General features: G+C 40.9%; 1 pseudogene; it reads left to right on the top strand.

Annotated features, from left to right (window-relative positions):
• Window positions 1-2,145: 2,145 nt before the first annotated feature.
• On the top strand, window positions 2,146-42,904 carry LOC117414550 (lysine-specific demethylase 7A-like; annotated as a pseudogene).
• Window positions 42,905-62,640: the final 19,736 nt, after the last annotated feature.

Raw genomic sequence — 62,640 nt, 5'->3', positions numbered from 1 at the left:
GCATTTATGTGCTGAAGAGATATGAGCTGAGACCTACAACATTTGTTCCTGTCTGAGAAGAACATACTGACTGCTTCTGAGCTTTCACTTCCATTCTAGACTTCACTGGAACCCTTTTCTTGTTTACTAATAATGACCTAAAATAGCAAAAAAGCCCCAAGACAGCCAAATGTGGGCTCAAATTAAAGATCACAACTTCAAGTTTCCATTAACCTTGATTATTTAGCTGAGAAATATGTAGATATTGAGAAACTGGGCAGAAACCGTTGACATATTCTGCTTGGTTTCTATAACTGCCAGTTTACTAATAATGAACTATAATAGCAAAAAAAATCAAAACAGCCAAATGTGGGTTTAATTTAAAGATCACAACTTCTAACTGTTAGTTATATAAAACTAGTGAATTCACCAAATGTCAGTTATATAAAACTAGTGAATTCACCAAATGTATTACTTTTGTTCCTTTGTGAGTTGGATGTCTCACACTTGTGCCTTTGAAAATAAGTGTTAATGTAGCACATTGTGGAATGTTCACTGTGGAATGTTAATCTGCAGCATTGATAGGCCATATGTTAAGGTCACCGCCCATTTTTCCATCTCAATATGTATCTGGACTACAGTAGACTCATTACCAGAGAGCATTTATGTGCTGAAGAGATACGAGCTGAGACCTACAAGATTTGTTCCTGTCTGAGAAGAACATACTGCTTCTGAGAGCTTTCACTTCCATTCTAGACTTCACTGGAACCCTTTTCTTGTTTACCAATAATGAACTAAAAATATAAAAAGCCCCAAAATTAAAGATCACAACTTCTAGTTTACATTAAACCTGACTATGTGGCTAAGAAATGTGGAGATATTGAGAAACTAGGAGGAAACCATTGACATATTCAGCTATTTTTCTATAACTGCCAGTTTACTTTTAATGAACTAAAAATATAAAAAAAGGTCTAAAAAGCCAAATGTGTGCTCGAATTGAAGATTTCAATTTCCAGTGACATTCATTTTATGGCTGGGAGGTGTGTAGAATTGATGATATGGGGCCTGAAAGGTGTCATAATTTCCATAGACAATTATGACTGTCCACGCTGTTTAAAATATTGTTTAGAAATAGTAAACATTGTGCAAGTTGAGTGAGTGTGGTGTCTAATGATAGTTACTGATCTCCTCTACTTGATTGTTGTATTAATTGATCACTCGCATTGTCTAGTCGTCCTGTACACATAACCTTCTTTCAGATTTGAATCAGGACTGGCAGAAACTGAGAAAATAGAAAAAACGCCACAGATAATCCCAATGGGGCTCAAATTGAACATCTTATCTTCTAGTTTCTGGTCATAATAATTTTATAGCTGTGGCATGTGCAGATTTGGAGAGAAATGCCCCAAACTGTTGCAACTGCTTTCCAATTTTGAATGTGCCATATTGGGGAAAAAATAGATAGTTTAAAATTCACACAAAGCTCAATTTTTCCCCAAATGGTCTCAAATTGTAGGTCTGATCACTGTGGACTAGAGCATGTTTGCATCTACATGCTTTTTTATACGTGCTTTAAGATGATGCTTTTTGAGTAATGGCTTCTTTCTTGCCACCCGTCCATACAGGCCAGCTTTGTGTAGGCTTATTGTTGATGTGTGAACACTGACTCCCATCTCAGACACAGAACTATGCAGATCTCTCAAGGTCATTGCTGGCTTCAGAATGACATCTCGAACCAGTTTCCTGCTTGCCCGGCTGCTCAGTTTGAATTTTTTTTTGTACTCTTCTCCTGCTCTATGCCTCTCTACCACTTTATCCCTGACTTGTTACGAAAGCTCCTTGGTCTTCATGGTTGCTTTGTTGGATCACCTATGAGTTGCAGCTTGAAAGTCTTTATATACCTGAGGGAAATTATCTTCAAGTTAAACCACTTTGATTACACACAGGCTGAAACCATTTCACTAATTGTGTGACCTTTCAAACAAATCATTTGCACCTGAGCTGATTTAGGGCAGCAGTAGCAAAGAGGTTGAATACGTATGTAACTGAGATTATCTGTTTTTCTCTGTAAATCTTACTTATTTATATTCTATATGCATTTTTTAGCTTTATCAATGTGGAGTAGTTTGTGTAGATTCTACATGTAAAGTCTAATTTGAAAGTGTCATGGAGTACGCTCAGGTGCCATATGTATGCAATGAGGCCCGGCTGGGCATCCATATACATCAAATATTCAGATGCCTCGGGCGTTGTGACCAACCCCCAAGAAGTCTGTATATTCAACGTGTACGGACGCCCTAAGGGGCCTTATTTCATTTATAATCCAGGTAAAACAGTGTATTTGAAGAAAAAAAAAATACATAAATCATGTTTAAGGCAAAAAATGTTGCGTTTTTTATTCAATATCCATACGCCAAATAAAGTAGTCCCACTAAGTTAAGATGAGTAAATTAATTCAATTAAAACATGTAAATGAAAGTAAATCATTTTTTTGAGTGTGCATATTGGCATTGAAAAAATACACCAGGGGGCGGAGTTGAGACGGCACAGAGTTATTTTTTTTCTTCCTGTCAGTGCAGACACACTGAGCAGAACAGACGTGAGGATTAAAAATAAATTCATTGACGTCTCAGATTTCAGTAATTTGTTCAAGATCTGTGACGGGTGGATAATGTGCACAAGTGTCTTTTTGTGTTTTTCTTTAGTGTTTACAAACTGCTAAAAATACATTATTTGAAGTGACAAAGTCGGGGTGAGTGAGCTAAAGGCACTGATTTTTATATTTTTTTGTGGGTATTTTTTTCTGTTTTGCTATCTTTCAGTTCATTTAATTGTTCTTCATCTAAATCGGCATGTCTACTTACTACTTTGGGATTTTTTGCAGGTAACTGGTCACTCAGTTTCATAGTTACAGCTGTACATCTGTAAGTGAGTGTAAGGAAGTTGGCTACCGATACTTAGTTTAAATTCTGTGAGGCAGCGCAGTGATTTAGAATATGTGACAAGGCTCCAACTGTCCATATCCATCCAATATACGGGAGCTGGAACCTTGCTCGACCAATCACATTGCATGTTTCACATTCCATTACACCATCACGGATCACGCTCCTTAAAGGGTTAAACTTATAAGTGTAAAAATATGTTAGAATGTTAACAATGAAAATAAACAGTATGGGGTCGTATCTTAAATAGTTGTAGCAACACGTAGGGATTTTTATAATGCTGTATTTTTTGGAACCCCGCTACTTACTCTTTAATGCTTAATGTTTTCTATTGACAAAGTTGTTTGCAGCTGCTGCTAAATGGTATCAGTTTAGTTGCATGTTCCTAGCCCTTTTTATCATAAAATGTGGACTTTTACTTAAATAAATAAATAATAAAACCTACTTTCATTTTCTAAGATGGCTGATTTGGTGGTGGTTCCGGACATCGCTCAGAAAATGTCTTGGGTTGAGAACTACTGGCCAGATGACTCTTTCTTTCCAAAGCCTTTTGTACAAAAATACTGCCTGATGGGGGTGAAGGACAGTTACACAGACTTCCACATAGACTTCGGGGGTACTCTGGGTAAGCATCTTTCAGTATTGAGCATCCTCATTTCCTCATGCATAACCCAACTCGACCTGTCCAAAGTTTTTCAAATGTACTATGAAGTGTAACAAGCAATAGTAGATTCTGATTCCTGTCACGTGAGATGTGTCCATTCTCCTGATTCCACTCCACTGAGTGCTTCTGGGACAGAATTGATGCTTTCTATACAACTATTTTTGCCTAAAGTTTGTTGCCTTAATGAAATAATAATTGAACCCCAGAAAGGCAACCATGTTTATTCCTGAAAACATTTCAAGGAACTCATGTTGTAGACATTGCCTCACGTCGCCCAAAATGAACTGTTAATCGGGCATTTTATTTTAAACCAGGTTTTACTGATGTGTGTGATGTACCAACTTGCATACTTTATCAATGGATTACATTCTCCAAGAAACCAATTCTGAATGACCAACAACTAAATGCCTGTGCCTAAAAATTGTTTCATATTGTTATTCTGTCCCCCCTCCCCCCCAAACAAGGGTGAAAAGATTTTTTACTTGATAAAGCCAACCAAGACAAACCTTGCACTATACGAGGCATGGAGCTCTTCCCCCGATCAGAGCTACGTGTTTTTCGGGGAGAAGGTGGAGAAGTGTTACAAGTGTGTTGTGCAGCAGGGAACAACTCTCTTCATTCCCACAGGTAAGGAGTTCAGAAGGAGTCTCTGACATCCGAATTTACAGCATTTGTATGAGAACGTGTGTGCTTTATCCTCTATTATAAATTGATTTCTTATTAATGGCAATGTGTTAAGCTGACTCACATATTCACGCCAGCAGGATTATTTAAACACCTAGAGTCCTGGAATATTTTAGAAAAAATGCTTTAGTTACCATTTGTCATGTTAAAACGCATTGCAGTGAATTAGTGTGTGTGTTTGTGTGTTTGTTTGTTAGAGGTCGGCACGGGTACCCGAAAACGTAGAAAATATGACAATACAGTTGTAAGTACGGGTCTCTGGTGGGTCAACGTTAAAACAAGCTTTTGCATGAAGCCTTTTCTTAACTGACAGGATATCAATGTTTTACAGAAAACAATAACACAGCGAGCAGCAAGTAGACCTCAATAATAAGAACTGGCGAGTATTCTCAGAAACATAATAACAGGGCTCTACAGTGCGACTAATTTGGTCGCATATGCAACAAAAAAATTGCTTGTCTGAACGTAAATTAATTTAGGCGCACGTGTGCCACTAGAAATTCCTAAAGGTTGACTCAAAAATAAACACGGATCTAAACTCTCATAGCTCAATCGTAATGTACTCTGGGAATGTAGTTTATTGATGTCCACTGCCCACTGTTAATCACACATTAAAAACTACAAATCCCATACCCCGCCAATTTCACTGATTCATCAGTGTGATGGCTACTCGTTTCCAGACAGTTTGTCAAACCAAGATGAGGAACGTAACCAATTATTTTCATGTTATTGGAGAAGTTCACAAAATTCAGATATGCTGGCGCATTTACAAGCCTACGGCTGGGAAGCCTATTATTGTTGTTTGTATTTTTGTTGTTGTTGTTATTATTATTGTTGTTATTATTAGGCTATATATATATATATATATATATATATATATATATATATATATATATATATATATATATATATATATTTTGTTTTTTGCTTATATATATATATATATATATATATATATATATATATATATATATTTTTTTTTTGTTTGTTTGTTTTTTCTCCCCCTTTTTTTGTTCAAATGGCTCTAAAATCAACAGCGCTGCACGAAAACTTACGAAACTTGGTAGGGTGGTAGAGGCCTGTGGGAAGTTGTGTCAGCCCGAAAATGAAGGTAGAGATGTGAAACTTGGGGCACAGACTATCCTTATGCCCTAGATTAGGATTTGTTCAAGAGAAGTCAATTGGTCACATGTTTCGGCAGCCATATTGGATTTATCCAAAATATTCTAATGTCTTCTCTGAAACAGTTATGCCGATTTGAAGCAAAACTTTGCATACATAGCCTTGGCAAGATTGTCTATCAAGTTTTTTTCAAAGCAAGTTGCTACATAAAAAACATGGTTACAGAAATTGCTAATAACTCCTTAGAGAGTGCAGATAGGGTCATGGTTACTGTGGAACACATATAGGAACCCATATATTTTCTGATTTTCTGTCAGAAAAACGTCCTTACCCGTGACCTCTCACCTCTGATAAAGGTCAAATGCAAAACTTGCTTATAACTCCTTAGCAGGGCCGCCGAGAGCCGTCATGGGCTCCGGAGAAGGATTGGTATTGGTTTTGTTTATCCTGTGCCAAAAAAAAACCACTCATCTCTGCTCTTAAATAATAGCCTGTATTGGTGAATATAACCGATCATTCTCTAATTGTGTTTACCACCAGCTGAAGAAAGTACTTTATTTATTTTATACGACACCATTTTTCAAACAAACTGCTGCACCACGTTGTTTTGAGCAAATTATAGATCTTAATAATAGAATAATTCATACTGTGGTGTATATTGTGCAACTTTAGGGTTCTTTTAAAGTTTTTTAAAGTCTTTAAAAAAATACATAAAATTGCTCTGCCCTTTTTTCAGCTTTTTGGTGTAGTAAAATATGAAATGCGAAAGTTCAAATCATTGTGTGAAAGGAAGTTTTTGACAGCGCCTGGATACACAATCATTACACAACAGAAGCACATCGGCTCGGTGTGCAGTACGGGAGTCTTTCTTTTTAATGTGGTGGTGGGAACGCAAAGGGTCTTGAGCAGGACTAGTTGTGTTAAAACATTTTATATTTTATATATATTTAAAAATAAATAAATAAATAAATAAAAGTTCCCTCTTCATCAGGGCCCCCTTCGAGGCGTTGGGCCCCAGGGAAATTTCCTCGTCCCCCCCGCCCTCTCGGTGGGCCAGCTCCTTAGACAGTTCTGATAGTCATGGTTATTGTAAAACACATATAGGAACCCATATATGCTATATCAAAAAGTATCCTTGCTTGTGACCTCTGCCCTCTGCCCTCTGCCCTCTGCCCTCTGCCAAAGGTAATATGCAAAACTTGCTTATAAATTATTTGAGAGTGCAGATATGGTCATGGTTACTATGGAACAAATGTAGGAAACCATACATGATCTATCAAAAATGTCCCTTGCCCGTGACCTCTGACCTCTACTTAAGGTCAAATATAAAACTAGTTCATAACTCATTACAGAATGCAGATAGGGTCATGGTTACTATGGAACACACATAGGATCCCATGTATGCTTTATTCAACCAATCAAAATGCTTACATTTCACAATAACTCTTTTGAAGCTGTAAAGTTGCTTGCAACTTCTAGTTATTATTATTGTTGATAATATTAGTGTTGATAATTGTTTAATTATTAAATTACATTATTGTTTACCGTGTGTTTCACTTTGCGTTAGCAATCGGTTTTATTATATACTGTGTTTCATTTTTCTTACAGGAAGGTAAGTATTGAAACCTGAACAGCTACTATGGGCATTCCTACAATAGTAGCTCGTTGCTGTTTTAGTGCAGCTATCCAGCAGCACTATTACAAAGGCTTGTTCACAAGCAGCTTATTTCTTGTCTCACGTTCTGCTGACTAGAACTTAGCCAGTAACTTGTGCAGGTGGGTATCCCTGCTGCTAGCCACAAACAGTATCCAATCCTAAGGGACCAAGGTTACTGTTCCAGTGCAGGCTACTGCTAGTCTCGTGTTTGTACTGACTAGTAGTTTATCCAGTGGCCGACTTGCAGGTGGGCATCCCTGCTAACGTGCCACTAGCAGTAACTGCGTTTATCGCACCTGAGTTCGAGGTTATTGCCCCGTGTCGGCACCGAGTGCAACCGAGTCGGTACCGAGTGTTGGTTCCGAGCTTCATGTTAGTACCGAGTGCACGCAGTGTCAGTACCGAGTGTCAGTTCTGAGCACATAGTGTCAATACTTCAGTGTGTGGTCTGTACACTGTTTGTTGTGAACACAGCACTATAATCACGTGTGTCTCTTGCAAGGCTAAACTGTCTGCAGGTGACAGACACGATAAATGCACTGGGTTCCGAGCATGCCCATAGGGCCTTCACTGACGTCACTTTGTGATTTTATGTGCTCCCTTCTCCAAGTGTGTGCTGGAGAATTGGGTAGCACGTCACTCAAAAGAGCGTTCCTCCACACCTGCGCAGCATTCAGCGTCACCAATGAGTGAGGCTGCACCCTCCTTCCTAGGCTCTGTGCCAAGAGGGGGGGAAGAGCAGCGCTAAGAAGAGTAGAGCCGAGACTAGTTCCTCATCTTCTTCCTCTTCCTCTTCTTCTTCCAAATCCCCTTCACCTTCCCCTCCCCCAAAACAGAGAAGGAAGAAAAATTGCCGCTCACTATCGGCAAATGGGACAGATGGATAAAATCTAGGAGGTTGTGTCACGCCAGCACGCAATTCTAACTGAGCTGCTGCAAGAGCACTCAGTCCCACGGGTAATACCGGGTCCTGCAGCACCCACTCCCTCTGCACCTTTGCAGGCAGTGGCTAGTTGGCTAGAGATCAATATACTGTCCATCGCCGCCTCAGAGGAGGCTGACGATCAGGACATGGGGCTCCCTTCAGATGATGCTGAATTGGACGTTCTGATTACGCAGCTCCCGCTGTCATCAGAGCTTATGCCTTTAATGCAATGAGCTACTGCGGTGTTACAGGTTCCTTGGCCTGAAACAAGGGATGAGAGGCGCTCAATTTATGTTGAGCAGCCCTCTATCTCTCCTGCTGCCCTTCCGGTCCAGCTAAATTTTCTTTTCAAGCTACAGTCCACTTGGGCCCACCCAGCTAAGGCAGCGACGGTTTCCTGTTTTGTAGACTCACTGTACACTGAGTGTTTGAAGTGGATAAGCTGGGTCTTACCAACTTTCCATCAGTAGAGGCCCCATTGGAGGGGGCTGTGTGGTCCAGTGGTTAAAGAAAAGGGCTTTTAACCAGGAGGTCCCCGGTTCAAATCCCACCTCAGCCACTGACTCATTGTGTGACCCTGAGCAAGTCACTTAACCTTCTTGTGCTCCGTCTTTCGGGTGAGACATAATTGTAAGTGACTCTGCAGCTGATGCATAGTTCACACACCCTAGTCTCTGTAAGTCGCTTTGGATAAAGGCGTCTGCTAAATAAACAAATAATAATAATAATAATAATAATAATTGCTGTGCTTGTTCAGCCTACCAACCTGTCTTTGCTAGCCAAGGACGCGGCGTGCCTGAATAAGCAGTGCAGAGTGACGGTAGTCATTTTAATGAAAGCATAAGCAGCTAGTGCGTTTACCGCATGCCTGGCTAACCACAATAGCATTCTTGTAGCTTACCAGGCTCAGCTTATGGGGTCCCTGTCTGAGAACCATAGGCCCTCGTCTCAGAAACTGGACGAGCTGCACCTAATTTCCAGGAACCTGCTACAGCTGTCCAAGCTTAGTGGACAAGCGATAGGCAGAAACCTGGCAGCATTGGTGGCTGCGCGCAGGCAGCTCTGGCTCTGCCAAGCACGTGTGCTTGACGGAGACAAGATGGCACTGCTAGATGTTCTGGTCACTCCAGGTCACACATTTGGCCCCACAGTAGGTGAGATGCTACAAAAATCTCACTGGAGAAAACATACTGTAGGGTCACATTTATAAAGCATTTACCTTTTGTTCCTTATTAGAAAACAACACAAAGAAGTTGTGGTGTCAGATACATCTTTCATGTGTTAATTTAACAGTCCCTATAGACAGTTAAAATGCTTATTTTTTATTGAAAATGCTTTATGAATATGGACCATATTGAAACAAACACTCATATTAAATTGTACATATTCTATAGGCTTACATTACCATTCCATATTCAGATAACAGCTTTGTCGCAAGATACATTTTTCATTCCAAACATGTAATATCGCACTAGCTTTGTTTGATTAACTTTGATTAAAGAATTTACTGTTTTTATTTGATCTTTATTTTCCCATTCAAGCAGAGAATGGGTCAAATCGACCTTTATCCTTTAAAAAACCAAAAGCATGGTTACCAACATTCTAAATGAAATAACGTTTGGTCACAGCGGAGCTATAAGTATAGATAACGATCCTACACACATTTAAACATTGTCTCAAATAAACCGCAGAAACCACAGCATATAAAAGTGTATTGCATAAATTTACAGGTAAAATAATATGCACAGAACAAAACTAGAGATAGTTGAACAGAACTAACTTGCACTTATTATTCAGAGTCTGAGGGCCGCCCCTCTCCTACTTTAGCACAGCTTGACTCACAGGAAAGCAAGACAGACGGGTCCGCTTCGTCCTGCCATGGAGACCTCAGCTGTCAGTCAGGGTATTGTGCACAATATTCATTAAGTGTTTTCCCATTTTCAAATCAAACTAGTAACTGTCACCATATACCTATAGCAAAGCTTACCTACACTTAATCAGCTAATTTCAAAGTAGGCGCTTTGAATGACAGATGCTGTAGCTGGCAAATGAAAGTGCACAGGGTACAGGTCTTGATGATTGACAGTCATTTAAACAAATGAGAGCATTCTAGCGCTGCTTCAGCCAACGAGATCTGTCAGAACAGGATGAAATGATTGACAGTGAAACTACAGTAGCCTATTAAGGGACCACTGAGTTGACTGACAGCGACACCTAGCCATTCAAAGCAGATCGGAGACGGGACGTTTATCCTTTATAAATTTATTGGGAATTCGACGTTTAACCCTTAGCGGTCCATTTATTCAGTGCGTCTCAGGCGCGTCAGGTCCAATTTATTTTCACACGTGCAGTTTATTTTAGACGCACTGTTTTAAAAGTATTTTTTTTCACAGTAAAACAGGTTTAAAAGGCACTGCATATCAACAGGACGCTAGGTACTGCATCTCCAGCCCCGCCCCACCCCTTTTTCGCTGTATTTTTCACATACCTCTTCATAGTCGTGCATACCCATAAATCATCTCCTAAAATCATTCGGCTCCTATCGGTCTCACTCGGCCATTGAATGGTTCTCGGGTTTTTCCAGAGAAAAAATGACTAGAGACCAGTTTTTTACGTCTTTTTGATGATGTCGGACAGGGTCTGACATTGGATCGGAAAGAGAAAATAATAGGACCACAAAGGGTTAACAAGTTTTACTGATTACAATCAAAGTAGCGAGCCTAACTATAACAATCTTTTTTTTTTTTAGTTTCGTTATCGTTTTACATTATTTTTTTAGTTATAGTTACTATTAACAGATATGATTTATGTTCGTTAATAGACATTTTCATTATCCTTAGTTAACTAAAAAAAACACTGGTGCTACAGTAACCTTCATCAAATTCCTATTACCCCTGCTCAATCGCATGCTCTTGATTGGAGCAATTTACACCTAGGTTTATTTAATGTCTTTTTTATGGTGTCCCAAAACGTGTGGTATCCCGCTTCATCTTGTTCAGAATACCGCTGCTAGAATTCTGACTAAAACCAGGAAAAGTGAAGATATTACCCCTGTTTTGGCCTCTTTACACTGGTTCACTGTGCAGTATAGAATTGATTTTAAGATTTTGCTGTTAATTTACAAGGCATTGAATGGATTAGCACCTAGTTATTTGCAGGGATTACTGACCCCGTATCTTCCAGACTGCACTCTGACATCACTGGATGCGGGGCTGCTGGTTATTCCTAGGGTCAACAAAAGCGACACGGGAGGTAGGGCTTTTTCTTGTAGAGCTCAATTATGGAATGATCTGCCTTAATTTGTCAGGGAAGCTGGGACCATTACAGTTTTCAAATCAAGACTAAAGACATAAAATGGCTTTCTTATCTTAGTTAGTTTTAATGTAACTTTAAAATTGCTGCTTTTGTATTATGTGTGTACTATTATTTAACTGGTCTGAATAGGCAGTTTTATATGTGTGACATGCTATACACATGTATTGTGGTTAGTTCTTTTTTCTGCTATGTACTGTACAGTGCTTTGCAATACTTTTGTATAAAAAGCGCTATATAAATACAATAAATAAACAAATAAGTGTGTGTGTGTGTGTGTATGTGTGTGTGTAATTTAATAATAATAATTTAATTACACATACACACACACACACACCCACCCACCCCTCGTTATATCGCCCCTCGCTATACTGCGGATTCGGCTATATCGCGGTCCTGGAGCTGGCTCACCATTTTTACTGTAACTCCGTATGCCTTAGCTGCATATATACAAATTTCTGTTTGTTTTATTTCGTACTGCACATCACAAACAACAATAACAAAACAATTAAAAATAAAGCATTCATATTGTACTGTTTTCATATACACACGTATTGCACAGTAACACAAAACAAATTAAATATCCACTTGCTGAAGTTTTTTTTATTTTAGCCAATGAGGTGTTCACGTGTGGCAGCAATGCAATAGCAAAAGTCACAGGGCAGTGACGTCCGCTCCCTAGCAACAAGCCTCCTGTGTTGGGAATGGATTCTTTCAGTGCAGCAGGTTTGTGCATTTGAGAAAGAAGAGGAAGACTCATGAAATTAATTGGAGAATGAAGTTGATGAGAAGCAATTACCCTCCACAGTACGAATTAAAACAGTGTGCTGCTTTTTATATGAAAAATGAGAAAAAGCAGGTTGCGTAGAGGATTTATACTGGACCCTGACGCCCCCCATAAAATGAGTTGTACAGTGTTTGTTAGTCTATTTGTTTTTCTATGGGTCTCTCGATATATAGAGGATTTATATTGGACCCTGACATCCGCGATATATCGGTGGGGTGTGTGTGTGTGTTTGTGTGTATATATATATATATATATATATATATATATATATATATATATATATATATATATATATATATATAAAATAAAGTTGCACACACATATGTCTTTGTACATTTTGGCATTTTTGTAAAATGTTAAAACATTTCATTTTTCATAACGTTTTTTTATATAATGTATATATTTAGGCATATCATATTCAAATCTATCTGATAGGATGGATCCATGCTGTTCTCACCTCTCAGGATTGCATGGCTTTTGGGGGGAACTTCCTTCATAACCTTAATATAGGCATGCAGCTCAGGTGAGTTGTTCTACCTATTTATATGAAATATTTTAACTGAGTCTCTCACTCTTTATAAACTCCAGGAGTAAAATCCCTGTGAATTGCGAGTTCTAGTTTGGTATTGAATTTGCTGTACTTTGCCTGTGATATCTTTCAAAAATGTAATTATTCCTACAATTCTTTATTAGGAACATCTGGTATGATCATTGCAATCTGTGACCTCCCAGTTTACACTCTACCCCTTTCTCCCGCAGGTGTTATGAGATGGAGAGACGGCTTAAGACTCCTGATCTCTTTAAATTTCCCTACTTTGAGGCTATCTGCTGGTATGTGGCCAAGAATCTGCTGGAAACCCTGAAAGGTAAAATAATGTAACCTATATTTAAGTTATTAATCAACACTGTTAGTTCTGTCATCTTTGTTGCCTTTCATTAAACAGTGTACTACAATGTAATTACAGCAAGTACCACTATATAAAGTATATTATGATAAACTCTACTATAACTAATTCAATGAGAGAGTCTTATGTAGTGGAAATGTAATTACCTGGCCTGCAGTGTTGAAAGAGCTAACGTTATGAGTGACGTTATGAAGGTTTTTAACATTGCTTTACCTACTGTGACTTCTGTATTGGGTAGTATTTTGGTTTCTGGATGACACATTTGAGTATATATGTGGTGAGCAATGCTGAGGAAAGATACTCCCACAATGCTGACAGGTAACTATAAAGCCACTGCAAATGGCTCATTTAATGTCCCCAAATAAATGTGCATACCCATAGATGTTCTATTGGATGAGAAAATGAGTTGAACTGTTGCTGAATGTTGACCCACTGTGTTCTTCTTCTTTCTATTAACCTGCAGAATTGAGGGAAGACAGCTGCCAGCCCCCAGATTATTTGTTAGAGGGAGTGAAAGTTTTAACCACTGCACTTGGCTAAAGAGAGAGGTATATGACTACTGCTTATAAACTAACAGACCTCCACATTTGAGTTGAGCTGTCCGTGAAAATCATTTCTTCTTGGTCTGAGGGTTTTGTTTGTTTTGTTTGCAGGTAACAGAGCCTGCTACTGAGGTTCCAGACCATATCAGGCCGGGCAATCTCTTTAAAGAACTTTCTAAGGAAATCCGCTACCAGGAGGTAAGGGACAGCTTGGGACTTACAGTGGGGCGAGAGGAAAACATGGGCAGGCAGAATCTGTGTACAAAACAGGGAAGCAAAACCAATACTGGAATGATTGTCTGAATGAACATTTTTCCTTTCCTCTCTGTTTTGTGATCTGGTTGTGTGTTAACTTTATCTGTTGGAATACAAGGTAAGTTATACTGCTATGTATGTGTGTGCTGTGCAACAGCACCAGAGCCTTTTTTTAAAGAAGTTTCCAAAAAACTTAGCATGCATCATGGCAACACAAAAAACATTAAGATCTATAGAATCGGTTTGGGGTTCCTGAATATGGAGGAGGAGTTTTAAATGCTGTTCAGGCATGGATAGGACTGTATTCTTTCACTGTAAAAACAATCTGAAAAACAGGTATTTCAAGATTTCATATAAAACACTCTCAAAAAACATAAAAGTGTTATCACTGTAAAAACTGGCTTATTTCACAGTCTGAAAACAGGTATTTCAAGATATTTCATATAAAACATACTATCAAAAACATTAAAAAAAAGCATTATTACATTAAAAATTGATAATTTTCTCTAGATATTATATAACAAATGTTCATAAATATTTAAATGCTTACCTCGAAAACAGTAAATGCTAAATTGTAGCATTTTTTGTCCACCTTTTAACCACCCAGCTGCCCATTTATTTTATCAATATCCATGTCAATTTATTTTTATTTTTTTTGCAGGTTTTTCATTCTTAGCCCTCTAAGCAATTTGGACAGTTTTTTTTAAAAAAATGCACCCTTTTTCATTGTTATTATGAAAAACAGAAATATATTATTTCAGTAGAACTGAAATAACAATTTGTTTACAATTGTAGCATTATACAATATAAATAAGAAAATAAGCAGCATTATAGAAGTATAACTATATATATATATTGGGAAATATTTTTAAGAAAAATAAAAAACTGAAATATCTTGCTTGCATAAGTATTCAACCCCCACACATTAATATTTGGTAGAGCCACCTTTCGCTACAATAACAGCTTTAAGTCTTTTGGGGTAAGTATGTACCAGCTTTGCACACAGTGTCGGAGTGATTTTGGCCCATTCTTCTTGGCAGATTTGCTCCAGGTTGTTCAGGTTGGTTGGGTGATGCTTGTGGACCACAATTTTCAAATAGTGCCACAGATTCTCAATGGGATTGAGATCAGGACTTTGACTGGGCCACTGTAAGACATTCACCTTTTTGTTCTTGAGCCACTCCAATGTTGCTTTGGCCTTATGCTTGGGATCATTGTCCTGCTGAAAGGTGAATTTCCTCCCAAGCTTCCGTTTTTTAGCGGACTGAAGCAGGTTCTCTTGCAGTATTTCCCTGTATTTTGCTCCATCCACTCTTCCTTCAATTTTAACAAGATGCCCAGTCCCTGCTGATGAGAAGCATCCCCACAGCATGATGCTGCCACCACCATACTTCACTGTAGGGCAGCAGTGTGGAGTAGTGGTTAGGGCTGTGGACTCTTGACCGGAGGGTCGTGGGTTCAATCCCTGGTGGGGACACTGCTGCTGTACCCTTGAGCAAGGTACTTTACCTAGATTGCTCCAGTAAAAACCCAACTGTATAAATGGGTAATTGTATGTAAAAATAATGTGATATCTTGTAACAATTGTAAGTCGCCCTGGATAAGGGTGTCTGCTAAGAAATAAATAATAATAATAATAATAATAATAATAATAATAATAATAATAATAATAATAATAATAGGGATGGTGTGTCTTGAGGCATGGGCAGTGTTAGGTTTGCCCCACACATAGCACTTTGAGTTTTGGCCAAAAAGCTCTATCTTGGTCTCATCTGACCACAAAACCTTTTCCCACATCGCAGCTGGGTCACTCTCATGCTTTCTGGCAAACTCCAGACGTGCTTTCAAATGGTACTTTTTGAGTAACGGCTTCTTTCTTGCCACCCTCCCATACAGGCCAGTGTTATGCAGAGCTCTTGATATGGTTAACTGGTGCACCATTACTCCACTCCCAGTCACTGAACTCTGTAGCTCCTTCAAAGTGATTGTTGGCCTCCCTGTGGCTTCTCTCACAAGTCTCCTTCTTGTTTGAGCGCTGAGTTTTGAGGGATGGCCTTTTCTTGGTAGTGCCTGGGTGGTGTGATGCAGCTTCCACTTCCTGATTATTGATCAAGCTGTGCTCACTGGGATATCCAAACATTTGGATATTATTTTGTACCCTTTCCCTAATCTATGCATTTGTATTACTATATCTCTAACTTCTGTAGAATGATCTTTGGTCTTCACTTTCCTTCGGATTCACAGCCTGACCAATGATCCTTCAACAGTGGGGGTTTTTATTCAGAAAATGTGACAGCAACTTTAATGGTTCACAGGTGGAGGCCAATGGTAAGGTAATTGTGTCCTCGTTAGGGCAATTTCTTTCATCGGTGTAAACTGGGAGCTCCCACAGCACAGGGGTTGAATACTTATGCAAGCAAGATATTTCAGTTTTTTATTTTTCTAAAAAATATTTCCCAACATAAAACCAATGTCACCTTACATTAATTGATTTTGAGTTTCAGTGTTTTAAAATAAAATATCAAACAGAACAAAATTTCAATGTACCATTTGTAATTCAGTAATATGGGAGAATTGGTCAGGGGTCTGAATACTTGTGCAAGGCACTGTGTGTGTGTGTAAGTATATATGTATATATGTATATATACAGACGTGTTCAAATTTGTTGGTACCCCTCCACAAAAAACGAAGAATGCACAATTTTCTCTGAAATAACTTGAAACTGACAAAAGTAATTGGCATCCACCATTGTTTATTCCATATTTAATAGAAATCAGACTTTGCTTTTGATTTTTTATTCAACATAATATTGTAAATAATAAACAAATGAAAATGGCATGGACAAAAATGATGGGACCGCTAACCTAATATTTTGTTGCACAACCTTTAGAGGCAATCACTGCAATCAAACGTTTTCTGTAGCTCTCAATGAGACTTCTGCACCTGTTAACAGGTAGTTTGGCCCACTCTTCCTGAGCAAACTGCTCCAGCTGTCTCAGGTTTGATGGGTGCCTTCTCCAGACTGCAAGTTTCAGCTCTTTCCATAGATGTTCAATAGGATTCAGATCAGGACTCATAGAAGGCCACTTCAGAATAGTCCAATGTTTTGTTCTTATCCATTCTTGGGTGCTTTTAGCTGTGTGTTTTGGGACATTATCCTGTTGGAGGACCCATGACCTGCGACTGAGACAGAGCTTTCTGACACTGGGCAGTACGTTTCGCTCCAGAATGCCTTGATAGTCTTGAGATTTCATTGTGCCCTGCACAGATTCAAGGCATCCTGTGCCAGGCGCAGCAAAGCAGCCCCAAATCATAACCGAGCCTCCTCCATGCTTCACTGTAGGTTGGGTGTTCTTTTCTTTGAAAGCTTTATTTTTTTCGTCTGTGAACATAGAGCTGATGTTACTTGCCAAAAGCTTCAGTTTTGACTCATCTGTCCAAAGGACATTCTCCCAGAAGGATTGTGGCTTGACAATATGCATTTTAGCAAATTCCAGTCTGGCTTTTTTATGTTTTTCTTTCAAAAGTTGAGTCCTCCTTGGTCTTCTTCCATGGAGCCCACTTTCGCTCAAAAAGCGACGGATGGTGCGATCAGAAACTGACGTACCTTCACCTTGGAGTTCAGCTTGTATCTCTTTGGCAGTTATCCTTGGTTCTTTTTCTACCATTCACACTATCCTTCTGTTCAATCTGGGGTCGATTTTCCACTTGCGGCCGCGCCCAGGGAGGTTGGCTACAGTTCCATGGACCTTAAACTTCTTAATAATATTTGCAACTGTTGTCACAGGAACATCAAGCTGCTTGGAGATGGTCTTGTAGCCTTTACCTTTACCATGCTTGTCTATTATTTTCTTTCTGATCTCCTCAGACAACTCTCTCCTTTGCTTTCTCTGGTCCATGTTCAGTGTGGTGCACACAATGATACCAAACAGCACAGTGACTACTTTTCTCCATTTAAATAGGCTGAATGACTGATTACAAGATTGGAGACATGTTTGATACTAATTAAAGAAACTAATTAGTTTGAAATATCACTATAATCCAATTATTTATTATCTTTTCTAAGGGGTACCAACAAATGTGTCCAGGCCATTTTAGAATATCTTTGTAGAATAAGCAATAATTCATCTCTTTTCACAGCTTCTTTGCTTTATTCTATGACATACCAAAGGCATGCAAGTATACATGATAAAATAGCTTTTAATTTCATCACTTTTCAGGAGGAATGAAGCATTATTTCAATGAGCTGTAAGGGTACCAACAAATTTGAGCACGTCTGTATATATATATATATAAATTTACAATTGCAGCATTATAACAGCAGTGCAACAAAAACACATTTCACTTTTTAGAAATTCTTTTTGTGCTATAGATTTCAAAGCAGACGCCCTTCAAACTCTCATCAATGCTAACGTCTTTATCTAGCACATATACATCAGAAAACTTGTGTCGCAAATTTTCAATCACGTCATACAGGGTGATTGATGTGGTAAACTTACCTTCTATCTTCCACTGTTTTCGGGTACTGGTTTGTATCACTGTTTATGCATTGTTATAAGTGTGCTTCATTAGCAGAATAAATCAGTTCCTTACAATCCCTTGTAAAATACATTTTTATTTTCGCCATCAGTGAATTATCAAACAAAATCAAAACATAAATACATGTAAAAATCTTCAACCATGTTCAACCAAAACCTAATATTAGATAAAAGGGACCCTGAGTGAACAAATAACACAAAAATTTGATACATATTTAATTTATTTATTAAAGCTATGTAACACCCAATGCCCCCATGTGAAAAAGTAATTGCTCCCTTAGACTCAATAACTGGTTACGCCACTGTAACAGGGAGAGACCTGGACTGGCCGCCTGACGCATGCACGATGCTGCAGGAAGGGGGCGGCAGTCCCGTGGGGTCTGCCTGCCAGTCATGGCGGTGACACGGAGAGGTGGGGAAGAGGGTGTGTGTGCTTTTCCCCTCTCTGAGTGGCTGGGAGGCGGACTTTAATGGGATTGTTAACCTATAAAAGTAACACTCTGTTGTTTCCTCAGATCTGCCCCTTTAGACTGGAACAACGAGCAAAGCGGTCTCGTTTTGACTACCTAGGGACGGGAAAGAAAAATCAAAGAAAATAATTTTAAAGAAAGAAAGGGAATAGTGGGGGATCGTTGGGCAGCCCCAGTATTGTTGTGAGTTGGAGACAGCAGAGTGTAGGACAGAGTCCCGGGTCGTACGGGTAGTGGCGACTGGGGAGATTCCCGCTGTGAAGTGCAGCACATTTATTTTGTAGTTTTTCCTTACTGTGTTTTATTTTCCCTGTTTCTTTTTGCCTTTTTCGTTTTTTATAATTTGTGAGCACCTGCGAGTGCCGGACTGTACCTGAGTACCCTGCCGTGGTATTCCCCGTTGGTTCTGGATACCATAGCTGGTAGCCAGACCACGGACCACAAGTGCCCTCTACGGGCTCAAAGAAGTCAGTGCACCTCACCAAAATACAAAAGAGAATAATAAAACCGAGCACCTGTGTGGTGTTGTCAAATACCATTTCTGTCTCCCGTGTCAGTGAATACCCGCACCCTCCCACAGCCACCTTTAGCAGCAATGACTGCAACCAAATGCTTCCTGTAGTTATTGATTAGTCTCTCACAGCGCCGTGGAGGAATTTTGGCCCACTCCTCCATGCAGAACTGCTTCAACTCAGTGACATTTGTGGGTTTTCGAGCATGAACTGCTAGTTTCAGGTCCAGTCACAACATCTCAATGGGGTTTAGGTCTGGACTTTGACTAGGCCATTCCAAAACTTTAAATTTCTTGTTCTTCAACCATTATGATGTAGACTTGCTTGTGTGTTTCGGATCATTGTCTTACTGCATGACCCAGCTGCGCTTCAGCTTCAGCTCACGGACGGATGGCCTGACATTCTCCTGTAGAATTGTCTGACACAGAGCAGAATTCATGGTTCCTTCAATGATGGCAAGGCGTCCAGGTCCTGATGCAGCAAAGCATCCCTAAACCATGACACCACCATGCTTGATCGTTGGTATGAGGTTCTTACTGTGGAATGCAGTGTTTGGTTTTCGCCAGACATAACGGGGCCCATGTCGGCCAAAAAGTTCCACTTTTGACTCATCTGTCCATAGAACATTGTTCCAGAACTCTTGAGGATCATCCAGGTGCTTTTTGGCAAACTTGAGATGAGCATTCATGTTCTTCTTAGTGAGCAATGGTTTCCGCCTTGCTACTCTGCCATGAATCCCATTTTTGCCCAGTGTCTTTCTGATGGTGGAGTCATGAACACTGACCTTAGCCGAGGCGAGAGAGGCCTGCAGATCCCTGGATGTTCTAGGGTTCTTTGTGACTTCCTGGACGATTTTACGCCTTGCTCTAAGAGAGATTTTGACAGGACGGCCACTCCTGGGAAGATTCACTACTGTCCCAAACTTTCTCGATTTGCCCAATATGGCTCTGACTGTGGTTCGGTGGAGCCCCAGAGCCTTAGAAATTGATTTGTAACCCTTTCCAGAGGTCTTCAGGAATTTCTTTTGTTCGCTGACAACTTCACTCTGATGGTAAGGGCCAAAGTTCAGAAAATCAGACAGGAAGCAAATACTTTTTTACGGCACTGTATATCGCATAACACCAGCATTGCCATAGTATGAGTAGCCCAAACGTTTGACACATTAACGAAACAATAGCTCATGAATTCATTGAATTGTATTAATGGATTTGATTTACATTAGCTGCAACAACTGATTTGGTTTTAACATAAATCCGTGAATATATGCATCTAGCCAAAGCATGAGTACTTTTTAAATCAACATGTGTTTCTAAACTAGCAAAGCTTAACTTTTGCCGTAAATGAAGAGGCTTGTGAACACAAAACAATGTATTACCTGTTAAGTCTACTTTTGCCCACATAGCTGTTTGACTTATTGAACAAAGATTTAATTGATAACTGTATAAAAGTGTGCTGCGACATGTTTGCTAACACGTTCCCATACGACACGAACCATCTCTCTTGTGTATGTGGGTTGGTCATGTGAGTAGCCCAGACCCAATGAGAAACTATCATCCTCTATGGTTGCCAAAGAATAAAAACAAAAAAAAAAATGTAAACATGTCTAGTGGCACCAGATTTTAATGTTGCTGCCGCTATATGAGGTAAACCAGATTTGCATCCCTGAGCGTTTTACACGCACGTAACGAACACACTAAATCTCACGGCACTTGAATTCTCACAGCAGTCTGGTTGAGCGCCTGGCCCCCTAAACAATGGGGCCCTACGTGTCCGCTTCACTCGCCTTGCCGTAAAGCCGGCCCTGTGCCTCGTTTTTATGTAGGACAAAGAGTCAAACTGCAACTAAACATTGTGTGCTATACAAGCGCCTTTTTTCTGATCCTGTGAACCTGGTGCTGTAAGAAACATGGGTTTCATATGCAATGCCCGGTAACCCATCAAATTACATTGTAAGTAGCCTTTTTTTACAGTAGACTGTGGTGTTTTATTTTTTAAATTTTTTTATACTGTTATTTCAGACCTCATTTTTCACACATTTGGCATTATTGGATAACTTTCTACAATCCAGAAATCAAATGAAAGGCATTGTATTAATATGTAGATGCTTACTAAACAACAACTTTCTGTAGGAGGAGCACGGTGGTAGCAAGCCAATGAAAACTCAGGGAATGGGAAGCTCATGCCCAGTGACGCGGTCGAAACTGGAGAGAGGCTCCAGCTCCCAAGCAAGGAGGAACGCTAGGCGACTCAGAGATCAAGGGAGCAAGGCACCCTCAAACCTTGACATCCTAGAACTGCACACCAGGGAGGTGCTGCGCAGGCTGGGGATGGCACCTTGGGAAGAGGTGGAGTATTGTCCACAATAGCCCACATGTGTTCTGTCCAAACACTATACATTTGAGCCTCTACATTTCATGTTCATAGTCTATTTGGTTTATGAAAACAGATATTCTCAGTTTTGTGATTGTCCAGATTGGAACTTCTCATGTGTGGTAATAGGTTTAAATCCACTGTTCTGGACCCAGTTATTTGTTATAACAACCACGTGTTACTAAAATGTCCAGTTCTCCAACCAGTAAGGAGTCTCTGTTTACCTGCTATAAGAGATTCAAGCACAGCAGAGAAGTAAAGGCGTTAACTGTGCAGGGTCCAGGTAGGATTTGCACACCCATCTTGTAACTGGCAGTGGATTAAAAGATTTTGACTCATTGTTCTCATTATTATTATTATTTATTTCTTAGCAGACGCCCTTATCCAGGGCGACTTACGGTCGTAAACAAAAATACATTTCTGTTGTGTTCTACAGGATGTCGTTTACAGCACCAATTTGAATAGCAGATTTAACAAGATCTTCCAGCCGGTGTCCACAGTGCCTGAATGGAGGATTGTGGCAATGTGCCCCGCCCCTGTGTGCAATTGTGTGTTATGTGTTGTATGTTGCGTGTGTAAATGTTGGTGTATAGTCATTGGTACAGGGGATATAAACGGGTCTGTGTTTCACGTGTATTTAAAAAGTGTAGATTTGTATTTAGGCACGAGGAGAGCACAAATCACTTCACGTGCTGGTTAAATGTAATATGTGAGCACGGGGTTGCACAGAATTAATTCACGTGCTGGGATTCAAGTGAATAATTAATTAGTAATTGAATCCCAGCACAATAGTATATATAGACGCACATTTCTTGCACTCAGGGTTAGGTGTTCGGGAGTGGAGAACGGGTGTGGAGAAGGAGAGTTAAAATAAGAGAAAAGATCGTAAATATAATAGTTGTTTGTACTCACCGTGTTTGTTTGTCTCCGTGCACCGTTTGTTTAGTGTTTAGTCCGTTTTGTTTATATGTTTCTTTTGGCTACCAGTGCCGTGTTTTGTATTCCGTTGTTTAAACCTTTTATTTTGTTATTAAACGCTGAGTGCAGCCATTGCACTCAGCTCATCATCACCACCGTCTCTGTCGTTTGTGTTCCTGTTTCTGGTCTGACGCCACCCACTCCGGCCGTCTTTGTGACACGTGGTGTCCTGCGTGGGATCGACAGCGCCTCCAGGACTCAGGCCAGAGCAGGAACCGCAGTTTTGGATTAAAAAAAAAAATTAAAAAAAAAAAAAATGGCAGAAGACGCCATCAAAGTGCGGGACTGGATGCTGGAAAATGCTGGGCTGGAGGCCCAGTCTATACCAGTAGTCGTCCAGTTCCTGCAGTTTATGGACAGAGAGCGATGGGAGGCATATGCGAGGGAACAGACCGTAAGCACCTGGGAGGAAGGTGTGGGGTTGGTCCTCAGCTACCTGGAGGCAATTATAAGTGGAACAGCAGCCCAGGTAGCAGGTCCACCAGCAGAGGAAGAATGCCTGCTGTCCCCGTCTCCACCAGCAGAGGAAGAATGCCTGCTGGTTTTGCCTCCACAGCCCAAGCGGGAGGAGCCTGAGCGTCCACAGCCCAAGCGGGAGGAGCCTGAGCATCCTACGCCTGAGTGGGAGGAGCCTGAACGTCCTACGCCTGAGTGGGAGGAGCCCGAACGTCCTACGCCTGAGTGGGAGGAGCCCGAACGTCCTACGCCTGAGTGGGAGGAGCCCGAACGTCCTACGCCTGAGTGGGAGGAGCCCGAACATCCTACGCCTGAGTGGGAGGAGCCCGAACGTCCTACGCCTGAGTGGGGGGAGCCCGAACGTCCACAGCCCAACAGGGAGGAGTCGGTGCGTCCACAGCCCAACAGGGAGGAGTCGGTGCGTCCACAGCCCAACAGGGAGGAGTCGGTGCGTCCACAGCCCAACAGGGAGGAGTCGGGGCGTCCACAGCCCAAAAGGGAGGAGTCGGTGCGTCCACAGCCCGAAGAGAGGGAAGTCGGGGCTTCCACAGCCCTAGGACCCAAGCTGCCAGCAGAGGGTGAATACCTGCTGGTCCCACCTCCACCAGCAGAGGGTGAATGCCTGCTGGTTCCACCTCCACCGCAGTGGGAGGACTGCTTGCCCCTCCCACCTCCACCAGCAGAGGATGAATACCTGCTGGTTCCACCTCCACCGCAGTGGGAGGACTGCTGGCCCCTCCCACCTCCACCAGCAGAGGGTGAATACCTGCTGGTTCCACCACCGCCAGGAGCAGAGGAGCTGGAGCTGCCTCTGCCTCCACCACCGCCAGGAGCAGAGGAGCTGGAGCTGCCTCTGCCTCCACCACCGCCAGGAGCAGAGGAGCTGGAGCTACCTCTGCCTCCACCACCGCCAGGAGCAGAGGAGCTGGAGCTGCCTCTGCCTCCGCCACCGCCCGGAGCAGAGGAGCAGGAGCTGCCTCTGCTGCCCGTACCTCCGCAGGGAGTACGGTGGCCAGAGCCCCAGAAAGGGGAGCTGCCGGCCACGAAGAAGGGGGAGGAGGTCTGGAGACCACCAACCCCAGCAGCAGTTTCGCTGCCGGAGATCGTGGGGGAGGTCAGGAGACCTGCTCCCACTGCAGCAGTTTCGCTGCCGGAGATCGTGGGGGAGGTCCGGAGACCTGCTCCCACTGCAGCTTCTTCGCTGCCGGCAGTACTGTGGTCGGAGCCCCACCAAAGGGAGCTACCGGCTACAAAGAAGGGGGACGAGGTCTGGAGACCACTTTCCCCAGCAGCAGTTTCGCTGCAGGAGTTCTTGTGGCCGGAGCCCCACAGGAGGGAGCTGCCGGCTACGAAGAAGGGGGAGGTCGGGGGACCACCTGCCCCCGCAGCTTTTTCGCTGCAGGACGGGACCAACAGGCTGTCAGCCATGCCACTACCGGCAGGGGTGCTGACAGCATGGCCAGCCATGGGCCCACTGAAGCCTCCCTTCCCAGCCCGAGACTTTGTCCTGGACTGCTGGGTTTTTAAGGGGGGAGGTGGCCGTTGAGGCCATGTGTGCTGCGCACAAGGGGGGGTATATGTGGCAATGTGCCCCGCCCCTGTGTGCAATTGTGTGTTATGTGTTGTATGTTGCGTGTGTAAATGTTGGTGTATAGTCATTGGTACAGGGGATATAAACGGGTCTGTGTTTCACGTGTATTTAAAAAGTGTAGATTTGTATTTAGGCACGAGGAGAGCACAAATCACTTCACGTGCTGGTTAAATGTAATATGTGAGCACGGGGTTGCACAGAATTAATTCACGTGCTGGGATTCAAGTGAATAATTAATTAGTAATTGAATCCCAGCACAATAGTATATATAGACGCACATTTCTTGCACTCAGGGTTAGGTGTTCGGGAGTGGAGAACGGGTGTGGAGAAGGAGAGTTAAAATAAGAGAAAAGATCGTAAATATAATAGTTGTTTGTACTCACCGTGTTTGTTTGTCTCCGTGCACCGTTTGTTTAGTGTTTAGTCCGTTTTGTTTATATGTTTCTTTTGGCTACCAGTGCCGTGTTTTGTATTCCGTTGTTTAAACCTTTTATTTTGTTATTAAACGCTGAGTGCAGCCATTGCACTCAGCTCATCATCACCACCGTCTCTGTCGTTTGTGTTCCTGTTTCTGGTCTGACGCCACCCACTCCGGCCGTCTTTGTGACAAGGATCCATGACAATAATATTCGCTTGGTGCTTTCTAATGGGCAAATTGTGAGGTAAGCCAGAGTGGCTTCATTTGCAGCCAGCAGGGAAAAATTCTAGTTTGCAAAAAAGTGGGGGTAGGAGAATAAAAAGCTGTGGCTTTTTATTATATTTCTTTCTTTTTTTGTTTGTTTTTTTAATAGTTTTCTCTTCAGGTTCCCTAAAAGCAGTAGTTTTGTTTATTATGTTATAATTTTGGATAATATAATAAAACTGTGATAAAGTTCAAGGGGCAGTGCTAAGACATTGAATAATATTACTTTGTATTTTGGTTGTGAAGTTTCTCATTTGTTTTGTTAAAGTACATTTAGCTAACAAAATAATTCCAGTAAATCTAATATGTAGAGCTCACATTTTCCTGTAAGATAAATGCTTTCTTAACATATACAGCTGTTGAAAGTATCTTGTACTCTCTTCCATGCTGCATATCCAGTAGAAGGAATGCCTCTGACACATGTAAGTTGCTTCTGGGAGTTCTTGTACAATTCTGAACGTATCATTTTTTTTTGACAATGACTATTCTAAAATAAACATTCAAAATGTTTGCTATTTATTTTCTTTAAAATAACACAAACTCCCAGAAGCTGGAAGAATTTGCTTGCATTTGAGTAGCAATCATTGCTTTTCCTATGACTGACATGCTTTCAATGGCAACTTAATTCCTTCATGTGACTTTGATTGGAAGTGCTGCATTTGATAAATGTTCTTCTCCAAAGGCTACAAATAAATTGCCATTAAAAAATCTAATTCTCCTTTCACAATGTGTGCTTTTTCGTATAGAAAATCTGAGACCAACAAAATATAGAACAGTATTAGGCAAGATTTACTGGATATGTTTGCACCGTGTACTTTGAAGTTTGCTGTGTATGAGGACAGGGTTGGTTTTAGAACAGCTATAACCTTAATCACTATCTTCCCCTGTAGAGACAAAAGGCAGCCAGTTACAGAGAAGAGTCTGTTTACTGGTAAGAGTGATGACGACAGAGGAATTTCAAAGGAAACCAAGAAGGTGAAGAGCGAAAAGGAGCGCTGGGGGGAGGAATATGAGCAGGAGAGGACCAGTGGAAGTGATACAGAGCAGAAGCCGCTCAACAGTAAGTTTTACAGCACACTTGAGGTTAAGATTGCTAACAGGAACAGTTCTACATGACTGTTGCTTCTGCTCATGATATGTTTCTGAATCTGTTTAGGCTAGAACAAAGAACAACTAGGGGGGACATGACTGAAGTCTTTAAAATCTTAAAAGGAGTTGACATAGTTAACCAGAACCCGGAGACACAGTTGGATATTAAGTGGAGATAGACTTAGAACAGAAGGAAGGAGACACTTCTACACACGGAGAGTGGAGAGGGTATGGATGGGCTACCTAGTCATGTTGAGGAAGAATCACTTAGCTCTGTTAAAACCCAACTTGAAAGTTATTAGATCAACCAGCAGCTACTAGAAACCAGATGAGCTTAGATAAACAGAATGGCCTCCACTCATTGGTTAATTTTCTTATGTTCTTATGATTTCCATCTGCTACAAACTATCCAACACAAACAAATTTCAGATTTTCACATCAATATCAAGGTCAAGGTCTACTATATAATATCGTTCTGCTATAGTTATGGTTTCAAGTTTGTTTCAATGTGATTTTTAAACATTAATATCTTGTCAATATTAGGGGGTAGAGTGATGTCCTTTGCAACAAACACTGTGATTTTGTCTCTCTTAAATTGTTAAATGATCATTCAATATGATTAATATTTTAAAAGATAAAAGGGAGGTCAAAACATGAAATGTTTCCCTGTGTACAATGCAAATTATAAAGTAATTTTTCAGCAGAAAAATGACATAGCAGTCTCTGCTGACTTAATTTCCTATGGTGGTTAGAATTTGATTTGGATTTGTAGTTTTATTTTTGAATGTTGTTTTTTGTAACCGTGTACATCCGAGGTGGCGATTTTCCATCAGGTCCCCAGCTCAAAGACACATGTCCATAACACAAGGCTGGCTCTCACTCTCTGCTATGACCAGCAGGCTCTCATTTTTACACAGTCTCACTGCCACCTGCTCCTCCTGCATCTTTGAAGACGGCCACAGAAACACACAAAACAGTAACAGCATTTAAACGCTATCTTCAGTTGTTTCTTTTAAAATGTTGGTTAAAACTTAATAGTGATTTAAAATATTTAATGGTTGCAAGAAACTTGCTTCCTTTACTCAAACATTATAGTGGTCATAATTTATGGTTCCATCTTCGTTTTTTATATTAAACTGATTTTTAACCATTAATATCTCGGTCAAAACACATTTAAGAAAATGACCCCACCCTCAACCTATTCAGCCATATTGGAAATGATGTCATTAAATCCGAGTAGAAAAAATATAAACAGATTTAAATGAAAACAATTCCTGCCGCAAAGTGCCTTGTGTAAGAGCTACCATACTTGAAGTAATTGCAGTATCTACATTTTTTTTTCACAGTTAAATACTTATATATGTTATTTTCAGTAATTGTCATGTTTCCAGTAAGTGCAAACCACCATCTAATGGGTTATCTATCAGTTTACTTTATTGGGTAAGGAAAAAAAATATAAAAAAGTATTGGAGTTAAAATAACGATTGTATTGTTGTTTGATTTGTAATATTGTTATTACTGTTTTCTGTGACAGTTTTTCTCTTGTATGTGTCTCTTCTGTATGTTAACCGAGATATGTGCTTTGGCTCAGACTGCTCGCTGCTGTTCTGGTACCTGCTTGCAGCACCATTACGAAGGCTGTTAGGACTTTAACAGCAGGCTTTTGTCAGTCTTGTATTTGTTCAGACTGTTTGGATTTGCCAGAAGCTATATAGATGGGCATCCCTATATACTGCTTCTTGCAGTAATTCAAACTGTGAGGACCTGTAGGTCACTGTCCCGCTCCGTTCCCGACCCGGTACACGCCGAACAGGGAACGAGGGTACTGCACCGGTACTGTACTGACTTGGTGCAAGTCACCGCATGTGTACCATACCACCAATGGTCTCCCTCCATTTTTTAGCCCTAGCTACTTGTTACTGGGGTTCCATATGGTAACGCTCAGGGTAGCCTTCGGCTTAGCCTTGTAGCATTCCAGTCGTTGTGGAATATTGCCTTTGCGACGGCTTTGGTACACTCACCCATGCGGTAATGGTTACATGTCGTACTTGATAGGGAACATTGGGATATTATTATAACCCTGGTTCCCTGAAATAGAAATGTAACCATTAACCTTCAAGGTCGCTGCGTCCATGATTGCAGCAGGCTTGAATGAAAAAGAGATCTGTGAGTGCAGTACTTTGATGCCCTCAGGGATGGGCCATTGCTGCGTCACAGGCTCTGCGAGCAGTTTTGATAAGTCTTATTCAGGTTTCGGGGTCTTTAGGAGGTAAATACTCCATACGGTAATGGTTACATAACCTAACGTTATAATATATTGAGTTTTTTGTCTTTTCCCCATATCCCCAAAAACTATTTTATTGTAATTATTGGTTTGATTTTTTTCTTCTGATTTGAATATTGCAATCTACATTTATTTGTCAGTTCTCCCCAAATATATGTTCTGAAAAAAAAGGTTGAATTATCTTCACTCCCCTCATAACACACATTGTAATTGTATAGGATCTAATTTATTATTGCATTTTTTAAAATACATTTTACTGGGCAGTGGAGGTTATTTTAGGCAGAAAATGGCAAGTCTGTTGCTATTGCTGTGTGGCAGATGGCTCTGCTGTTGCTGTGTGGCAGATGGCTCTGGCAGTGAATATGAGCCGAGTGACACTTCCTCCAGTAAGGAGTTCAAAAGTGGTCAGGATGAAGCCTATGAAAACTGAGCCTGAGCCCCTGCCTGGACAGAGGGGGTAGATTTCAGCCATTCTACCACTTGCTTAATTGATTTCAGAAGTGCCTGTACAATTAGTTGTGATAAGGAGTTGACCGTGTGACCACAAACCACTTGACTTGTCATTATGGTGATTTCTAAGAGGAGGTATACCACCCTTACTTTTGTCTCAATGAGTTGAAGTTTTTAAAAACAGTTAGAAATAAACAAAGTCATAAGTCAGTTACAGCTGAGTTTGATGTTGAAGCAAAACAGTCTCACAACTGAGCTGGGTGTTGAATTTAAAGCAACAAAAAAAAAAACATAAAATTGTAATTACAGAGAACTTCCTACCTCGCCAAGTACAGAAGAAGACGCTATTCAGGGCATGCTGTCTATGGCAGGATTTCTATATCCTCAGTGTTTACCCAGCCAGACAGAGGGGACATTGAGCTCCCAGGAGCCTTGGGATTCTAGGGAACAGTGGTGGTGGAACCCCAGTACCAGAATTTCCGACTCTGGTAAGTAACTTTGTGTGTCCTACACAATGTAACCGCACTGTATCACTGAATAAGTGTTACTTATGCGTCTATGTGAAACAATGTATCTAGTTTGTTTCACTGAACAACTACTTCGCAGCAACTGCTGAAAACCGTCTACCTTAAACGTCTCTCTAAATCACAGGGTTACTTTTGAGAATATAAATACAGCAAATATTTGCCTTATTGACACACAAAAAAGCGACACTAAATCACCATGTTTACATCAAAGTATGACACTGTACCTGTAAATTGCAGTAGTTGTATTAAAATGTATTTTTATGTGAAATGTACATCATTTCCAAAATTGTGATGTGCAGAACGTGCATGTAAATTCTCTTTCTGATGCGAGTGAGCGGAAGCAATTAGTACGTGCTTGATTTAAGGCATCACCTCTCTTCTTGAGATCCCCCACAGTACATTGCCCGCAGTGCTTAGTTTGTGCCGGGTCGCAGCCCTGGAACCTCTTCAGTTATGAAAGTTAAAAATCTCATACAATTTTTGCTCTTGAATGCTTTTCCTTGAAATTCTCAACACAGTTCTTGCATCCGCACTAAAAGAGACAGTCCACTGACAAGTTCGTACTTTTATAATCTACGATTTTAACTGAGTGTCTTTAATGACACCGGTAGCACAACAAGGACTTCGACTCTGTTGTCCTTTTTTATTCTCTGTGCTTTCTGAATAAATGTTGCTGAAAACACAACCAAGGTAAGAAAAATGTCAAATCTTATCTACCGGTATCTATTTATCCTCTGTATATATCACTACCCGTTTATCTATACATGTGTATGTGCTACTGTAAGTCGCTGTTATAGTATATATAATTGACATAATAAGTAAATATTGTTTATTAACATACATATCAGACATGTAGTCCTGTAATTCACTGTGAGGGGCGGGGCAGTTGCGTTGTCGGTGGCATTTATTTATTTATTTATTATTTTTGCACTTCAAAGATGGTAACCCTACTATGTATGCAGGCTTTATTTATGTATTTATTTATTTATTGTCCTGCGGTTGCTTTGAATTCATTTTTCTGCACGTACTAGTACTTTATATACGAATGATGAAGAATACGTGGTTGTAAACATGTAACACTAGTACATTCAATACCCTTTCAAATAAACATGCATGATTTTGAATGCGCGCTTCTTAAGAACGGTATTTTTGTTGTTGCTTAAGAACATAAGAAAGTTTACAAACGAGAGTAGGCCATTCAGCCCATCTTGCTCGTTTGGTTGTTAGTAGCTTATTGATCCCAGAATCTCATCAAGCAGCTTCTTGAAGGATCCCAGGGTGTCAGCTTCAACAACATTACTGGGGAGTTGGTTCCAGACCCTCACAATTCTCTGTGTAAAAAAGTGCCTCCTATTTTCTGTTCTGAATGCCCCTTTATCTAATCTCCATTTGTGACCCCTGGTCCTTGTTTCTTTTTTCAGGTCAAAAAGGGTCGACATTGTCAATACCTTTTAGGATTTTTAATGTTTGAATCAGATCCCCGCGTAGTCTTTGTTCGAGATTGAATAGATTCAATTCTTTTAGCCTGTCTGCATACGACATGCCTTTTAAACCCGGTATAATTCTGGTTGCTCTTCTTTGCACTCTTTCTAGAGCACCTCTTTATTTACAAATTAAGCACTGATTGCCCATCAAGGCTGCCTCAGTTTGTTGGTGTTTCCACTGGGGTCCGAGTGACAACTCTATATACCGATTCATACGAATACGTTACTGAGAAATACAAGTTTGAGTACTGCTGCAATGTGAGGGGTATTTCCCCCTGTGCAAATTACACCTGTGATTAGGCTCTACAGTAAATCAAGTCTAATTTTATTTATAAAGCAACATTCACACCAAAGGCATTTCAAAGCGCTGTACAGCAACAACAATTCATAATCAAATACAATCCAAAAAGCAAACAATATACAGAAAAACAATGTTTAAAACGACAGTAAAGGCACACTAGGATAGAACGGCTAATGTATAAAGGTAAGACTTCAGTCTAGATTTAAAAGCTGTAACAGTCCCAGCCTCCCTAACAAAGGTAGGAAGGGCGTTCCATACCTGTGGTGCTCTGTGTGAGAAAACCCTTCCACCTGTTTTAATTTTACTCACCCTCGGGACAATCAAAACACCTGCATCCTGTGATCTCAGTGAATGGCTGGGTACATATGGGGTGAGGAACTCTTGTAAATAAATGGGTGCCAGGCCATTCTGGGTTTTATAGGTTAGCAGCAAAATCTTAATCAATTCTAAACTCCACCGGGAGCCAATGTAAAGAAGCTAGAACAGGGGTACTGTGTTCCCTTTTACTAGCTTTAGTTAGGATCCTAGCGGCGGTGTTTTGGACGAGTTGTAGTTGAAATAGCACACTTTTTGGGATACCATAGAGGAGTGCTTTAGAGTAATCAATTCTGGATGATACGAATGCATGCATAAGTCTCTCTGCATCACATATGGAAATTATGTGTCTAATTTTTGCAATATTTCACAAATGATAGTAACTTTAGTAACTTCTCTAATATGTTTCTCAAATGACAGAGCGGGGTCAGAAATAACACCTACATTTTTTTTTTTTTTTATAATTTAGTTGTTAACAATTATTTTTTATTATTTTCTCCCCAATTTGAATTGGCCAATTATTTTTAGGCTCAGCTCACCACTACCACCCCTCGTTGACTTGGGAGGGTGAAGACGAACACACGCTGTCCTCCGAAGCGTGTGCCATCAGCCGACCGCTTTTTTTCACACTGCGGACTCACCATGCAGCCACCCAAGAGCTACAGCGTCGGAGGACAACGCAGCTCTCGGGCAGCTTACAGGCAAGCCCGCAGGCAGACCTACAGGGTTTGCTGGGGAGCTCCCGTCCTCGGTCGGCAAAGGAATAGCCTGGACTCGAGCTCACGATGTCCAGACTATAGGGCACATCCTGCACTCCACGTGGAGCGCCTTACTGGATGCGAGACTCAGGAGCCCCCTACACCTACGTTTTTTATATCTGATCTAAGACCTGAAGAGAAGTTACTAAGCTCAGGCTCTTGTAATACCACATTATTTATTTGTTTTTGGGAACCCACTAGCATAACCTTTGTTTTTTCTTAGTTCAGCAACAGAAAATTTTGAGTTTATCTGCTAGACAAGCCATAAGTAGCCCACCAGCCCAAGTATATACTGGCTTTACAGACCAATAATTATTACACTCCGGTTTCATACAACAGTTATGATGGTGACCAAACATGACGAGTATGTTGTGTTAAACTCCAATAACCCTACGTTATCTTTCCCCAGTCAAATCGTAGCGTGCCTAAATAAGCACAGTAATTTACCATAATAAAAAACAGAAATGAAAAAGAAAATGTAGAACATAAAGTGCAACCAGATATAAGAAGAAGAACATTAGAAAGTTTACAAACGAGAGGAGGCCATTCAGCCCATCTTGCTCGTTTGGTTGTTAGTAGCTTATTGATCCCAGAATCTCATCAAGCAGCTTCTTGAAGGATCCCAGGGTGTCGGCTTCAACAACATTACTGGGGAGTTGGTTCCAGACCCTCACAATTCTCTGTGTAAAAAGTGCCTCCTATTTTCTGTTCTAAATGCCCGTTTATCTAATCTCCATTTGTGACCCCTTGTCCTTGTTTCTTTTTTCAGGTCAAAAAAGTCCCCTGGGTCGACATTGTTTATCCTTTTAGGATTTTGAATGTTTGAATCAGATCGCCGCATGGTCTTCTTTGTTCAAGACTGAATAGATTCAATTCAGGTCTGCATACGACATGCCTTTTAAACCTGGGATAATTCTGGTTGCTCTTCTTTGCACTCTTTCTAGAGCAGCAATATCCTTTTTGTAATGAGGTGACCAGAACTGAACACAATATTCTAGATGAGGTCTTACTAATGCATTGTAAAGTTTTAACATTACTTCCCTTGATTTAAATTCATCACTTCTCACAATATATCCAAGCATCTTGTTAGCCTTTTTATAGCTTCCCCACATTGTCTAGATGAAGACATTTCTGAGTCAACATAAACTCCTAGGTTTTTTTCATAGATTCCTTCTTCAATTTCAGTATCTCCCATATGATATTTATAATGCACATTTTTATTGCCTACATGCAATACTTTACACTTTTCTATATTAAATGTCATTTGCCATGTGTCTGCCCAGTTCTGAATGCTCTCTAGATCATTTTGAATGACCTTTGCTGCTGCAACAGTGTTTGCCACTCCTATTTTTGTGTCATCTGCAAATTTAACAAGTTTTCTTACTATACCAGAATCTAAATCATTAATGTAGATTAGGAATAGCAGAGGACCTACAGTGCCTTGCATAAGTATTCACCCCCCCCCCTTGTACTATTCCACATTTTGTAGTGTTACAACCTGGAATTAAAATGGATTTAATTGGGATTTTTACCATTTGATTTACACAACATACTTAACACTTTGAAGGTGCAAAACATTTTTTATTGTGACACAAAAGTTAATTGAAAAAAAAAGACATTTGTTGGTTGCATAAGTATTCACCCCCCCTGAGTCAATACTTGGTAGAAGCACCTTTGGCAGCAATTACAGCTGTGAGTCTTTTTGGGTAAGTCTCTACCAGCTTTGCACATCTGGATCCTGCAATTTTTGGCCATTCTTCTTGGCAAAATTGCTCAAGCTCTGTCAAGTTGGATGGGGACCGTTGGTGAACAGTAATTTTCAAGTCTTGGCACAGATTCTCAATCGGATTGAGGTCTGGGCTTTTACTGGGCCATTCTAAGACATTCAGGTTCTTGTTTTTAAACCACTCCAGTGTAGCTTTGGCTGTGTGTTTAGGGTCATTGTCCTGCTGGAAGGTGAACCTCTGCCCCAATCCCAGGTCTCTTGCAGACTGAAACAGGTTTTCCTCTAGAATTTCCCTGTATTTGGCTCCATCCATCTTACCCTCAATCCTGACCAGTTTCCCAGTCCCTGCCGATGAAAAGCATCCTCATAACATGATGCTGCCACCACCATGCTTCACCGTGGGGATGGTGTTCTCAGGGTGATGAGCAGTGTTGGCTTTGCGCCACACATAGCGTTTTGCGCTAAGGCCAAAAAGTTCAATTTTGGTCTCATCATGCCAGAGAACCTTTTTCCACATTTTTGCTTTGTCTCCCACATGCCTTTTGGCAAAATCCAAAGGGATTTGATATGGGGTTTTTTTTCAGCAATGGCTTTCTTCTCGCCACTCTTCCATAAAGCCAAGCTTTGTGGAGCGTCCGGGTTATAGTTGTCCCATGGATGATTTCTCCCATCTCAGCTGTGGATCTCTCCAGCTCCTTCAGAGTTACCACTGGCCTCTTGGTTGCTTCTCTGACTAATGCCTCCTTACCTGGTCACTGAGTTTTGGTGGACGGCCTTCTCTAGGCAGAGTCGCGTTTGTGCCATATTCTTTCCATTTTTTAATAATGGATTTAACGGTGCTCCGGGGGATGTTCAAAGTTTGATTGGTGCTTCTCCAGAACTTTATCCCGGACTTGTTTTGATAGCTCCTTGATCTTCATGATGCTGTTTGTTTTGATATGCTCTCTAACAAACTAGGGCCTTCCAGAAACAGGTGTATTTAATCTGAGATCCTGTGACACTTTAATTGCACACAGGTGGACTCCATTCAACTAATTATGTGACTTCTGAAGGCAATTGGTTGCACCAGAGCTTATTTAGGGGTGTCACAGCAAAGGGGGTGAATACTTATGCAATCAAGACTTTTCAGTTTTTTATTTGTAAATAATTTTGAAAAATATGTAGATTTTTTTCCCCACTCTGACATTATGGACTATTTTGTGTAGATCAGTCACAGAAAATCCTAATTAAATCCATTTTAATTCCAGGTTGTAATACTACAAAATGTGGAAAAGTCCAAGGGGAGTGAATACTTATGCAAGGCGCTGTATGTGTATATATATATATATACTGTTTACTGTAAGCAAGGAATAGAGTGTCCATCCCATACCTTCAGTTTCCTCAGCGGTATTTAATCTTTTTAGTTGATTGACAAATTGATATAGAGCATTACACTTTGTCTTACCTATTGCCAGTACATAAGATGGACAGGTTAACCATTTTGGATTTTTCTTTTGAAGGTCCCCTTTTCCACTAGGTTTAAGTCCACCATCAGGCCATCTTACCTCATAAACATTTTTGGTTTCAGTTACATTATTTTTGTAACTACGTTCATCAAATTCTACAATCCACTCTTTCTTGCCAATTTCTATCGCATTCTCTTCAAAAAAAATCAAACAGTGCAAATTACATTTTCTCCATCTCTTTACTGTTCCATGAAGTGGTATGTAATACTGTGGGAGCCACCTGTCAAACACAAATGGTCACTTTGCTGGTCTCGTGCAGGTACATTTGAAAAGTAGGGCGCACGCCATGCAGGCAGGCAGCAGCACTTCTCTCTTTTGCTGACAGTTTACTCTCCGATAAGGTGACATTTATTGAAATGGAGAGGGTGTCATAACGTTTCTTACATCATGAAGCAGAAGTTATGTCTCGTATGACAAAAGTAAGTAGACGGATAGAAATAAATGAATGTACTTATAGCCAGCCTGGCTTTGAAGTGTGTAAAAGTATTGTCAATTGAGCAGTTAGCAGTTGTGCCAGTCTCCTTGCAAAGTGAGGTGGAACCCATTTAAGGGTGGGCATATAATAGTGGTCAGTCTACAGGAACCAGGGACTGAGGCAGATAGGCAAGTTCCTGCTTCAAGTAATTTTTAATTAACTACATTTGGTAACTTTGTAAGGTGGTGTTTGAATTAGCTGAGTTGGTGTGTGATTAGTACCAGGTGAGTGGTTTAATTGAATAGAAGTTGATTTGCTATCTGATTGGTTTCCACGCAGTTTAGTTGGTTCTTTTTCCACGCAGTTGTCTTTTATATATTAAGCAGCCTATTTCTGCACCAGCAAGAAGCGCCAGCAAACAGAAGAGCCTCAACAAAAGAGCCGGGAGTCTAGCTGTGGGAGTCTAGCAAGGGGAGGCCTGCATTGAGACGCTGTTCCAATAGATCCAAACCAAACGGGCCTCTAGAAGAAGCTATCTACTAGTCAGGTCTGTACCCTCCACCCTACTGCTCCTACTGTGCCTTTTGTCCTGCTTGTCCTGCTATTACTGTCCCTTTTCTGTCCTCCTGTCCTCGTCCTCTGCCCTCCCTCCGCTGCTGCTCCTCCAACCCCTCTAACCTCATTTCTCTGACTCTCCCCCCCTCCCGCACACTCTCTGGTGCACTCTGGAACTGTCACTCTTCTGCTAACAAAGCTGATTTCATCTCTGCCTTCGCCTCCCACCTCTCGCTCGATTTCCTTGCTCTCACTGAAACCTGGCTGTCCCCTGATAACACTGTTACTCCTGCTGCCCTGTCTCTCTACGTCCTGTCCCATACCCCGCGTCTCACTGGACGGGGAGGTGGGACAGGTCTTCTCCTCTCTCCCTCCTTACTCTTTTCTGTCCCCTCCGATCTCACCTCACTCTCTGTCAATACCTTTGAATTTCATGCAGTCCAACTAACCTCTCCCTGTTAACTCCTGCTCATTGTTCTGTACCGCCCCCCTGGGCCTCTCACTCACTTTCTGGATGAACTCGACTATCTACTCTCCTCCCTCCCCTCTCTGTCTACCCCGACTGTCCTGTTGGGTGACTTCAACATCCATCTCTCCAACCCCAGCCACTCTGCTGGATTCCTCCCTCTCCTTCACTCCTTCGACTTCTGTCTCTCTCCGTCCCCTCCTACCCACAAAGCTGGCCGTCAACTGGACCTCACCTTCTCCAGGGCCTGCTGCCCCTCCAACCTCTCTGTCACCCCCCTGGACCTCTCTGATCACTATTTCATCTCTTTTTCTCTGTCTCTCCCCCCTCTCCCTGCTCCTCCTACCCCCACTGTCACCTCTCGCCGTAACCTCCGCTCTCTCTCCCCCTCTGTCCTTGCCTCCACTGCTCTCTCTCACCTCCTTCCTATCGACTCCTTTTCACAACTCTCTGTAGACTCTGCTACCTCCACCCTCTTCTCCTCACTCACCTCCTCCCTCGACTCCCTCTGTCCCCTCACCTCCCGACCTGCTCGTCCCACCCCTCCCCATCCCTGGCTCTCCTCTGCGCTCGGCTCGGCAAGAATCACACTGCGATCTGCTGAAAAGAAATGGAAGAGAACCAAACTCCCTGCTGCCCTAGACCTTTACCGCACTCTCCTCTCCTCCTTCTCCTCTACTCTCTCCTCTGCTAAATGTGCTTATTTCCAATCTGTAATCCAAGCCTCCACTAACAACCCACGCAAACTATTCTCTACCTTCTCCTCCCTCCTAAACCCTCCCCCCCTCCTCCTCCCTCCTCTATCCCCCCTGATGACTTTGCCTCCTTCTTCTCTTCTAAAATCTCAGATATCCGCAAACTCTTTAACACATCTCCCTCCCCCGCACCCCCTCCTGCTCCAACCCCTACACCCACTACATCCCCTACTTACTCGCCCTCCTTCTCCACCTTCTTGCCCCTCTCAGACTCTGACCTCTCCTCCCTGCTCCAGGGTCACAAACCCACCACGTGTGCCTTGGACCCCCTCACCTCTTTCAAGCTGCTGCTCCTGCTCTACTCCCCTTCATCTCCTCCCTCCTCAACACCTCTCTACTTTCTGGTATCTTTCCCTCTGCCTTCAAAAAAGCCTCTATCACTCCCCTCCTCAAAAAACCCTCGACCCCACCTCCCTCCAGAGCTACCGTCCTGTCTCCCTCCTACTCTTCCTCTCCAAAACCCTCGAGCGGACTGTACACCGCCAGCTCTCTGCTTTCCTGTCCAACCACTCTCTGCTTGACCCTCTCCAATCTGGCTTCCGCTCTGCTCACTCCACTGAAACCGCCCTCCTGTCTGTCACCAACTCACTTAAGTGTGCCCGAGCTGCCTCTCTCTCCTCTGTCCTAATTCTCCTCGACCTCTCTGCTGCCTTTGACACTGTTGATCACTCTATTCTACTATCATCTCTTGCTGACCTGGGGATCTCTGGAACTGCTCTGGCCTGGTTCTCCTCCTACCTCTCCAACCGCACTTACCAGGTAACCTGGCGTGGAGCAACCTCCACACCTCACCCTCTCTTAACTGGAGTCCCCCAAGGGTCAGTCTTGGGTCCTCTCCTGTTCTCTCTCTACACCCGCTCCCTGGGCCCCCTCATAGCATCCTATGGTTTCTCATAACATTTCTATGCTGATGATGCTCAGATTTTCCTCTCCTTCCCCACCTCTGACTCCACCATCTCCTCCCGTATCTCTACCTGTCTGTCTGCTATTTCCTCCTGGATGCACTCGCATCACCTCAAACTCAACCTCTCTAAATCTGACCTCCTTTTCTTTCCCTCCTCCTCCTCCCCCTCCTCTGATCTCTCTATCTCTGTTCCTCTGGAATCTACCACACTCTCTCCCTCTTCCTCCGCTAAGAACCTTGGAGTCACCCTGGACCCCTGCCTCTCTTATTCCCAGCACATCTCCACTCTGGCACGCACTTGCCGATTCTTCCTGAGCAACATCCGAAGAATCCGACCCTTCCTCACCAACTATGCTACCCAGCTCCTGGTCCAGGCCCTGGTACTCTCCCGCCTAGACTACTGCAACTCTCTCCTGGCTGGACTCCCTGCGTCCGCCACCCGTCCGCTCCAGCTCATCCAGAACTCTGCTGCCCGCCTAGTGTTCTCTCTGCCTCGCTTCGCCCACGCTACTCCACTACTCCGCTCGCTCCACTGGCTCCCGATCACCGCTCGCATCCAGTTCAAGACTCTTGTACTAGCCTACAGATGCCTTGACCAGACTGCACCCAGCTACCTCCAGACCCTCATCTCTCCCTACACCCCCACTCGACCTCTCCGCTCCGCCTGCACCAGAAGACTAGCTCTACCTCCGCTACGCTCCCCTGCCTCCAGAGCCCGCTCCTTCTCCACCCTTGCTCCGCAGTGGTGGAATGACCTTCCTACAGATGTCAGGACTGCCCAGTCCCTGACAACATTCCGGCGCCTCCTTAAGACTCACCTCTTCAAACAGCACCTGCAGAACTCCTGTTTGTATCCTGGGACACTATCACCCTTCATTTAAATGTGCTTCATTTTGCTCTTACCTGCCCCCAATTTTACTGCATTTAATCCTGTACTTCAGAATACTGTAATCTGCCAAGTGTTTAACCTGTAGTACTTTGTATTTAATCACATCCTGATGTAACTATCACTATTTAATCATATCCTGATGTAACTATCACTATTATCTGCTGTATTATTGAATTGTGGTTTGTCACACTTGTACTTTGCTTGAACAAAAGTTATTGTATTTCTTGCTCTTACTGTATTACTTGTATTGTAACACTTGAAATGTATTTGCTTACGATTGTAAGTCGCCCTGGATAAGGGCGCCTGCTAAGAAATAAATAACAATAATAATAATAATAATAATAATAATAATAATAATAATAATAATAATAATAATAATAATAATAATAATAATAATAAAATGAGGAGGAACCAACTGAGACTTCCCTTAACACTGTCCTAACACCTGATCAAGTTTTGTTCCTCGGTGATGAAACAGGACTTCTTGAAAACCACGAGGAGAACTGTCCTGCCGAAAAATATAGGTTTTGGATATAATGTTACCGAGGGATAATTCTACTCTTATATTCGTTATTTGAAAGGAAGTGTAAAGGCAATTGGATATCCCATACATTGAGTTAAATTATAGGACACTTAAAAAAAATGTGCTTCAGATGTTTACTTTATTTATGTATGGGTGAATCGGCTTTACAGAAGAGTGTAATTCCGTTTCCCTGGATCTCGCTCAGCTATTTCATAGCTCCAATACAAATTCACAAGGGAATGCCATTTAACCCCACGAGAGTATTAATTCTAAGGAGTAAATTAAAGCATGTCTTAATGATCCGGTTTTATAGATAAAAACTGTATATTTCAAATGGTTTTCGTGGTAGAAATATGTTTTAATATAACTCGCCCTGCAGCCTCGAACACCAGTTGCATGAGGATTCCCCTGAGATCAATGTGGCTATAAGCAATTATACTACTTTGAACTTGAAGTAGGCTGCTACATTGTAGACCTCTAACCAAAATAAACAATGTTACATCTGTGTTGATATGAGGGAAGTGTATACGTCTGACTGTAGTTTGAACCACCCAAAAAATAAAGATTGCAAAAATGAGAATTCTGAATTTAAATAAATGTAAAATCTACTTTATTATCCACTAAATTATTACTGTTTTACAGCTGTCCGATGAAGAGGTTTCCAATTCAGGTGAAGATGAAACTGAGTTTAATAGGGCTTCCTGCCACTCCACCCAGTGTGAATTTGAAGTGGACTGTCAAAATGTAAGTAAAATGATATTAAGAAAAATACCTATATAATCTTTTAAATGTTATATAATCTTACCGTATATACTGTATGCTTAACATCCAATCCCATAACATGTAATGGCAATTATATGCACAACTGCATTACATTTACTTAATTTACATTTATTTAGAACTAACGACTGTATATAGTTTGCTTTGACCAATTTAACAGCCTAGGCTTACAGCTCTGTCTATCCCTTGACACATTACATTGTTAAATTATTTTGCATAAATGAATGCGAGTACTTTATGTAAGCAATTTAAAATAGTTCATGAGCACTATAACACACATACAGAGACCACCGATGCCTTGGGTACATTATTTTAAAATGAACATGCAAGACCTAAGATGGCATTGCTTGTAGTGTTCAAGTATAATATTGTAGCGTTGAGCATGCTATGGGCAATGTTCTGCGGCGGTGACGGTGGAAAATAAAAGATCAGACCAGACAGTGAGGTTAAAATGGAATAGCTCTTAACTTGAACCACACTAAATAGGGATACGTCTCCAATTCCCCATAACAGTCGTACTTGGAGTTTGAAGATTATTAATTATTATGGTTTACTGGATGCAGATATCTCCCAACACATTTTATAACACTAAATAGCAAACTGTGTTAAATAATCATAAGTAATTTAGCTAAGACTAAAACAACACGTTCAAGTACAAACCACTTCACTCTTGAACCACCTCCCAGGGTGTGCAGTCAGCATGTACATCAAGAGGAACTTTGACTCATGAGCAGCTCGTTGAGTACTTTTTGTTTTAATTACATTTGTCAAATACAGTACTACTGTACAAGTTTCTGAACTTATCCAGTTCTCTGTAAGGTTCAATCTCAGGAGAAGGAGAAATACATCTCTTTAAAAACCACTGAAATACATCTCTTGGAAGGTTTCAGTAAATTAGCTGAATTTCAAACGCTCAAAACAAAAATGAAATCATCAATCATAATTTATTATAGCCTGGAGATCGCCGGTTCAAATCCAGGCTATGCCATCGCCGATCGTGGCCGGGAGTCTCGAGGGGGCGGCGCACAATTGGCCGAGTTTGAGCTGCCCAGGTTGGGAGGGATTAGGTCGGCAGGGTAATCCTTGTCTCACCACTGCGCACCAGCGACCCCTGTAGCGGCCGGGCGCCTGCCTGTGAGTTGGCAGCGAGTAGCTGGCGGAACTGCGTTTCCTCCAACGGCGCGATAGTTCTGGTTTAGCTAAGCTGTCGACTTGCAGTGTGAAAAGAAGGGGGGCAGCTGACAGCATGCGTTTCAGGGGACGCTTGAGCATGAATTGTCTTCGTCTCTCCCTGAGTCAAAACGGGAAGTCACAGCACTGAGGCAAGGTCTTAAAAAATAACTGGATATTCTAAATTGGGGAGAAATAGGGGGGGAAAAATAAATTTAAAAAATTGATTAAAAAATAAATGAATCGTAATTTAGTTATGAATTCTGTAGTCATTGATTCACATGGGTTTGTATAACTTAGCTGGACTGAAATGAGCATCAGTGATGAATTGTGATTAATTATTCATTTCCCTGCTCACTATTTGAAAGCTTCAGGAACAGTGCTGGTCATATCCCTGTGTTCTTCAAGCTTGTTTTGAATGGAAAGTAGATTAATAAAATATTCAATTTCCACCCTGAACAGGTAAACCTGTAGCGGAAGAGATTCCTGCAGATCGCGTGCTGCAGTTTGTCAGTGAAGCCCCCGTCAACAAGTAAGGATAAGGAGTGCCTAGCGAAAGAAGGATAGTGGAAATGGAAAAGGGACTCTGGAGATTAAGGGATATTTTGTGAACCATAAAATTTCTGTGCAGTCTCAATAAAATACTTTTTTGTTTTTGAGTTTGAGTGTGTTTGTGTAAAATGTCACGCACAGAGACACCACACACACACACACTGACACACACACAGACACCGCAAACAGTCACACAGACTTCACACATATGTGGCACCAACCTGAACGGCATGTCTTTGGACCGTGGGAGGAAACCGGAGTTCCTGGAAAAAACTCACGCAGACACAGGGAGAACATGCAAACTCCACACAGACCCCTGAGGCCAGAATCGAACCCAGGACCCTGGAGCTGCGAGGCAGCAGTGCAAACCACTAACCTTAACCCATAAATGCAAAACAGCATCACCCCAGTTCTAAGTATAGTAAAAGTATCCTTTTTGTAAGGGCATAACGCTGCAGCTCACCTGGCGTTCTCTCTGCCATGCTTTTCCTACGCTGCTCCAGTGCTTTGGTCTCCTCAGGCTCCCGATCATCACAGACATCCATTTGAAGACCCTCATATTAACCTACTAATACCTCAACCAGACTGCACCCAGCTACCTCCAGGTGATAAGTGTATAGTCACTCTGAACATAGAATAAGAAGCTGCATGTCTGACAATGGGAACCTGTTTAGACTGGTTTGAACTGAATGTTTACAAGAATATAACATTTGTTTTTGTGCTAGTATGTTTTGACATAGGTGGCACAGTGGCGTGGTGGTTAGCACTGCTGCCTCACAGTTCCAGGGTGCTGGGTTTGATTCCAACCTCGGGTCTGTGTGGAGTTTGCATGTTCTCCCCGTGTTAGAGTGAGTTTTCCCCGGGTACTCCGGTTTCCCCCCACAGTCCAAAGACATGCTGTTCAGGTTGATTGGCTAAATTGACCTCTGTTTGTGTTTGGTGCCCTGCAATGGACTGGCACTGCATCCTGGGTATAGTCCTGCCCTGCTGTCTGCTGTGCTAGGCTCTGGCTCACTGCGACCCTCTGAAAAGGATTAAGTTGATACGATGATGGATGGATATTTTGACATTTGGTAAGAAGCTTAAAGACTTGCATATCTAACTTCTGCTTTTTTGTCTTCTGTGATGAAATTAAAGACTGTTAACTATTGCCTAAAATGATGAGAAACAAGCTTTTCTGAAACAACTACATATATGGATAAAAGCATCAATCTTGGAGGAGTGGAGGGGGTGTGATGGGGTGAGATGTGTGTGTGTAAAAAAAACTTTGTGTAACTCTGCTGTGACAGAGATCTGATGGAGATTGGCTCCAGAGCTGTGTGTAATCATAATAAATAAACTGGAACCTAGCCTCACTGGTTATATTCCTAGATTCTTTTCCTTAGAAATGGTGCCTGTGAAGGGACTTATTGTTGCCACGGTGGAAGCAGGCAGGTAGGCAAGAGCTGTAATGGAGGCACAGAGACACAGAAGTGCTGGAACACACCGCACTGGTGCAGTATTCAGAGACAAAAACACAAACTACAAAAAGACACCATCGTACTAGACTAGCAATGGTATAGCATGGAGGCCACAAAACTAAACACAGATACAAACACAGACATCGTGCATGGCATTGCAGTAGCTTCAATCATGAGCGGCAGGTTTTTGCAAATACCAATTACAATGAACTCCTGGGTCCGTCGGTCTGTGTGGAGTTTGCATGTTCTCCCCAACGTGTCAGCGGCATTGTGGGTTTTCTCCAGGTACTCCTGTTTCCTCTCACAGTCCAAAGACATGCTGTTCAGGTTGATTGGTCACTCGAAATTGCCCTCTGTGAGAGTGTGTGTGTATGTGTGGTGCCCTGTGATGGACTGGTATGTATTGTGTACAGTATATACTGTGAACAGAATTGTGATGGGGTGCCAGCTCGCACTATAATTTATGTTGTTGTTATTATTTTTACTGTTGTTTTCATTATGCTTTATATTAGAATTCTTGTTTGTTTTCAATTGGCAGGGAGGGGGTTAAATTTCTCCCTGCAAAAATGCATGTAAGAATGTGGCTGGAGCCTTAAGTGTTTAATTGGTTAATTATTGGTTAATTGCTCCAGCCACAGAGCATAAAAGGCAGGTGAAATCCTTTGTTATAAAGGGTGTAGTGGTTTAGAGAGAGAGAGAGAGAGAGAGAGAGAGAGAGAGAGAGAGAGAGAGAGAGAGAGAGAGAGAGAGAGAGAGAGAGGTTTGTAAAAGTTTATAGATACCTGTTTACTTTGATTTATTTGTTCCAGTGTTTTGTTGAAAGCCTTTGTTTCATGCTTAAACCTTTTGTTTGGCCCTTGTGCCTTTTTATTTGTGTTTTTGCCAATTAAAGTATTTTTGTTTAACTGCATTTCCTGACTCTGAGTCTTCCCTCTGCGAGTATCCTGCCACAAGTGGTGTCAGAAGTGAGATAGCGCCCGAATTCACCTCCCGAGGGTCCGCTGCCGCCGTCGCCTCCCGTGGCTCCGCTGCTGCCATCGCCATCCGAGGGCCCTGTTTCACCTGGTATCGCTGCCAGTCCTAAATGGCAGCAGGGAGTACTGTGGCCGGAGCCCCACAAAGGGGAGCTGCCGGCCACGAAGAAGGGGGGGAGGTGAGGATACCACCTCCACCACAGCCCCGACCACCACAGCGCCGACCACCACCCCTGTGCCACAGCCCGGTGCCTGGGGGTTGGATCCCTCGGCCTGGGCTCACGGACACCCAGGCTCCATGTTTGGACCTCTGGTCGCTGGGCCTGACTCCCAGGTCGCAGCACCACCAGCCCAGACGTCGCTGCACTGTCGCCTGGGCTCGCACCTCTGCCTGGGGCTGCAGCCGACCGGTCGCCTGCCTGCGCTCCTGATTCCCCATCCAATGCACCTGGGTCCCCTTTCGCCAGGTCTCGGTTCCGCCAAGAGGGCGCCGGGCTATGGACTGACCCTCCCTCAGCAATGGGAGAAGGAGGACCCCCCACCATGGCCGGCCCCATGGACCACTTGCTTCCCCTCTTCTGAGACTTTGGGACTAAGAGGGGAGGTGGCCGTTGGTGCCAAGTGTGTTGCGCACAAGGGGGGGGGATGTGATGGGGTGCCAGCTCGCCCCTATAATTTGTGTTGTTATTATTTTTACAGTTGTTTTCATTATGTTTTTCATGAGAATTCTTGTTTTCGATTGGCAGCGAGGTGGTTAAATTCCTCCCTGCAAAAATACATGTGAGAATGTGGCTGGAGTCTTAAGTGTTTAATTGGTTAATTATTGGTTAATTGGGCTCCAAACACAGAGCATAAAAGGCAGGTGAAATCCTTTGTTAGAGAGGGTGGGGTGGTTTGATTTAGAGAGACACAGAGTAAGTGTTGTTTGTAAAAGTGTACAGATACTTGTTTACTTTGATTTATTTGTTCCAGTATTTTTTTGAAAGCCTGTGTTTCATGTTTAAACCTTTTGTTTTGCCCTTGTGCCTTTTTATTTGTGTTTTTGCCAATTAAATATTTTTGTTTAACTGCATTTTCTGACTCTGAGTCTTCCCTCTGTGACTATCCTGCCACGAGAATATACTGTGTACAGAATATGTTTTATACAGTATATATTGTGTAAAGAATATGTTGTATACAGTATATATTGTGTACAGAATATATTGTGTACATAATATATTGTGTACAGAATGTATTGTGTACAGTATATATTGTGTACATGATATACTGTGTACAGTATATGTTGTGTACTGTATATATTGTGTACAGTATACATTATGTATAGTATTGTGTATAGTATACATTGAGTACAGTATGTTACACAGTATACAGTAATGTACAATTCTGACAGTGAGCAAAAAACAATAAGCATTTGTTTTCAAATGTCCAAAGTTATAGTCGATGAAGGGTGTTAATAAATCTAGAGGGTGCTGTATATGCAGTATATGTTTTATACAATATATATATATATACACACACAGTATACAGTATATTATACAACATATTAAATTACAGAATATATTATGTGTATGCTAAATATATGTAAAGTAAGGTAATATATTTAGCAGTATATTTTTGAAGAACAAATATAATGCAGAATATAATGAAATATATTTCACTTTCGCAAGGGAGGGCTTCCATAGTTCAGGGATTAATAGAAAACAGCCAAAATCGTTTTGCAATAATTTCTTAGAACATCATCTTCCCATTTCTTGCTTTGTTACAAGTCAGTCGACCGCAAGAAGCATGTCCTGTTATTGCAATCCGATTTGTTCATAAACTGTTGATCATTTTAAATCCATATAAGGGAAATGTCAAATCACTGGTTCAAGGGGATCTTGATTATGAACATGGGGTTACATCTGAATGTAGCCAATTGGCATGTTCGCCAGAAGGTGTTGGCTGCTCGTGTAATTTTGTGCATATAAAACTCATAAAACCCCAGATTTATCAGAATTGAATTTATCGCTGATCCATCAGTAAACTTGGTCAACATCACTCTTGTTTGGCTCTCTTGATGAACTTTCTGAACTGTGTAAGTAGATTTTGGTGGGATGATATTTTGGTTGTAACATTTGCTGAATAAATTTTGATGCTTTGGTGTTGCTGTGGAAAGCTCAACATTCTGAATCAGTGTTCTATTATTCTAAAGGGTAACACTTTACAATAAGTGTCTCTAGTTACACTGTATTTACATAGTAGTTACTCAGTAATTACATCTGTCGTTACACATGAATGCAGTGTAATTATGCATTGTTACAATGTACTTAGTGTGTAAAAATGATTCATGGTATATGCAAGTACACAAATGTAACTACATTTGTAACTACTTACTTTTATTTTTACAAGAGTGTGAATTACACACACGATTACATATAAATCTTACAGGTTCCAATTTTTCATTTGTAAAAAGCTAAATATGGTTTCAGAATAAGTAACATGCAGAACCCCTGCTATAGATGTTAAAATAAGTTAGTTACATAGTAAGCATGATTACCAGCTCACCAAATTCACATATGCATTTATATATATATATATATATATATATATATATATATATATATATATATATATATATATATATATATATATATATATATATAAAGTAGTTACAAATATAGTTACAATTGTGTACTTACATTTACCGTGAATCATGTTTACACATTAAGTACATTGTAACAATGATGCATAATGATACTGTATTCATGTGTAACTACAGATGTAGCTACTGAGTAACTACTATGTAAATACACTGTATCTTAATGTAAAGTGTTTCCCTCTAAAGACTGATATTTTTTAAAGAATAATTCCCAAATTTTACGTGCCAAAGTGTTTGCATCTAAAGAAAAAAATGCTTTTATTCTATTGCATTTTTAAAATGTATCCTTATCTTCTGTAAACGCCGCTTCAAATTAGCTATCATTACGGCATTATTAAAAAAAACTAATCTTGATAGCTATGTTTTTTCAAATTCCCACCCAATCTCAAATCAACTGCAAGAACCCTTTGGCTGGAAATGCCCTTTATGAGACACTGCAGTCAGGGCAGTCAGATCTTCTCATACAGTAGCACTCACTCTGCTCTTGTTTGCATTTTCAATAATCTTTTGTTAAACACGTGACTCAGGTGCATGCTCTACATGGCTTGTATTAGATTCATCCACAGCAATGGCTTGCTGGCGAGTGTTGTTTTCATTAAAATGAAGTGAAGCAATTAGCATCTTTAAAGAATACAAAAGAATGTATTTCTTCATAAAACTTTTTTTTTAAAGTAACTAGTAATTAAAAGAAAAAAAAATAGCTTCCATAGTAGACAATACTAAATATGCCCCTCAACTTGTTCCTCTTGGGGGGGATTCTTTATGGTGGAAATGTATTTTGCAAGCAGGTAATACTTATGATACTTTTAAGGGTTAAACCTACCGGCAAAGCATTCCTGTGTATGAGAAGACACCCGTCTTCAGGGCAGTGTGGATCAGTAAGCTGCAGAGCCCTTCCACAGCTGATGTCCTGCAATGTCCTGCACAAACTCTTGATTGACACCAACTTCTCTAGTTTGCTGCTTTTGAGTCTAGAAAGATATGAAATACAATACAACAGTACGTCACAGAAATAGAATATTTAAATACATTAATTCAGGTGCAACAATATATCTGTTTTCCGATACTCTTCCATGGGTTCGGCCACTTCTACTTTCACTTCCTCCCCTTAATCTCTCCGTGAATGCAGGATGGAAATACATCTCCATGTCCTGTATGCACATTCTGCACATGGGATGCAACTGACTCCCACTTAGCAACAATGATGGGTCCCTGACCAACTGGTGTGGATGTAGCAGACCAGTACATGTGATCCGTCACACTCTTGATCCATGGCCTTAGATCATGGCAATCATGCTCATTGGGTGCTGCTAATAACCTCCTTGAGAATCCATCCATCCAGTCATCCTTCCATTACCATAACTGCTTAATCCTTTAGAGCAGTGCTTCTCAAGCTATTTCCCATGGTGGGCCGCATGTGCAGCTCTCTATGTGTTAGGTGGGCCGCCGCACTCACACAATATAGTTCTGACTGCCTTTATATCACAAAATATGTTTTGTATCTATTAGCTCAGCAATGACCAACAAATCAATATAATAGCCTTCATTTCTACACTGTCGACCAAGAGCATTTTAAACTAGCTGTTAAAATGATTGCGGGATTACACTTACAGTAGTGGGATTAGATCTGTCACATGGGCCGTTGCTGCTGGGTGCTAATTGGGCCACAAGTGGCCCGCAGGCCGCAGGTTGAGAATCACTGCTTTAGAGGGTCACGGGGAGCTGGAGCCTAACCCGGCATGCACAGGGCGCAAGGCAGGACTAAACCGTGGACGGGATGCCAGTCCATCACAGGACTCACACATACACAGACATCCACACACACACAGACACACACAAATAGGGCAATTTAAAGAGACCAATCAATGTGAACAGCATATATTTGGACTGCCTTGAGAATCCCACTAAAAGAAATCATCAGATTTACTAGTATGTGCAAGATCCTTATCATTTGAGCCATAATTTCTTATTTCTAAAATGTCAATTTAAATGAAAAAATATATAATTACTATAGCTATTAGTAAGGGGAAATTTTTATTATCTATTGATTACATTGTTTTATCAAACACTACAACGATACAGACAATTACAAACCTTTTGCAAAATGCCATATATCATACAGATGTTGGACCTGTGGATACATTTCCCTGATCCCCTTTGCAACTTGTCTGTGCCTATCAGTGATGATGGAGCAAATAGTCATACCCCGTTCCTCAGTAAGGACCATGGATCTTTCCAAGCCAATCTTCTCCATGTTATTATTATTATTATTTATTTCTTAGCAGACGCCCTTATCCAGAGCAACTTACAATTGTTACAAGATATCACATTATTTCTACATACAATTACCCATTTATACAGTTGGGTTTTTACTGGAGCAATCTAGGTAAAGTACCTTGCTCAAGGGTACAGCAGCAGTGTCCTCCACCGGGGATTGAACCCACAACCCTCCAGTCAAGAGTCCAAAGCCCTAACCACTACTCCACACTGCTGCCCTCACATTCATTGCTCTAAGCAAAATAAGAAGATGTATGTTGTGCAGTAATAAGTGTGCAGTATTTAAAGGGATTAGAGCATGCACACTAGGGATGCTCTACATTGCTTAATAAATAAGGAAGTTAACTATTGAAATATATAATAAAATAGTTTGCTCCTAACCATGGCTGTTTTTCAATTTTAAGAGATCTAGCAACTAAACTAACCAATCAGGAGAAGATCAATTGAACGCTGTTAGTGATGTCATGGGCTCAGTGCATGCAGATGAATGCTTTTCCCTCTGATAATTAATCAGAACTGCTCTGTTAACTTGTTTGAGGGATACTTCTCCTGAGATCTCAGAAAGACAGCTTGCTTCGATCTTTTGACTCTGACTACTGATTGATAAAGTTCCCTGCAGTGCTATGCACTTGTCAAAATGAAATCTCCCTGTCTCTGCTTTATTCCGGACACACTTAAGTTTCACAAGTCTCTGACAACCTAGAAACAGAAAACAATAGAAATCTCAATGATGAGCCCCTCTCTGAAAGTCTACGTGGGGAACATTGACGGTCTCCCTGTGGTTGGATCAACGAGGACTGCTGTGGAGATGATGCTGGCAGTGGCTGCAGGGAAAACTGATCTTGCCAAAAAACTTAAGAAATCTATAATAGATGAAGCATCTACTTACAAGGAGAAATCTTCTATAGCAGCCAGCAAAGAAGCAGGTTAGATGAATAAAATTATTATTTTTTACATCATTACTGAATAAACATTTATTTATTTAATTTTCCCAATTTTTCTCCCCAATTTGGAATATCCAATTATTTTTTAAGACCTTGTCTCAGCGCTGCAACTTCCCGTTTTGACTCAGGAGCTGTCAGCCGTCCCCCTTCTTTTCACACTGCGAGCCGACAGCTTAGCTAACCAGAATTAACGTGCCGTTGGAGGAAACACAGTTCCGTCAGCTACTCGCTGCCAACTCGCAGACAGGCGCCCGGCCACCACAGGGGTCACTGGTGCGCTATGAGACAAGGATTGCCCTGCCAACCTAGTCCCTCCCAACATGGGCGGCGTTCAACCAATTCTGCGCCGCCCCCGCAAAAGACCCATCCACGATCAGCGATGGCATAGGCTGGATTCGAACCAGCGATCTCCAGGCTATAGGGCGCATCCGCACTTCCGGTGAAGTCCCTTAGCTGGATGCAATGCCACTCGGGAGCCCCCTGAATAAACATATTAATTAAATACAAAAATGCTAAAAGTGATTATGAACAAACCAGTAAAGCACTAATGTAACAGTAACACTAATATAAGAACATAAGAACATAAGAAAGTTTACAAACGAGAGGAGGCCATTCAGCCCATCTTGCTCGTTTGGTTGTTAGTAGCTTAATGATCCCAGAATCTCATCAAGCAGCTTCTTGAAGGATCGCAGGGTGTCAGCTTCAACAACATTACTGGGGAGTTGGTTCCAGACCCTCACAATTCTTTGTGTAAAAAAATGCCTCCTATTTTCTGTTCTGAATGCCCCTTTATCTAATCTCCATTTATGACCCCTGGTCCTTTTTTCTTTTTTCAAGTCAAAGAAGTCCCCTGGGTTGACATTGTCTATACCTTTTAGGATTTTGAATGTTTGAATCAGATCGCAACGTAGTCTTCTTTGTTCAAGACTGAATAGATTCAATTCTTTTAGCCTGTCTGCATACGACATGCCTTTTAAACCCGGGATAATTCTGGTTGCTCTTCTTTGCACTCTTTCTAGAGCAACAATATCCTCTTTGTGAGGTGACCGGAACTGAACACAATATTCTAGGTGAGGTCTTACTAATGCATTGTAGAGTTTTAACATTACTTCCCTTGATTTAAATTCAACACTTCTCACAATATATCCGAGCATCTTGTTAGCCTTTTTTTATATATATATATAAAATATATATTTTCCTAGCAGACTTAGTTATCCAGGGCAACTTAAAATGTTTTAATTTTTGTTTATGATTTCACAGTCACCTGTTTGACCACCAAGTATAAAGGATTACTTTATAAAACACTGAAAACAACTATAAACAACTAAACAAGAAAGAAAATACGGGCTTTGTCTCTAAAAGGTTCGGTCTACTCTAATTTAGAATGATTGATATGAAGTTAGCTGATAATCCTACCCTCTTCCCCAGCAGGTAATGTGAAAGAGGTGGCAGAACAAGATGTCCTCCCTACCATTTCTCGCACCCACAAAAGGTGTGTCACAGAAGCCGCAGAAGCAACTGACAAAACAGGAAATTGATAAATTGAACAAAGTAAAGGAAGATACCTTTAAGAAGTTCCAATCATTTCTGAGTCAAGATGAAATTAATGAGATTACTATTAAAAGAGAACAGACCAGACGAGGTGAGCATGTAATTAACAATGGTGTTTTGGCATTCAATCAGAAAACCATTCAAGGCCTCATAGAAAGAAGAAATGCTAATATGCTAGAACTCAGGGCACGTCTCACAAACAGCCCACTCTGGGAAGACTGTGACGCCCAGTTCCTCGGGCCTACCGTAATGACATAATGACAGAAATGGTGGCCCATTTTGATGACACCGAGATATATACTGATGCTAATGCTGTAGTTTACGGCATACTGATCTTATCTCTTCATGGTCATGTGCAAATGTACCTGGGTTATTTGTTAGTGCCACCGACAGACCCAAACAGAATGCCAATGTCTATGCGATACGTCATCAACATGGTCCATTACATAAATAACACTCAAATCTATGTAGATTTAGTGGCCAAGCAGAAATGGGTAAATAGCTCACAAAGACAGCAAACATTTGAAAATTGTAGGTGTGAGGTGATTGCAATGCTTGAGCATCTTTATCGTGATGATGGTTTAAGGATGAGGAGATGGTTGACAGAAGTTAATACAATGCTTGCCCCCTAGAGTGAAGAGATACACTGTCAAGCCTGATTTTTCTAGACAATATGCAGAATGAACTCTTGGGGATTATGTGTATTTTGCTTATCTTAGAGCACAGCAGTTATTATTTTGTGGTTTTGCAATTTCTTAAAACAATATCATGTAATAGATCAAGCCCCTAATATATGAACAAAGAACAAAGAAATATTCTGCCACTGAGAACCCAGCAGAGTAAATCATGCTGCCCAGGCTATCTTTGTTCTATTATTCTTATTTAAAAAAGAATAATTCTCTAGAGTTAGTTTTGGAGGGCACACTTTGGAAGCTTTTTATGGTATAAATTACTGCCTGTGGACATTAGGGTCTCCTCCAGCCTCTGAAGGTTTAGGAAACAACTAAAACCCTGGTTATATAAAAGGGCATTTATGTAATCAGATTTGGGAAGTTAGCTGACTAATGACAGGACAATTCTGGGGTAACAATGAGATGTATTTAGTTTTTTTGATGTTTTTATTATATCATTGTTTTTATGTGTGAGCTTTGTACAGCGCTGTGATGCCTGAGGGCGAATGGCGCTATAGAAATCATTTAAATAAAATAAAGAAATAAAGAATAACTAAGATTAATTATCATACCCCCAAAATGCTAGTTTCTGTTTACATTCTGTTAATCTCAAATCCTTTCTAAATATGGTACTGTAGATAATACTGCAAAATCTCTAGCCTCTGAATCACACTCTTCCATTGATCAGGACTGATTGGAGAGGTGTAAGGACAGCATGTAGGGATAATCATTATTCAATATTTTTTCTTTTGATAAAAGTTTAATAACTGTTTGATTCTATTTGTAAGCCATCAGTAGACAGGATAATGTTGAAGTAAATACAAATATATATTTATTAGTTTAGTTAAGAACATAAGAACATAAGAAAGTTTACAAATGAGAAGAGGCCATTCGGCCCATCTTGTTCGTTTGGTTGTTACTAGCTTATTGATCCCAGAATCTCATCAAGCAGCTTCTTGAATGATCCCATGGTGTAAGCTTCAACAACATTACTGGGGAGTTGGTTCATATCAATTTAATTTCAGGGATACATTGCCTGTTCAAGACTTAAAAAAACTAAAGCAATTCGATTCTGGCCTCAGGGGTCTGTCTGTCTGTGTGGAGTTTGCATGTTCTCCCTGTGTCCGTGTGGGTTTTCTCAGGGTACTCCAGAGGCAGTACATACAGTAGCTAAGCAGTTAGAAACAATGTATAGCTTTATATAGGTCTGTAGCTCCACCAGGGCCTTGCCCGATCACCTCAGGATTTTGCTAGTAAAATTTTCAGACACCCTGAGTTAAAAAGTGTTCTTTTTTCTTTCTTCAATGTTCCCTTCGTTTTGTCACAGCGTGAAAGTCAACCTAAAATATGAAAGGGATCTTGACCAGAACAATCTCTCTGGGCTCAACTCATGTATGAGTAGATCATCAGCTTGTTTAAATATACTCCGTGAACCAAACTAGGAGGGAAGTGGTGCCAAAAAGTCCAAATCATCCAAATATCTATTAGCTGATATTTTTTTTTGGAGCTCCCACACGCAAGTTATTTCAGTCTCAACTTTGTAAAAAAACAGCAAAAATTCTAAATTCAAGGGTGCTTAGTGACCAGTAGAGGTACTTGAAAGCAAAGATTTTTCACAAAATATTGAATATAGTTCTCTAAGGTAATTTCTCTCACAGCAATATTAATATTTTAGGATCCACATCCCCCCAGGGTAAAAGGTTGGGTTGAATTTCAAATAAAACTCATCACTACCCGTCGTCTGGCAACTTGCTGAAAGTGAGTTAGGTGCTCCTGGTATTATTTTTTTTTTCTCAAAAGCCCTGTGCATTGCGAGTTGAACGAGGTGCTACACATGATTGTAGTGTCTACATTTAGCCCAGGGTGGATTTTCTGGTCAAGGTACTTTTTCACGTTAGGTTGAGCTTTGAAAGGTCACAGGTCAAAGGGGATTTTAAAAAAAAGAGTAGCATTTTTAACTCATCATGTACCAAAACCTCCCAAAACCTTTCTTGCAATATCTGAAATAATCAGGCAACAAAATGCCCCTTTGTGGTTGAGTTGGGGTGGAATAACCCATGATATATCCCACTGCTTTAAAGATCTATAAAAACAACTAGATCAGCCCAGGGAATCAGCTTCCACCACATGTTTGTATATATATTGTCCCTTAATACCTAAAACTCGTTAAAAAGAGAAGTGCCTCATATTTCCATTCCTACACTTATTCTTAACTTTAAAACTAAATGATCCAATCTGAAAAATGGATCAATCATGTGTAGGATCACACTTTCCTCATATATATTAAGAGCCAATAGAATGTATTTAGTTTTTGGAACTGAAACGTTTTCTGATTTAGAGATATAGAAATGCATACCTCCTGCAATGTCTGGTACCCTTATAACTCCACCTCTAACTCTACCTCTACAGTGACGGTTGTTGCAAGCACAGTTGCATTGAAATTTTGACAGAAGAGGACACACAAGGTATGTTTAACTTGTTAAATTTGCCTTTGTATTTAATTATCCATGAGTAATATATATATATATATATATATATATATATATATATATATATATATATAGTGGATATCAAAAGTCTACACACCCTTTCAAAATTTCTAGTGTTTGTTGCCTTGAGGCCTGAAATGAAAACCCATTAAATCAGACTTTGTGTCACTTTCATTTGGACATGGTAACCTACAAAATCACAGTAAAAACAAAAGGCTACACATTTCTGACAATGAATTACAAATGGAAAACTAAAACACCTTGGTTGGATAAGTGTACACACCCCTCATAATGAGGGTTTAAATTGTGTTCAGATTTAAGCAATCACGTTCCAAATTATGCACAAAGCTAATTTGCCTTCACCTGAGATCAACTGAAATGATTCTGATTAGATTAAAATAAAATCAGCTGTTTCTGTAGGATTTCCCTGAAGGTTTCTTTGTTGCATAGTGTATGTTAGTGTGCAGAGACAACCATGGGCAATAAGGAGCTAACAAAATATCTTTGGGACCTTATTGTTGAAAGGTGCAAATGAGGAGAGGGATATAAAAAGATTTTGAAGGCTTAAATATACCGTGGAACACAGTGAAGACCATAATCAAGAAGTGGAGGAAATATGGCACTACCAGCACCTTGCCTAGATCAGGCTGTCCCTCCAAGATTGATGATTGTGCAAGGAGGAAGCTCATCAGGGAGGCTACCAAGAGGCCAACGGCAACCTTAAAGGAGCTGCGGGACTTTATGGCAGAGACTGGCCACTCCATGCATGTAACAACCATTTTGCATGTTCTCCACAATTCTGATCTGTGGGGCAGGGTGGCAAGATGGAAGCCACTTCTCACAAAAAAACATCCAGTCCCGTCTTAATTATACAAGTAGACACACTCGATCTCCAAGTGGGAAAATGTCTTGTAGTATTTTTTTTTTTAGTTGAACCATTACATTTTTTGACGAAACCAAGGTAGAACTTTTTGGCCTTAATTCCCAAAGATATGTTTGGCGCAAATCCAACACAGCCCATTACCCAAAGAACACAGTACCTACTGTCAAGCATGGTGGTGGCAGCATCATGCTATGGGGCTGTTTCTCTTCAGCGGGGACAGGGGCTGTGGTCAGGATAGAGGGGAGAATGAATAGCTCCAAATACCAAGATATTTTGGAGGGAAACCTGCTGCCCTCTTCAAAAAAGCTGAAGTTAAAGAAGAATTTCACCTTCCACGACAACGATCCGAAGTACACAGCCAAATCAACCAAGGAATGGCTGAAAAAACAGAAGATCAATGTCCTGGAATGGCCCAGTCAGAGCCCGGACCTCAATCCTATAGAAAATCTGTGGACTGACCTAAAGAGGAGTGTGCATAAGAGGTCCCTCGCAATTTGAGTGAGCTTGAACTCTTCTGTAAAGAAGAATGGGTGAAAATTGCAAAATCCAGGTGTGCTAATTTGGTACAGACTTATCCAAACAGACTTCTTGCTGTTATTAAAGTGAAAGGTGCTTCCACTAAGTATTAATTGAATGGTGTGCACACTTATGCAACCAAGGCATTGAAGGTTTTTTATTTTTAATTATTTTCCAAAGAATTGATCCTTTTGTTTTTCACTTAAATATTGTTGGTTACAATGTCTAAATACAGTTGAAAAAAGTCTGACTTGATTTGTCTTGATTTCAGCCTTTAAGGCAACAAACACTAGAAATTTTGAAAGGGTGTGTAGACTTTTGATATCCACTGTATATATATATATATATATATATATATATATATATATATATATATATATATATATATATATTGTAAACGAAAGTTGCTCACACAGGTTCATGCCCCTTTAAAAATTATGACCCAGAACACAGAAATTGCTTTTTCTTCGCGGACGCGCTATTTTTTTTTTAATAAACATTCACTGGCTGCCTACGAGGGCTTGAGAGGAGGAGAAACTGGGAGTGAGAGAATGAGAGTGAGACATCTGATTGCTTACAAGAATTGAAAAGGGGCGAGATTTGAGAGTTTAAGAGTGAGGCGAGATTGAGAGGGATGGCGATTGAGGGCTGGAGTTTGGGGATGGTGCTTAGTAACATTGAGGTTAGATACTGACAGCAGGACGCGATAGGGGAACGGAGAGTTTTCCCTTCTCGTCGGGTCAGGCAGCATCCTCTGGCTGCTGGGCGACGTAGAGAGGGAGACACAAGAGGAGCAAAGAATTAGATATAAACACTTTCCGCCGGGTCAGGCAGCATCCTCTGACTGCTGGGCGACGTAAAAGTGGGAGAGAAAGAGCAAAGTTTAGACACATAACATACAACAAATCTGACTCTCGCTCCCGACGGGTCAGGCAGCATCCTCTGGCTGCTGGGCGTTTAGGGCAGCAGTGTGGAGTAGTAGGGCAGCAGTGTGGAGTAGTGGTTAGGGCTCTGGACTCTTGACCGGAGGGTCGTGGGTTCAATCCCCGATGGGGACACTGCTGCTGTACCCTTGAGCAAGGTACTTTACCTAGATTGCTCCAGTAAAAACCCAACTGTATAAATGGGTAATTGTATGTAAAAAATAATGTGATATCTTGTAACAATTGTAAGTCGCCCTGGATAAGGGCGTCTGCTAAGAAATAAATAATAATAATAATAATAATAGTAGAGCGAGAGACAGGAAGGGGACGAACAGGACAAAAGGACAGATCCTTCGCAACTCAGTGCAGCATCCTCAGGCAGCTAAGCTGGCAGCTGGGCGGCGTGGAGAGCTTAGGAAAAGTGTCTCGGGTCCGTTTAGGAGAGACGAAAACAGAGAACCCCCCCCCCCCCCCTCGGTCGGGGCCTGGTGGCGGCACGGCCTACTGCATGAGGGGGCTGAAATGGTCCTGGACCTGAAACGGAAGAGAGGAGATGGGACAGCAAGGTTGAGGCCTGAAAGGCTTAGCGCATAAGCAGCAGAAGAATAGGATGTGGCCGGGGGTCCCCTCAGACCGGCGAGGAACAGCCGGGCGGCAGTGTTGAGACGAGAGGCCGACCCGGACAGTCGGGGGAGTGAAACTCACTTCCCCCCCTGAGGGAGCCCTGTGCGGACAGTGCGATATAGAAAGGAGCAGAGGAGGGGAGGAGGAGGAACAAAAAACAAACACAGACAAGTGAGTGAAAATAGTGCTGGGTTAAAATAGAATGAGAGAGAGATAGACAGGAGGGGCAGCCAATAACATACGAGGAGCAGCGCTGGCAGAACGCTACAGAGGGAAGGTAAGACTAGCTAAAGAAAAGAACTTAGGAAGAGAAAGAAGCAGCGCAAAGCGGGAGAGAGCCCTCTACGGCATCCCCCGAATTACGCCTAAAGGCTAACATCAAAAATAAACAAAACACAAAATAAGCACCTAGCTCCGTCTGGAGCGCTAACTAAACAGGTAATTCCCTGACTAACTCGCAGGATGACTAAACCTTTTACCTGTCACCACTCAAAACCACACAGGCTTAACACAGCACTTACTAATTTTTTGGACTGCTCGGAAGCAGAGCACCTTTCTTCTGCCACCTTCTACTCAGCAGCCCCCAAATAGTCTTGCTGCTCTCCTTTAAATCCCCCGCACATGGCATTAATTTACAATAGGTAGCAGGTGCGGGTGATATATAAATACACACACACATATATATGTATGTGTGTGTGTGTGTGTGTGTGTGTGTAACTAACTTATATCTATATACATTAGAAACATTTGTTAGTGTCCGCTGAAATTACTAAATCATTTTTTAATGTGATTTATTTTCAAATACTTATAAAAGTTATAATTAATGTTTATTAAATAACGATGATATTACTACAGGGTGTAAACACTGGTTACTTATGACTACAGCTAGTTATAACAAAGCTCTGTTACATAACGGTAAAAATGCCAATTAGGCCTACACACTTTCAACTATCTTTGTTTGCTAACTTTTATCTTTTTAATCCTAATTATCGCCATAGACTTCAGCACATTGGGCAATCAAAAATGCTAATTTACCAAAAACAATGGAAAAATTGATATATTGTATTCCACTTAAAAGTAACATAAAGATTCAGGTTAGCATGCAGTACATCTGAAGTTAAACCAATGATTTAACTTTCATTTTTAAAATTATTGTTTATTTGGTTACAGCGCTTAAGTTGTACAAATTTACATAAAAATATATACACTTTTCATATATTAAATATGTATTCATTTGTCATCTGTGGTATATATATATATATATATATATATATATATATATATATATATATATATATAATTTTATTCTCTCTATTCAAAGCATTTTACACAAATTTGCTATTATTGACACTTTTTCTAAAGGAATAAAATGTAAAAAGTCACAGCACATATGCTTAATATGTGTAGATGTTGTGTATGAGGAAATCGTACTTCATAACTTGCATTTACAACATTTACAGCTTTAAAAAAATTATGCTAATACAAATTTGCATAAAATGCTTTGAGTATAGAGGCCATTGTCACTAGTTCTTCAATATATCTCACTGTACCAATATACATCAGTGTTTTCTAAATTTCACATTAGCTACAGATCATTATTATTATTTATTTCTTAGCAGACGCCCTTATCCAGGGTGACTTACAGTTGTTACAAGATATCACATTATTTTTACATAAATAACAATAAAAACAATATTTTTTACACATTATTTTCATCCAATCTCAATGGAGATACACTGATGTATATTAATTGTAGGTTATTAATCATGTTGTAATTTGCTCTTTGTATTTCAGTTACATATAACAGCAGTGAAAGGAGGAGTGTTGCCTGAGGTGAAACGCTGTACCCAATGCTGCAGATTGCACTACTGTCCATTTTGCCAACCAAGCAAATATAAACCCAATAAACGCCGCCATTTAAAAAAGCACTTGATGTCAATCTAAAAGGTGCAGTGCAGTGTGATGGTTTGTTATTTAATGTTTTTTACATGTAACATTGTTGAAGGTTGTTTAATATATTTAGTGAATAATATGCATTTCAAGTAAAATATTGTGCATAAAGTCATTGATACTTACTGTTTATTTAAATGTTTATAGAGAATGCTCAGGACTACTCACTTGTAAATCCAGCAGGCTCCTTAATTATTCATACCCTTTATTCAGTGTAAATGAAATGGGAGGATTCAATTAAAACTTGACCCACCAGCTAATCGCAAAGTCAGAATTTAATGGTGGTTGTATTTATTAGTAGAAGAAAGTGCCCACTTATGATAAATCAAACTGCTAATAAGTACATATTTCTAATTTGGTTTTAGTGGATGGGTCTAAATGTTGATTTAATCCCCCAAGGTGGTTTTAAAATATCAACAAAAAGCAAGTGTACATTCATTATTTCTTGCTATATCATAAAAACATATCTGTCAAAAATAACTGCATTTTAATTTGTAATATCCAAACTGCATTATATATTTGTAATAAAGTTCTTTGTTTGTCAATTTTTATCTCCTTGTTTGTTTTCATAGTACTTTTGACAGGAAAGCAGGACTTCAATCAAAACAGATAAATAAATAAAAACAATAAGACAGCTGTGAATGAATGACTGTGTTACATCTACTTTGTGAATGAATGACTGTGTTAACATTTACTTTGTCAGGGGTGCAGAACTCTGGGACAAGAAGGTTTTCATTTTTTGATCCCCTGAGGCCTTCATTACCTGATTTGAATTAATTTGCTTAATTGGACAAGTTGATCCTTTTATTTGCTCTTAAGCAGTTGGAGATTTACAGACAGCTACAAAAACCTGCTGGACTGACTGCGACTCTAGAGGACTCTAAATGTATATATTATACTTGATGTGGGATTTTGACAATTTATGTGTGGGAAAAACACATTCAGTCCAAATGTTTATTAATCGGAGAACATGTGGATGTCAATAAATGCATGTGGCGGAGTGTCCCGCCCCTATATATATTTGCATTATTATTTGTATTGTTTGCGGCGCAGATAAAAGCACAGCGTATTTGTTATTGTTTTGATTTTAAAGCCTCATGAGGATGTGTGGCTGATCAGCTACTGATTATTTAACTAGCTGACAGTCACACATCCTTATTAATCTCATGCAGACTGTGGCCGAGGGGTAATAATATAATTAATTGCTAGTTAACCCCTCGGCCAGAATCTAAAAGCTGGCAGCTGTCTGCGCTCGGGGTGGAGTGTAAGGAGAGGGTGTAAGAGCGAAGAGAGCGAGGAGAGAGAAAACTTTAAAATAACTGCTAAGCGTGCTGGTTTACACCAGCACGATACTTATTTATTTGTTTGGCCAATGCGCTTTTTGTTTTGTACTGTTTTGGTGTTTGTTTGAATCTTTTGTTTTTGATTTATTATTTAATAAAAAGAGCTGAACGCCGTTGCGTTTCAGCTCTCACCTGTACTTCCTGAGTCTGTGTTTCTGGTCTGTGACGTCACCACACCTCACCACTACAAGCCATCCGTTACAATGCATTATTACAAATATTTACCATCCATCCATCATCAGTAGCCACTTTATCCAATACAGGGTCACGGTGAGCTGGAGCTTAACCCGACCAGTGTGTTTTTGGTTGAGGGGAGGAAACCGGTGTGCCTGGTGAAAACCAACATGAACACGGAGAGAACATGCAAACTCCCCTGAAACGGGAATCAAACCTGGGACCCTGGAGCTGTGAGGCAGCAGCGCTAACCACCACACCACCGTGCCACAAACTATAACCTAATATACATAATGAATCATAAGAGCAAAGATTGTAATCAAGTTCTTCGTTACGACCCCCAGTGGTTACAGAACTGCTTGTTATTATTATTATTATTTCTTTCTTAGCAGATGCCCTTAGCC

The sequence above is a fragment of the Acipenser ruthenus genome, chromosome 7 (genome assembly GCF_902713425.1).
Source record: "Acipenser ruthenus chromosome 7, fAciRut3.2 maternal haplotype, whole genome shotgun sequence".
Taxonomy (NCBI): domain Eukaryota; kingdom Metazoa; phylum Chordata; class Actinopteri; order Acipenseriformes; family Acipenseridae; genus Acipenser; species Acipenser ruthenus.
The sequence above is the reverse complement of the archived record's forward strand: the minus strand, read 5'-3'. Positions and strand labels throughout refer to the sequence as shown.